Consider the following 72,089-nt stretch of genomic DNA (forward strand, 5'->3'; position numbering starts at 1 on the left):
CTGTCGAGGCCTGGTCCAAGTGTCCCCTTCACAGCGAAGGGAAGAAGAAGGAAAAGGGGATTTCAGGGTGTAAAGAACAGACTAAATGCTATCAATAAGCAGGAATTTTTTTCCCAGTGAATATATGTGACGTCACGTCGTGCCATGAAGAAAGAAAAGGAAAGGGAGGTCCGCCCTACTATTTAAAGAAAATAAACGTTCATTCCACTAGTAGTTGTAACTAGGGTCCTTGCAGTGCCAGATCATTGTAGTGTATCTTCTCGTATCTTGTGTTGGGTTACCACTGTCCATTCTAAAGTGATCTGCATTACACCAAGTTCATCGTCTCCCGCCATGGGTGATCCAGGTGCACTGTGGGTTCTGTAGAGCACTCCAGGGGTAGTTCAGAAAATAGTGTCTGTATTTGGGGTCCGTAAGTGTCACGCAGTAACATTCCTGCTTGTAGTTTATAAAATCAAGTACATCCTCCGTCACTAATTAGTAATGGATCGGATGGCCTTGGATCCATATGATAGAGTTGGGCTTGGTTCTCAGATCCTACGTCTCGTCTGAAATAAGAAGCGTTTGAGTGGTATCATGTGTCGATGTCACCCGCAGTAGAAAAAAAATAAAAAACATTTGTTTGATGTAGTGCCAGACCACCGTGGCTTCTCTGTAGTAAAGGCGCCGTTCGTCTATGTCAATCACATTACACTGCACACAGTTGGAGGACGCTGCTATGTGCATTTTATGTAGAGGTTCCTGTATGATCTGTTTCCTATTGACTGTCACATGCAAAGTGGACTGCACATCAAATTCGAGCATTTGTGTGTGGACTGTTCGCTACACGACGTGTCATTGCGTGCTGGGATATTTCATTTACACCAGATTTAGTTGTCGTCTCAGTTGCAGGCCGCAGCAGATATCATCCGCTGTCGAAAGTAAGGAAAGCGTCACATGTGTAAGTAAGGTCCAAATAGAAATGTTCAAGGTATAAGAATGATGCCAGGATGTTTTGTAACGAAATCAGGCACTTGAGAGAGCTTCCCACTGAAAACTCGTGAGTCTGGCGGGGCAACGATGGCTTTGGTGTGAACTAATATACAGAGCCACCACTCTATTGTAAAAATTTACTAGTTCTAGTCCTTGGGAGGGGGAGGGGTGGGGAAGGTGAGATATTCATATCGAACTTTGAGTAACTTTCCTGAACTAACTAAGTAGTCAGGAGACGCCATAATACTGCAGGCCATCGACTGAAGTCGATGGGTGCCAGTGCACCTGGTATACGCTAAATCTTCACCGGTGTTATCATGTCCCTATATCAGCACAGAACTGTACGAATGTTGTGAGGTCTCCCCAGCGGTGCTTGATCCTGCAAAATTACATACTGTATTGTACTCCTGTAATGCTTACCCATAAATTTAGTGAAAATTTTCATATCACTATTCAGCAGTGTCAAGGGTCAGTAATAGTGGATACGGGAGCCACCATTTTGGTTGTGAATAGGCAGTGTCAGTCCTTGTAAGAAAATTACAGGGATTGGTAGATTCGGGGACATCAGTTCTTGGCATATCTCTGTCCAGCACATCAGGCTGAATGCCTGATGTAAACTTTGTTGACCACTCCTCTGTTGATGGCGTCGGACACCTCGTCTTCTGTCACGCCCGTACAAAGCCTGTTTCCAATGCCTGTGGTGTGGGGCCATGCATCAACTGTGAGGAGTCCGTAACGACCACCACATCCAGATGCTGCGCCGAATATAGTGGAGCATAATAGTCATGAAAATCCTTCGCTGTATCTCACTGCTCATTGAGACGTCTACCGTCGTCCGTGTCGATAACGTGGACGAGCGCCTCTCGCCGCCTTTGGCACTTCAAGAGTATGTGATACAGGGAACGTCTTTCTGTGGGTAGGTTGTCTTGTGTACGTGCATGTACTACAGCTTCTTCAAAATGGAGGTGTGTAAGAGAAACAGTCTTTGCTTTGGCACAGTTGACTCACACGTGGCTGCCCAGCAAGGGCTACTGATCACAACATTCTCTCACGACGGTATGTTGTGTCTGTGCCATGCAGCTGCTTCTCTACTGTACGCCACGAGGTTTGGCCTGACGGCCAGTTTTGCGCAGTCAGTCCACCATCCTACATCTGAGAGATAAAGCGAACACACTTGTTCCATATATCTTCTATGGCTATTCGACAGCCAGGAGAGGTCAAATGTGTGCTGTTTTGCTTCCATGGGCTGCTGCTTCGCCATGCCCTGAGAGGTATAGCACAGATGTAGGCCGAGTGATCCGAAAAAGCTGTTGGCCATAGCTCCATATCGCATATTGCTGCCTGGAGTGAGCGAGTGACATAAATCCAGTCTAATCGACTGAACGAGTGAGTGGTGATAAGACTATAGTTATACCTACCACCATGGATGTGATGCCATGTGTTCACTAGTTGAGGCTCATGGATGAGTATGTCAAGCTCAGTGCACAGGGAACGGCGCAGGAGCTAGTCCAAAAGTGCTTGTCTGCAGTTGAAGTCCCTGTCAATCACCAGATCGTCTAGTCACCGCTGGCAGAGCAGCATGATGTCCTCTGGAAAAAAGATGGAGCGTTTCCGCCGTGGATCTTTACCAAAAGGGGCATAGATATTGATGAGTCATACTCTGTTCATATGGCAAGCATGCCCTGTGCACTAGAGACATATCAAATGTGACCTGCTACCAAGCCCTCTATACGTAGGATGGCAATGCTGCTGCCAGAGGGCGAAGTGTGGGAGACATTATTTGTGTAACTGAAGAGACCAGGAAGCTGGCTTGGTAGACCTTTTGCAGGAGAGTGATGCTGATATCTACAGCATTAAGCATGTATTGCATCATGAAGAATTTATGACGTGTTGTGATAGTGTTGAGGTTGATTGTTGCCAGTCGAAATGTTTGTTACTTTGTCTCCGTCTCAGGTGGTGGACGACCACAGAATGGGATATGACAACCTAAGCGCCGCTGAGTCCATGTGACTTACTTGGTCGCTGGAGCAGCGAGAGCATGGTGGGTATCACCATTTTTTTCCTCCCTCACCTCTGTTGGTGCGTCATATTCAACGTCGTCTGCCCACAGGTTGCAAGTCGCCAGCTGCTGTTATGAAGAAGTTCCAAATGTTGGATACTGTTATCTCCTTCCAATGGGCAATTGATGGAGGGTCAGCTTCCCTTGGTATCGTAGCCAAAGAGGTGATGAGGAGACCACGCTTTGATTATGGAAGGCGTCAGGTCGACTCGCCCTCGTGGCGGATGTGTCCTCCATGCCCTCTACAAAACTCTCACTTTCCTGTTCCCCTGTATGAAGATGACAATAGTTGGAAGGTGCGCGGCATCACTTTTTATGTTTGCGAGGTGATCGTTTTTTATGGAAATGAGTTTTCGTGTCGGAGTGTGGATGCTAATTGTTTGTCATCGCTCCCTCAATAGTCCTTACTTACCACCCTGGAACTGGCGGCAAGTTAACAATAGCGGTGCCCTTTCTGGGACTGAAACCCTCTTCTTTCTGCATGGAGAGTCCAAGTGCACCCACCACACATGGAAACTGCACAAATGTAGGAGAGGAAGGCTAGATTAGTGTACTTTATTTAATTTGGTTGCGAATCTAAAGTACAGATTGATCCTAATTACATCAGGATGACTGTGTCGACGACATCCAACTTTTCTTGGGGTTCACCAAGTAAAGGCAGTTGGGAGTGTTGCAGGGTTTTCATCGTCTGGGGTGGCAGTCTGAACTGTATCATGTCTTTGTGGGATTCATAGGGCATCAGCACCTACTGTTGATCGGTGGTTTCTTCGTCCTTGGAGGATGTCTTCACCACTTTGATGTAGATGAGGGGAAGGATAGTCGCCACCACCTGTGGTGTCGCTTACCCGATTGGTGTTAGTAACAGTCAGCACTGAAACACTCCCACCTGAGATGACCTTCCTTTCCACAGTCACAACTTACGCATGCCTGACCATCGTACATCACTACCTCACGGCAGTAGTAGGGTAATTAAGGTATCAGCACAATAGTGATATAAAATTGATAAATATACACTCCTGGAAATGGAAAAAAGAACACATTGACACCGGTGTGACAGACCCGCCATACTTGCTCCAGACACTGCGAGAGGGCTGTACAAGCAATGATCACACGCACGGCACAGCGGACACACCAGGAACCGCGGTGTTGGCCGTCGAATGGCGCTAGCTGCGCAGTATTTGTGCACCGCCGCCGTCAGTGTCAGCCAGTTTGCCGTGGCATACGGAGCTCCATCGCAGTCTTTAACACTGGTAGCATGCCGCGACAGCGTGGACGTGAACCGTATGTGCAGTTGACGGACTTTGAGCGAGGGCGTATAGTGGGCATGCGGGAGGCCGGGTGGACGTACTGCCGAATTGCTCAACACGTGGGGCGTGAGGTCTCCACAGTACATCGATGTTGTCGCCAGTGGTCGGCGGAAGGTGCACGTGCCCGTCGACCTGGGACCGGACCGCAGCGACGGACTGATGCACGCCAAGACCGTAGGATCCTACGCAGTGCCGTAGGGGACTGCACCGCCACTTCCCAGCAAATTAGGGACACTGTTGCTCCTGGGGTATCGGCGAGGACCATTCGCAACCGTCTCCATGAAGCTGGGCTACGGTCCCGCACACCGTTAGGCCGTCTTCCGCTCACGCCCCAACATCGTGCAGCCCGCCTCCAGTGGTGTCGCGACAGGCGTGAATGGAGGGACGAATGGAGACGTGTCGTCTTCAGCGATGTGAGTCGCTTCTGCCTTGGTACCAATGATGGTCGTATGCGTGTTTGGCGCCGTGCAGGTGAGCGCCACAATCAGGACTGCATACGACCGAGGCACACAGGGCCAACACCCGGCATCATGGTGTGGGGAGCGATCTCCTACACTGGCCGTACACCACTGGTGATCGTCGAGGGGACACTGAATAGTGCACGGTACATCCAAACCGTCATCGAACCCATCGTTCTACCATTCCTAGACCGGCAAGGGAACTTGCTGTTCCAACAGGACAATGCACGTTCGCATGTATCCCGTGCCACCCAACGTGCTCTAGAAGGTGTAAGTCAACTACCCTGGCCAACAAGATCTCCGGATCTGTCCCCCATTGAGCATGTTTGGGACTGGATGAAGCGTCGTCTCACGCGGTCTGCACGTCCAGCACGAAAGCTGGTCCAACTGAGGCGCCAGGTGGAAATGGCATGGCAAGCCGTTCCACAGGCCTACATCCAGCATCTCTACGATCGTCTCCATGGGAGAATAGCAACCTGCATTGCTGCGAAAGGTCGATATACACTGTACTAGTGCCAACATTGTGCATGCTCTGTTGCCTGTGCCTATGTGCCTGTGGTTCTGTCAGTGTGATCATGTGATGTATCTGACCCCAGGAATGTGTCAATAAAGTTTCCCCTTCCTGGGACAATGAATTCACGGTGTTCTTATTTCAATTTCCAGGAGTGTATTAATTAAATTGATCGACTAATTAACCCCCAGCACCCCCAACCTCACTGACACCCCCACCGCCAGATGACATCATGTGTTTTCCTCAACTGACATGTTGGTCCCGACCCCTGCCCCATCCCACCAACTCCTCCCCCCCCCCCCCCCACCTGCTCCTTTGGTGGGAATTTCAAATTTTGGTGAGAATTTCGGAATTTGGCGGGAATTCCGTATTTTGGTTGGTATTTCTTTGTCCCAGGGCTGTGCTGATGTCCCACTCCACCCCCACCTGGGAACTGGCGCCAAGTTAAAAACAGCGGTGCCCTTTCTCGGACTCAAACGCTCTTCCTTCTGGACGGAGAGTCCAAGTACACCGACTTCACATTAAAACTGTCCAAAAGCAGGAGAGGAAGGTTAGATTAGCGTACATTAATTAGTTTGGTTGTGAAGCTGAAGTAGACATTGGTCCTAATTATGTAATTAACCACAAATATCGGCCCGAATTACACAATTATATGCATAGCACTACACAAGGAGTGCCTAAAATCACAATACAGATCAAAACGTTATGTTGCTATTTAACTGTTGTTATCCTAATGCAAAAAAATTTCATAATACGATTCAAAACCGGTGGCAGGCGTACTCAAACTCTTCACCTACAAGCTGGAGTGGGAAGCACTATCTTTATTTTTCAGTGGATAAGATATTCAACTGACGAGTTGCTGGTGTTCGACAGAGAGCAGTTTAATAAGTGTATTTCTTCTGAGCATATAGCTGAGCACTGTATCTACAACAATTTGACATCAGAGTTCGCTACAGACACTGTCGACAATGACCCTGCTGCCCAGGTAATCGAAGCCAATACATGCTGCCACAACTGATGGAAAATTCTTCACTGCTCTAATCACATGTCGAAAATGCCGAGAAAAAGACCAGGACTCGTAATGAACGGGTGATATAGCAACACAATACTTGGGAAAATCGCTGTCGCAAAAGATTGCATAGGGAACAGTAGTAGTATGTACATTCTATACGATGTATGATCACAAACTACCAAAATTAGAGGTCCTCTTACCTCTCCTCATTCCTCCTTCTCCCTTCCTCCCTCCCTCCCATCACCTTCAACAAAGGCGGCATATGTGTTACACAGAGGCGCCATGTTAAAGCAGGCGAAACATATGTATCCCACTTCATAACTGTGTTCACACACATGTAATCTGTAATATTTCTGGCTTTGCTGCCACAATATTCGGCTACAATAAGCTCTTCTTAGAGCAGTTGAGAAGGCAGCTGTGGAAAGATGACGTAACGTGGTGTGAGGTAACGATGACAGATGGTTTGTTCGGTAGGGTACGATAAGAAAGACAGCCTAAATTGTGGTCCCTCTCCGCGATAGGCTGCTGCATTCGGAAGTTGCGCGCCAAAATTACAATCTTCTGTTATTAATATTAGACAAGCTAAACAGCTTATTTACTTGCATGTCATATTTAAAGCATCTATCTACAGCGTGCTATCGTTCCATTATTTCACAAGTATTTATAACCAGCAGAATAATAAACAACTGCGAAACAAAAAAGACAGTGACCTTCAGTTAAAATGGCTCTGAGCACTATGGGATTTAACATCTGAGGTTATCAGTCACCTAGAACTCAGAACTACTTAAACCTAACTAACCTAAGGACATCACACAAATCCATGCCCGAAGCAGGATTCGAATCTGTAACCGTAGCAGTCGTGCGGTTCCGAACTGAAGCGCCTAGAACCACTCGGCCACCACGGCCGGCAGTGATCTTCGGATCGCACTTAACTTGGATAGCGGTCGAAGTGGTTCCGCTGTAAGATTAGAGGTCGTTCGGCACTCTCGGAGGACGGGCATGTTGTCCGCCACGGTATCAGTTAGCAATGTCTAGTGAACAATCGTTCGGCAGTTCCGGGGGATGGACATGTTGTCCGCCGTGGTATCAGTTAAAACATAATTAGCAATGTCTAGTTTGTGAATAGAGCTGGTTCGGGAGGACGGAAGAGAGACATGTAGTCTTCCGCTGTCAGTGTTAGTTAAGACTTTATTAGCAATGTATGGTTATTTGGAAATATAGTTGAGAACAGTGTGATACTAATTACGGAAATATGCAGTTTATTAATTTGTTCAAGAATAGAAATCACTTGTGAATCTAAAAAGAAATGTAATAGTGCATTTCCTCGTGTTCTGCCAATAACAAGGCAAGTAGCATCCTGTATAAACAAACTGATCGGAAATGTAATCATTTCTAAAATAACAGTTCCTTACAAAGAGTTTCTCGCAGCCTCAAGATTACGGATTCACGATCTACGTGCTGGTTTCTGCGCAGGGGACAACAACTATAGATGACTGCAGGTTGGTGAACAATTACTACAACTTACACATTCCACTCAGGGCGGTGGACGTAAATAGCAACCTAGCGTGTACAGCAGTCTTAGTACAAATGAGATAAGTGACACGTCATCTTTGGTAACACAGAGGAGATATGAAGAAGAGAAATAATTTTGAAGGAGGAGGTTTATCATACACACATAAATATCTCCTTCTCTGTAACTCTCTCTTTTTTCAACTTGCCGTAAGTCGAATAAAGATATTACTGAATTACGGTTGGTTATCACAAACAATGTTATTTCTTAAGTATTAAGGAGAAGAATCAAAGCATTTGTCAGACTTAAACCAGTCCCTAAAACATTCTGTAGGAGAGCGGACCGACGTCCCATATAGCACCTTTACTGGGGACAGGATGTCAAATGGGCCGACTTGGAGCAAGAGAGGCACCACAGGGCATTCTAATTTCCACTGCCTACACTTTTACAAATAAATAAAAAGAAAACTTTGTCAGCATGACCATGAAGGATTCAGGATTCACACTCATTGCAGTGGAAGTTCAAAACGTAACAAAATAATTTTTTACGTGTGAAATTTCATCATTTTTTTCACTTAATATTGGCTGCATTTGTTGCTATAGGTACAATTTTCTTCACAAATAAGAGAGATTTTTAGATGAATTTTGCACAGCATACAAACCATACTTACAGGTGCATGAAACTCAAGAATTTATCTGATTTATGAGAAAATTAATGAGCTGTTACATTTTAAACTTCATGTTTACAACAAACTCAAATTTTATAGTTAATTATCTCATTTTTACCTAATTTTTTAATAGATTTGGAAAATTCTAGAGTCTTGCATTAATGGGTTTGCGTTTAATAGCATACCAAGTTTGAAAGTAATAGGATATTTATTTTGGATTTTACATATCCTAAGTACAGAAATTTGTGTTTTGCGGAAAATGGCCGTTAAAGTTTCTGCTTGTATTGTGCATTCTTTTAGAACTGTCCAGCACCATAAGCAGGTTCTATTTCATTTTCTAAATCAGTTTCTTCCTTTTCACATTCCTTTGATGCACTCTTCTTGATTCTATCACCTCCAAAAATGATTTATCTGCTTTCACCACATGCTTTCTGTCTATCGCATACAAAGCTTTGATGCGGTTCACTCCGGGCTTAATTCCCTTTTTCTCTAAAACATATTGCCTGCTTTGCACGCCATCATCAAAATATGAAACTGCATCATAAACACCAATAGCAAGTGCATTTCTTCCCACAAAAATGATTTTGGCAATCTTTCTCATACACATAGTTAAAAATTTCATTTGGGTTTCGTGTATTGCCATGAAGACATTTCTTCAATAAATTTTCATTTGCAAGGTTACTGAATGATTTAAGGTTAATGAATTCCATTACAGCATCTGGTAGATAATTCCTGTGATGATATTCTTCACAACCAGCAATTGACCTTTGGTAGCCACACCATTATTCACTTACTTTGGGTACAAGTTGTGGATAGTATGTCTGTGGTCATTTTGTGGAAAAACAACGCCCATATTTTTCAAGTCCCCTCTGTTCCATCCTATTGCCAAGCCATAATATGTCTGTAGCTCATAAATTTCTGCATCTGTCAGTCTTCCTCTCCCTTTTATTCCCTTCCTATCAGATATTTTTTTTCCTGAAAAATCTTGTCTCAGCCTTCTAAGTCTAGTACCAAGTCTTTTCTGTATATGTCCCACACATTCCACCTGCAGCACCATAGTCTCAGCTCCATATGGCGCACATTTTTGAACCTCAAGGAAAGCTTTACTATCACTATCACCAAGGTACTTCACATTTCGCAAGCCACGGGAGGCAACAGTTCTGGTAAACAAGCCTTTATAATTCATATTACATTCATGATCTGGAATCCCTTTCACACAACTATCACAAAATTTGCTCAACACTTCAGTATCTAGTATTTTGCCAGTGTCAACAAATTATATTGTAAGAACACCATTCAATGAAGTGTGCCCTCTTTTTTGCCAGACACTGTCAGTAAAGGCCACTATGTTCCTGTCACCGTCATTTTCGACAATAGGTTCTGTGATGATGCAGTATAGGGGTTTTAACGCTTTATAATATTTATTACATTAAACGTACAGCTATAAATGATATGTCAAATGAAAGAGCAATTCAAACAGTTGTTATTGGCAGCGTGCAATGTTTCCGTCACAGTTCGGTTGAACTTCACTGTACCCAACCGCTGGATAGGCCGCAAGGGGCCCAATAACAGGGCTTGCTTCCCATGGCCCCACGTTCACCCGACCTAACGCCATGCGACTTTTTTCCTTTGGGGCTTCATCAAGGATCGTGTGTATTTGCCTCCGCTACCAGCAGACCTCCCTGAATTAAGAAACCAGATTGAAGTAGCTGTTGCTACGATCACTGAAGACACAGTTATCAACGTTTGAAAAGAACTCGCGTATAGACTGGATGTGAGCCGTGTCACAAATGGTGTTCACATTGAACATTTGTAAGGTTCTTGGTAAAACTGTTTGTGTTGCTCTTTCATTTGACATATCATTTATAAGAAATGTGTTAACATCCACTATAGATTGAAGTCTCAGGAAGTCGTTTCTGAAAGAGTTTGTATGGAGTGTAGCCATGTATGGATGTGAAACATGGGCGATAAATAGTTTGGACAAGAAAAGAATAGAAGCTTTCGAAATGTGGTGCTACAGAAGAATGCTGAAGATTATATAACTAATCTAAATAGCTCGTAACTAATGAGGACGTATTGAGCAGGATTGGGTAGAAGAGGAGTTTGACTAGAAGAAGGGATCGGTTGGTGGGACATGTTCTGAGGCATCAAGGGATCACCAATTTAGTATTGGAGGGCAGCGTGGAGGGTAAAATTCGTAGAGGGAGACCAAGAGATGAACACATTAAGCACATTCAGAAGGATGTAGGTTGCAGTAGGTACTGGGAGATGAAGAAGCTTGCACAGGATAGAGTAGCATGGAGAGCTGCTTCAAACCAGTCTCAGAACTGAAGACCACAACAACAACAACATCATTTATAACTGTAACGTTAATACAATAAATACTATAAAGGGTTAAAACCCCGATATTTATTTATAGACACCCTCTATTTCCATATGCTGCAATGCTCTCCACATTTTTTTTCACCAACAAGATAACAGTTTTATTTCTACTACCTCGCACGTGTTGTGAACAGTACCATCAGGTGATGGCCAACACCGGAACAGTAATCATGCAGACGACTGGAAAATGAGGAACCAGTGCTCTTTGAAATGGAACACTGAGAGACCTCCGCTATCGGGTCGCTGTCGAAGATGAGATTAACTGCATAGGTCATGACCATCAGGTAGCTGTTGCAAACGCTCTACAATGGCGCAAACATTCCAGTTTCCATATGTTGTACTGCCTTCCGCATTTTTGTCAATGAGAGCCGGCCGATGTGGCCAAGCGGCGCTTCAGTCCGGAACCGCGCTGCTGCTACAATTGCAGGTTCCAATACTGCCTCTGGTATGGATGTGTGTGATGTCCTTAGGCTAGTTAGGTTTAAGTAGTTCTAAGTTCTAGGGGACTGATGACCTCAGATGTTAAGTCCTATAGTGCTTAGAGCCAACTGAACCATTTTTCAATGAGAATCATCGCCCCTGCGTTTTATTTCTACCAACCTGTGTGTTGCGGAGCTGCATAGTTTACTCCAAAGTATGTTCAGCTTTCTGTGAGAGCCAATGGATCGAAACGTGTTAATGCCAGTTTAGCATCTGACACAGACCTCGAAAAACAATTTGTTAAACTGCTTATGAAGGAACAGTACATGACCTCGCTCTTGCGATTGATAGTCTGTTGGACATGGTCTTTCTCCAGTACAATTGACAGAACTTTACGCAGATGTGAGCAAGTGACTTCGAGCCTTATCCGCCAGCTCTAGTGGAGCGATACGTGTACATGTAATACGCTTGATGCCAACAAGCAGATGGCATTTGTTTCTCGAGATATCAGAAGATAGGAACGCGGTAAAATCTTGTAGGAGGTTCTACTACAAGGAGTGGTATGACTGGTTAATGTTTGTATCCAGATATTTCTCACAAAACTACACCGATTTTCCCCATAAAACTAATAGAAATCGGCTATATCTATTCTTGTGGAATAATGACTGTTTTTATTATTATCCTTGCGATTGCGTGTTTAAATATTAGTGTTACCGCAAGTCCTCTGTTATTTCATACTTCATAAGCTCTAATTATAAAGTAGCCATCACTTGAATTATAGCTCGTTGTGGAACCTAGAGATTACAGTGTTTTTTTTTCAGAAATGTGAGTAATTGCGTGAAACAGGCTGTGATCATCAAATTGCTTACACAACTAGAACACAAGAATCTGCTGTATGATAGAAACTTAACAGAAATGTCGGTAGAGGGAAGTTATGGAGTAAAAATGTCAAATGTAAGCATGCAGAAGCTATTTATTCTTGATGTATTGGAAGAGAGAGAGTACCTATTGGTTTCCTTGTAGCGTACCTCTATATTTCTCTGAATTTCTAACATCTTGCACCATGTTACATTGTCGAACGCTTTTCCCAGGTCGACAGATGCTGTGAACTTGTCTTTATTTTTCTTTAGTCTCGCTTCCACTATCAACCGCAGCGTCAGAATAGCCCCTCTGGTGCCATTACCTTTCCTAAAGCCAAACAAGGCGTCATCTAACACATCCTCAATCTTCTTTTCGGATCTCCTGTATTTTATTCTTACCACCAACTTGGATGTATGAGTTGTTAAACTGATTGTGCGATAATTCTTGCATTTTTCGGCTCTTACAGTCTTCGGAATTGTGTGGATAGCGTTCTTCAGAAAGTCGGTAGTATATCACCAGACTCATACATTCTACACACCAACATGAGTAGTCGTTTTATTGCCATTTCCTCCTAAAACTTTAGAAATTGTGATGGAATGGTATGTATCCCTGCTGCCTTATTTGATTTTAAGCTTTCAGAACTCTTTTAAATTCTAATATCGGATCCCTTACCTCTTCTGTATCGACTCCTGTTTCGCTTCTATCACGCCATCAGACAAGTCCTCCCCCTCATGGAGGCCTTCAATGTATTCGTTCCACATATCTGCTCTTTCTTCTGAATTTAGCAGTGGAATTTCCAGTGAAGGTTGTTTTGAGTTTCCTATATTTCTGAGTCAGTCTTTCCGATAATCATTTCGTTTTCATGGGGCCCTTTGGCCTTAGCTTCCCTGCTCTTCCTATTTATTTCATTCCTAAGTGACTTGTGTTTCTGTGTTACCGAATTTCCTTGAACAATTTTGTACTTCAGTCTTCATCGATCAACTGAACTATTTATAGTGCAACCCACGGTTGCTTCGCAGCTACCTTCTTTGTACAGACGGTTTTCTTTCCAGGTTCTACCACTGCCCTTTTTAGAAATGCCCATTCCTCTTCAACTGAACTGCCTACTGAACTATTTCTTACCTCAGTATCTATAGCCTCAGAGAAATTCAAGCGTACCTCTTCATTCCTTACTACTTCCGTATCTCACTTCTCTGCGCATTGATATTTCCTAACCTGTCTCTAAAACTCCAGCCTACTCTTCATCACTACTAAATTGTGATTGGAGTCTGTAACTGCTCCTGAATATGTCTTACAATCCAGTATCTGATTTTGGAAACTCTGCCTGCCCGTGATGTAATCCAATTGAAATCTTCCCGTATCTCCCTGCCTTCTCCAAGTATACCTCCTCCCCTTGTGATTCTTGAACAGAGTATTCGCTATTACTAGCTTATACGAGGGCTATCCACAAAGTACATTACGCTTTGGAATTAAAATTAAATAAAGTATTGGAAATTTTTTTTATTATATACAGATGAAAGCAACACTTAAATACTACTTTTCTACATAGTTGCCATTTAAATTAAGGCACTTATCGTAGCGATGGACGAGCTTGGAAATTCCTTCGACAAACCTTCCATGCAAAATATGGAGAATAACACTTGAATGGTGCTACATGATGTGGTAGAAGCCATAGGCACCGCAAATGGGAACTTGCTAAAAGAGTCTACCACTTTGAGCCAACGAGTGTTCCAAAATGGTCCTGCAAAAGTCTATGTGCATTCGTCGCCATGGCAATTGAATCTTAGGACAAGTTGAGAATGTCTGTGGCGGAGCGGATTGGTTTTCTTCGCACGAGCGAAACCGTGACATCATATGTTCAATGTGGGCGTCCATGCCCAGCCAAGTACAGTGCCGGCGCGCTAACTGCTTATTGCGAACAAGTCCCCAATTTCCTTGGTGGAGCAATCGCAACACATCCTTTAACAATACTTTGGGAATAGGAACACGCAATTGTCCACTGCCATTTTGAACTAGAATGACACCTTGTTGACTGAAAGGTTATACCGACGAGCAAAGTATCGACGCACAACTGAGTTCTGGATACTGTTCAATAACGAGGCCAAGACTTGAGAATGTAATGTAACGAAATCTTGAGATGTGGGTCTGCTTCCGTGGCCTGTGCTATTTTTCTGTAGTGCAAGGGAAAAGATTCCAGCAATCCAGAGTCCTGCGCATCGACTGGGCAACAAGATGCGGCAGATGCATCAAAGTCAGAGTCTGGGCCAATCGGAAGGTGAGATAGAGCGTCTGCATTGCCATGCTTTGCCGTAGGTCTGTACAAAGTTTGATATTGATATTGCCGAAGTAATAGAACCCATCGTTACAATTTTTGAGCTGTGCGTTTAGGAACTGTCTTTGACGGATGAAACAAGGACCACAAAGGCTTGTGATCTGTCACTTTATAGAACTTACGACCATACAAATAGTGATGGAATTTGGTCACACCATACACAATACCGAGAGCCTCTTTTTCAATCTGAGAGTAATTGCACTGAGGTTGAGTTAACAACTTTGAGGCAAATTCAATGGGTCTGTCTTGTGCACCAATTCTGTGCGATTCCATAGGAAGAAGTGTCGACTTGCAAAACTACCGGTTGGGCAGGGTCAAAATGCACTAAACGTCTGTCGCTATGTAAAGCATTTTTGAGTTTCTGAAATGCCCCTTGACAGTCTTTAGTCCACACAAAAGGTCTCTTAAAGCAATTTCAACGGGGCGGGACTGGAAAAACTTAGGCTGTGCATTATCTTCCAATGTGACATGCGCTACAAAGTTATTATCTTTTTCCGTTCCTTCTGAAAATAGTTCAGGAAATTATATAAGCAAACTAGCGACACAGTCTTTTGGTGCAAATGTAGAGGCTGACATTACATTGTCGTCGATGCTAAGGTCAAACAAATCAAAGGCATCTAAACCGAAAACGTTCTCACTGTCTCTTTTTTCAACATAGTAGAATTCACTGTCCTAGTGTGAGATCTGGAAGTGGCAGGCAAACTACACTGTCCAAGCACAGGAATTTTCTGTCCGTTGTAAACAGTGAGGTGCTTGCGAGATTTAGAAAGGAGTGGTGAACCTAACCGTTCGTATGTGTTACGATTAAGCGTGGGAAATGAGGCACCTGTCCCTAACTGATAGTTCACACGACGGCCAGCAATTCGTAATTAGACAAACAGTTTGTTAGAACGTCGTTGCACAGAACTAGAGCGAGAAGGAGGCACAATCTTATTCTTACTTTTGCCAGAACCTGTTGTAGGTTTGGAAAACACAGCATTAACTGCATGTGCACGGGCCTGTTTTTCCTGGGAGCTGACAAGATTTGTGTTTCTGTGCCGTTGCAAGCAAACTGCTTGGATATGGCCTTTTTTTTCCTCTCGTGTAACATGTTGCGTTACGTGATGGGCAGTCCTGTCTTTTATGGCAAGCAAAACATCTAGGGCAAGACTTCACTAAATTCACAGACCTCTTTACACGTCTACATGGCTGTCCGCACGGCTGTGTACGCACTCGTTGTTGCGACTGCTTGGGGCGGGCGAAACGGGCGATCTGACCCGACAAATCGGGGCCTGGGACCCTATTCTATATCGTTAACACCGATCGGTGCAGTAGGTTAGTCTCGGTAGTGACGTCATTGTCGGTTCTTTATCCAAATTTCCTATTCAGTAAGCTATTGAGATCAGTTATCACCGATTTTTCGACAACTGTACCGAGAGGTTTTGGATTTCGGTATGGCCCTGTCGTTCGGTTAGCTGTGGTTTATTTACACCTATAATTTGTTATTTTAAACATATTGAGTGGTTTTAGCTTTGGATTTAGTGATTGTGTTACTAAAGAATCACCACAGGACGTGGAAAGTGAGTTGATAATAGACTATTTTCCTTTGTTATAAATATGGTTACGTTAGTTTGTTACTGTGAATGATTATAACATCGAAAAAAGTTGTCTATCAATATTCTCTCAAAATACCTGTTAGTTTTATGCAATTAAGAGTTTAAAGATCATTATATATCAAGACATCGGCTCTGCTAATTTATATTGCATGAGAGTTAGCTAAAATTACTAGTGACTTCGCGTACTCTTTTCCACAAAAGGTTCACTTATTAACTATCGAAACGTGTTTAAAACTTTTGAGTAACAATACAAAGGAATTGTGTGAAGTCTGACAGAGGAAACCTTCCAAAATTTCATGCATTTACTGCTTACGCCCGCATCATTCGGCAACGAATTCAGCCTGCGTCTCTCTCGAATGGAGTTATATAAATCAAGCTCCAACAGGATGCGAGTCGAAGTAGCGAAGTTGGTAAGGCGACAAACTGACAGTCCGGCTTTCGCAGCCGTGCAGTGCGGACGTGGTGTTGCTTCTGCCTGTGGAGCGCGCGCGCTCGCTGTTGTTTACATTTCTGCGGCTGTCACTTAAAAAATGGTTCAAATGGCTCTGAGCACTATGGGACTTAACAGCTGAGGTCATTAGTCCCCTAGAACTTAGAACTCCAGATAACGGATTCACGACCTACGTGCTGTTCTCTGCTCAAGGGACAACAACTGCAGAATACTGCAGGTTGGTGAACATTTATTAGAACTTATGCATCCCACGCTGGGCGGTGGAAGCAAATAGGCACTTCGCATCCACTGCAATCTTATTACAAATGAGATCAGTGAAACGTCATCTGTGATAACACAGAGGAGGTATGAAGGAGAGAAAGTTTCGTGAGAAAGGATTTATAAAACGCACGTATATATCACCCTCTCTCTCTCTCTCTCTCTCTCTCTCTCTCTCTCTCTCTCCTTCTCTCTCTCTCTCTCTCTCTCTCTCTCTCTCTCTCTCTCTCGGTTTCAACTTGCTGTAAGCAGACCAGGGAAAAGATCAGTTTGGATTCCGGAAAAATGTACGACCACGCGAGGCAGTATTGATCCTACGTCTTATCTTTAAAAATAGGTTAAGGCAAACCTACGTTTATAGCATTTGTAGACTTACAGAACGGTTTTTAAAGTGTTGATTGGAATACTCCCTTTCAAATTCTGAAAGTAGCAGGTGTTAAATACAGGGAGCGAAAGGCTGTTTACAATTTGTAGAGAAACCAGATGGCAGTTATAAGAACCGAGGGGCACGAAGGGAAAGCAATGGTTGAGAAAGGAGAGAGACAGGGTTGAAGCCTAGCCCCGGTATTGAACTCTTAGCAAGCAGTGAAGGAAACCAAAGAAAAGTTTGCAGAAGGAATTAATGTTCAGGGATCAGAAATAAAATCTTTGAGGTTTGACGATGACATTGTAATTCTGTCAGAGATAGCAAAGGACTTGGGGGAGCAGCCGAACGGAATGGACACTGTCTTGAAAAGAAAATAACTGGTGATGACCGAAGCAAAGAGGATATAAAATGTAGACTGGCAATGGCACGAAAAGTATTTCTGAAGAAGAGAAATTCGTTAACATGAAATATAGTCTTCAGTGTTAGGAAGTCTTTACTGGAGGTAGTTATCTGGAGTGTAGCCATGTGTGGAAGTCATTTCAGGAGTTAGTTTATTAAAATATCGGTTTTGGGGACCGATGATGAGAAACTTTCCAACATAGACAATAAACAGTTTACACAAAAAGGGAACAGAAGCTTTCGCAATGTGGTACTACACAAGAATACTGAATATTATATGGGTAGATCACGTAACTAATGAGGAGATACTGAACAGAAACCAGGAGACAAGAAATTTCTGTCACAAATTAACGAACAGAAGGGATCGTTTGATACGACTCATTTTGAGACTTCAAGGGATCACCAATTTAGTACTGATGGGAAGTTTGGAGGGGTGAAAATCGTATAGGGAGACGGAGAGGTGAATACAGTAAGCAGATTCAGAAGGATGTAGGTTGCCGTAGTTAGTCGGAAATGAAGAGGCTAACACAGCACAGAATAGCATGGAGAGCTGCATAAAACCGGTCTTCCGACTGAAGACCGCAATGACAACAATAAGAAATATATAATTGCGAAAAAATGGGACGTGTCGGCATTTGTGTGTGATACAAGAAGACGAAGTCATGGTATCTAAAAAAAAACAGTTACAAAGGTAACATTACGAATTATACACGAAGCTAAAATTACAACAGAAAATACACGTGCAACATATCTTACATTGCAGTTCCGCTGCTTTATGGAGTACTTCAGCAGAGGTGTCGTTTTCCATGGCTCTGGAACACGTATGTTAAAGCGAGCAATCTGTTGAGGTTGGAGCCATTCAGCCGATGTAAAATTGAAATCCGAGAAACGAATGTTTGCGTCCATTCGGTGCTATGTGCCTATAGAATATCTTCATGAAGTTCAGAAAGCGAGTGAATCTGAAACGCATTGTTTTCATTCGGCTGTTCATCTGGTTCCTTTAATTGATGTGCGAATATTTCAAGCTCTATGGGGCTGTGTGTGTCACTTCCATGTGCTGTTCAGTAGTTCTTGTCATTGTTTAGGTACGTAGCGATCGCTGTTTTAGAATTTGTGACTATGTCTTCCTGAAATCGAGTGGGTAATTTGAGTCCGATATTTCCTATGTAGAACTTCTCCCACTCTGGCCATCTATTTTACAGGCCCATACCTAGTGAATTTTCCTGATCGTCGTTTAACTTGTGTCGTAGTCTCATTTCGGTGCAACCTCCTATACAATCGCATTGTTGTTTCTTCAAGGAAAGTGTCTCACTGTTTTCTGTTATACGCTTCCTATATTCGTAATCATTATATGTAGTACATTACACAATTTTGTTGCATACCATATCGTTTCTGAGAATTGTTGCACTTTTTTCTAATTCTTGGCCGCATTTTGGTGACATACACTCATTTAAAAGATAGCAACTAGCCTCTTATTTACATTTAGTAGATCTGAAGTAGTTCTCTAACTGAACGAAATTGATTATCATTCTGAGTAAATTGCGAATGGGGATGGTCACAAAATAAATATTGCACAGCAGATTAAATTCCCGGGCGGGCATATTCATTTTTGAAGTCACTTGGCACAGACGGTAGAGAATCAGATCCGGCTCATTCTGTGTGTCACACATGGAATATGGGACACGCAAAGAGTGCAATGCTGCAGAGGGCAGCGCGCCATTCGTAATAAATTTTCACACTGAGCCGATTCGCAATCAGGAAGCACGAGAGGCGCAGTATTATAACACCTAATTCGTCATTTGAATGCCTTGCACTAAGAAGCCGTAGCTTCTAACCTCCGGCGGCACGTGCTCCATGGCATCCTGGAGCTGCCGGAAAGTGATTAGGCGAGGGGATCTGACCACCACGGTCGGAATGAGTCTGCTGACACCTTCGGATCACGAGGGCTGCTACCGTTGACCTCGCTGTTTGGTCCCTTCCCCCAGATCAACCAACCAATCAATCATGAGGACAAATGGCAGCATATCTGGCGACGATTACGCTATGTTCCGCTTAAATACGACCGTTTCCGAAGCCTCAGTCTCAGTGTGTGGCCGTCTCTGATTCAGACGGAATGGCAGTTTCGCTAGTTATAGAATATCCTGGCTGGCAAACAACGATGTGCCGCATGTCGCTGAGATAAGACTTAGCCTCCGAGACCATGGCCATCTGGCTGTAGTGGGACTTAGTCGTAGCAAGTTGGAACTGCTGTTTGATCACCGCCGTGTTTGAAGGGGATAAGAACGAACCTGGACCTTCCCCTCGTGAAGAGCTGTACAGAAGGCCTGACAGACAGAAAGCAACCAGCCGGTGCGGGCTCCCGCGTTGCACCACAGTGGCCAGGCCGCTTCGTTGAAATGCTCGTCACTGTATCGTGCTGGTCACACAGAGTCAAGATTTTGATGCAGCGGCAAATGGGCTGCTTCACCGGCGGACGCACACTCCTTTCAGAACACAGATTCGACGCAAGCTGGAGTGGCAATTGCAGCTGCTTGCGCATTTGACTGCCGTGTGGCAGCAGCTGCAGTTAGCGGCTCTGTAGTTACGCGCTACACATCCTAAATGCTAAAGAGGTTTCGGCTGTTTCCAAGGTGACAGCTGACAGCGCTGACCCACACAACGGCCGCAGTCGATGAAGCGCTGTGTCCACATTGCTTGACGCTCTCGAGTCTGTGAACCAGCGCGCCTTCTGCTGGAACGGAGTAGACAGACAGAAAGTTGTTTCACTGATACAGTAGAACACGTGACAGCTATCGCAACAGCTTCTGAACTCAGCCTCCTCCACCTGTAGCATCACCACCTCACCCGTTCAGCTTCCAAACGAACAAAAAAATTTGACCCGACAGGTTACCGCCAGGAATGGTGTCAAGAAATGGGCCTCATGCCGCGCTTCTACAACTGGTGATCAGAAGTGGGCCTCATGCCGACAATGCTACGACCGGCGCCAGTTTCCAGCGTCGCCGTCAATACCACAGCAGTTTCGCTCATTATGCGGCCAACGTTTTGCACGATGCAGAGTGGGGCGTGAAAAGCTTCTCGTTTACCTTTCTACTGGCCGTTTGCATTGTTTAATTCACCGGCCATGGTGGATCGTGCGACGTTCATTTTAATCTAGAGGTAACTGTTGTACAACCGTTGACCCTCCAGATTTGTCTGTCTTACGGCTAACTGTTATGAGTCATATTTAACATCTGTCGTCAGGTGTGCATTCAGCATTCTTTCTGAGAACGAGTTGTCGTGCCCGTAGTTTGTGCCAAATATATGTTTCACTAGTCGATGTTGGTGTCATTTGACACGGGATTGATGTGAATGTAAGTGGACTATGATACGCCGTAAGATATATAGGGTAATTCGTGTGTATTAGTGTATTGTGTACTCTGTGTGTCCTTCCCTTTTGTACTGTGTGTTTATTTCTTGTCTGAGCAGTAGTAGAATACGGGAGATGCCGGTAGAAGCATGCACCTCTTGTACTGTGTTTCTACTGTCTCTCCATCGGATCAGATCTTTAGGTTACGAACAGCACTTGAACAAACAGCCGGGAGAATTAGGACATTACAAGGACCAGCATGCCGAGAGGTAAGCGGATGCAAATTTTGTAGAAATAGGGGGGCAAGGGAAGGAATGGGGTGCTTGATGGGTACAAGAACGAGAGAGGGCTAATGCAGTTACAGTACTGGAAAAGACGGAAAGGTGTCTGGAATCGAAATTTGTGGAAGTTGCCGTAAGTTTACTTGCGATGCAAAGATCTGGTGTTGCGGAAGTAACGGAGAGTAGCGCAGAAGCGACGGCGCCAAAACTTGTGAAAATGCGGAGCCTGAAATATCTGAAGTGCTAAACGGAGTAAGTGGGTGCTGTATAGACGTAAACGGGTATATCAGTAGCAACATTGGTAATACTGATTTTGGTGTAGTAATATCTACCACACTGGATGATAATGGTTGTTGTCTTGAGGGCGTGGAGGGTGGGTCAGAGGTACAGGAAATTAAATATGCCACCGATTTTTCTGTCGTGCGGAGTGGAACTACAGACGGTGATGATAAGGTCGATGCCATTTAAATTGCATAAGAAGCTCTTCATGATGTTAGTTATATCGCGAATGTTTTGGATGATGAAGAAGTACAGACATTTATTTACGAAGGACGCAGCTTCGTAGCCATTTGAGGTGGCATGTAGAGGCAACGCCTTCTCCAAAAGTTGGATGGAGTAAGAGAAGGACGCAAAATACTGATGATCATGGTAAATTTGACTATACTTGCAAAGTTACAGGTAATGAGGGTAAGAAAAAGACGTCTTAAAAGCATAGCCACGTTCGAGAAGACATTGTTTCAGTCGAAGGAGACAGTTGCAGCTGTTACAACGTCGCAAGTGTCTATTATCATGATCACAGAGGCACCTAAACTACGGCAGCACTAACATTCAATGCACACGACGAAGTGCCGAAGAGCACGTGAAAGAAGGCTTTGAAAGGGAAAGGTATAAGACGACATGGGATTGCTAGGTGAAGTCAATTTGTAAGTAACTGCGGAATAAGAGAGGTGTTGCCTAAGCACAGTTTCAGGGATGAGTGATATAAGAAAAGTAATGGAAACTCTTGGTTTAAAGGAAAAGTTCGGGTGATATAACAAAACGGTGGACAAAATAACCATCTGATGCAATTACAAAAAATTATAAATGGGTGATAGCTTATGGGGACAGAAATGGAGATAAGACATCCGTGTTTCTTATAGCAACTTGTTCACTCTACCTACGATTGAGGCACAAAGCTGCCACTATTCAGGACCTACTTTTGCACCAGAGCCACGTAGAATAGCTTGACGCTATAATTGAAAAGTAGGAACTGGAACCAACTGTACTAAAGCCTGTAATTAAGTTATAGCAAGAACAACGAAAACAACTAGATTTAAGTGGGAACACGAAATGTAATTCACGCTCATAGGATATTAACCGGGATTGCATGGTGTAAACAAGTGACAGTGTAAACCACATAAACTGCAGTCGTTTGGATGCACCAACGTGAAATGCACACCATTACTTTCTGCAGACGGTAGGGAATCAGCTACGGCTGGTACCGTAAGTCACGACCGGTGTCTGGGGCATGCAGAGTGCAATGTTCAAATGGCACGGCGCCACACATAATAAAACTTCACTCCGAACTGAGCCATAATCAAGAAGCGCAAATGGCACGGTGTGACAGCACATGATGCAACATTCAGCGAGCCTTGCGCTACAGAGCCGTAACATGTAACCTCTAAACTCACGCGCTTCTACCATTGAAGGAGAGTACGAAGGCAAAGGTTCAAATGGCTCTGAGCACTATGGGACTTAACATCTGAGGTCATCAGTCCCATAGAACTTAGAACTAATTAAACCTAACTAACCTCTGGACATCACACACATCCATGCCCGAGGCAGGATTCGAACCTGCGACCGGCCGGCCCAGTGGCTGTAAACATTAAAAGACATCTCCATAGGATCCAGTGCGAGTATGTACTTGAATGGAAAGCCTAACTCCAAATCGCAGACAGAATTTCTTCTAGAAAGCGTAACGCTATCGGCGACTCTTGTGTGTGCCTGTAGAACCAAGACTGCTTTCTATGCAGGGTGTCAGTAACATAATCATTTAATATCGCGGTCCTTATGCGAAATGTGTGTTGCCGTCGGTAGAATCCTTCTAAGATCAGCTTCAAATGTCGGTTCTCAATAATGATCCTCGAAAAGAACACCGTCTTCCCTCCAGGGATTCCCATTTGAACTACCTGGTGAGTGTAATCCGACTTCTGAAACAAAAAAAAAAGTTGCCATGCAAATGACTCCCATGATCAATTTCATTAATTCGCCTATCAATCTGATATCACTAACGGGGGGCTGCCTGACGGGTGGAAGCGATGGCTAGGGTACAACAGATGAAGATCATTACTTGCAACAGTAATCACGTACTCCGTCATGAGCCGAAAATGAGTTTAATATTCTAGTCTTGTGGTAAAGGACATGAGCTGATCAGAACATATTTTTTCACCTGATGAGAAGGGAATGATCCGATATGACATGTCGAAACCTACCCTGAAATTTTTTACACAGGAAGAAGGCAACGAAAGAAATATGCTGCTAAGATTTTAGCTGCTAAGAGACACTGCAAGTATTTTGTAAAAAATTTAGAGGTTACACATTTTTGCCGAGCGAAGAACAGCTTATAACAGCGGTCGGTAGAGCCCTGCCCGCCTAGCGCGCGACTCCGTGAATCACTCAAGCAGCGCCACGTAGTGGAATTATCCAGAGTTCACAGACCCCAATTTTAAGAACCTAAAGCGTGGTTTATAATGGAGCCAATGGAAGCGAACACGTGCGAATGAGCATTTGCGGAAAATTCACTATCATTCGCCTGTATAGGGGTAGAATCGTTTATGCTAGAGGGAATGGAAGAGAACATGAGGTAGCGAACATTGCCTATGAACGCTGTGTTACTAGTTATCGGTTTTTGGAGCTAATATACGGCGTACAGGATACAACTCTATCTTGTTAGAGCCAAAGTGTGAAACTTTGCTATTCGTTGAGGATTATTTTGCATGGCGAGCGCAATGTTCTTGACGGAGTATGCAAACTGACGCAGGGAAGAAGGAATTTAAGTATCGCAATTTGTATGGAAGAGTGATATACGTGGAGATTGTGAACTTTACACGGAATTGCATCTCCATCTCTCCTTAGCACTGGTCCAAAACATTCCCTGTACGTCGGCTGCCATTTTTCCCTGGCTTCTCATTACCATTGAGAGGAAATTTATAAACAGAACACTAATTACCGACGCCGAGCATCATCTCAAGGTGTGACACAGCTAGAGTGTCCACTGTTTGTGTAAGGTCTAATGGTCATATTATTATTTTCGTTTTCTAAAACAAAAATGGTCTAGTGGCAAAGTGCGCTCTTCGGGATCCAGAGTGGCGTCCAGTTGAAAGACATGCAAGAGGCCTACCGGGTACACAAGAAATAATTCTCTTTTGCTCGTGCTTGTTAGCTTGTTTGCTCTGGTGAAAACCTGGCTTAAACTATACAAACATTTTTTTTCAATAACTTCACATCGACAGTTCAATTCTTGCACATGTAATTCTGATAAAAGTGGCTAGCAGAGAAAATAAAATCATGGCAGTGTTTGATGTCACAGACGACTTACGTCAACGAGCACTTGTAATCTGTTGAAATGAAATGCGACTTGCAGTCCTACATTTTATAACAATTCCTGTAGGCCATTTCTTATAATAATATTTGAATGTTTTTTGTTTATTCTCTGTAGTCGTCACAAAAATGAGAAGCGTCTATTGAATGACAAAAACAAACATTTTTCTTGTACGAGGCACACCGGTCAAAGGAAAAATTCATGCAGCCAGGCACCACGCAGTAAGCACTAGTTTACTTAGACAGAACTAGGATGGAGTCAGAAATGGTCCCGGCTGTTGTTCTGCATATTGCGCAGCATACCAGGCATACTTCATGAAATTCCGAAAGCGTAGCGAAAAAAACTGGTAATGCTCAAATGACTGGAGCCTAAGAATACTCTTCAGCTGATAAACCTGAAATATGAGAGAGGTATCGGGAATTATGTGGTTTGATCATTTCCTGAAAAATGCTTTCCACTGCCTAAAACATTCTTTATCGGAAGGTTGAATCGTACTAGTGGTTCCAGGAGGAATCCACATTACATCTACAGATTTTTCGTCGTCCACACAGAGGCGTCTTTATGTCCAGACCATCAATCCAACAAAAACAGTGAATTAGTTTCTGCACCAGGTAGGAATACGTTTCGAACTAGATGTTGAAAATTATTATTTCCCAGATTTTGATACGTCGATTACAAGATTTTTGCAACCAAACAGTGCAGTTTTTATTATTGGTCCTAATTTTCCTTGCTGTTTTTGAAGACAGTTATACAGCTGCGGAAACAGTAAACCACTCATACTTATCACTAACATTATCGTGTATGAAAGTATTATTACATTCATTGACTGAGCAACCGAATCCGTCGTTTTTTCACACTGAAATGATAAAGTGCTGTGTTCACAGAGTTATTTCACGAAACCTGACTGATCAACGTTATAAACAGCAGTTGCGGGGATAACAGCAAGTTTCGTCTTTACGTGAGCTATGAATTTCTGTATAGCATTGTCTACTACTGCCAGCTGCCCTAAAAGTTTGCGTGACGTAAACTTGGTAATTTTGCGACTTACTATTCTGTACGATTTCTTGAACCTGCGTAGCCAGGTCGACGAAGCCTGGAAATTAGTGATGTTCATGTCAGATGCCATTCGGAGGGCATACTCTCATCAATCTCCATCTGTAACAGTGCATAGTCTCTGACGAGCAATTCTAAACTTTCGAACAGTTTTTTTTTCCATGTGGTTTCGGGTTTCCGTTTGGCGCCTATTTCTTACCTCATGTAATTCATTCTTCCATTTGGACAGTTCACGCTCCGATTTTACGAAACGAAAACGCCCTTGCACATAGTGTAACTTCAAGCGTCTTTTCCCTCCTCCGTTTAACCAATATTTCACTGCCTTTTCTTTGTCGCCGAAAGCTGTTACAGTATGTGTTCTTTTAGGCCTGGTAGGTATTCTTCTTCAGAGCTGCTACTGGAACAACTGACGTCGTCCGAACCACCATTCATTCAATGATCAGGCCGCGCGAAGTGGCCGCGTTGTTCGCGGCGCCATGTCACGGTTTGTGTGGCCCCTCCGGCCGGAGGTTCGAGTCCTCCCTCGGGCATGTGTGTGTGTGTTGTTCTTAGCACAACTTAGTTTAAGTAGTGTGTAAATCTAGGGACCGATGACCTCAGCAGTTTGGTCCCTTAGGAATACACTCACACATGGTTCAAATGGCTCTGAGCACTATGGGACTTAACTTCTGAGGTCATCAGTCGCCTAGAACTTAGAACTAATTAAACCGAACTAACCTAAGGACATCACACACATCCATGCCCGAGGCAGGATTCGCACCTGCGACCGTAGCGGTCGCTCGGCTCCAAACTGTAGCGCCTAGAACCGCACAGCCACTCCGGCCGGTACACTCACACATGGAATCGTCATAGTTATTTCCTAATTTTATAACGTATCCACTATTTCAAAAGAAATGTCGATGTCATTGGAATGAATGTCAAGGAAATCAACTAATAAATGACACATATGTAAGTCCTGAGGAGAAGTAGCTGATTTCGGCTGCAAACCATGTTCTTCGTATTTAATCATCGCTAAATTGAGAACGGTAATTGGATTCCTCATTACTGTGGAACTGGAAGTAAAATAAAGTTGTTATTAGCAGGCATACCTTACAAAAGGACAATAAATATTAATTCAGCTTTATTTGTATTCTCCATACTTACCGATGCTGCAAAAGTAAACAGATAATTTGTAATAGATGTTAGTTGAGTGGCTAATTAGATGGAATAACAACTGTGTACTGTAGTGTCAGAGAAATTATCAACGAACGGTACCTGAAACGTCCTCCGCAAATTTCTGTCGGGTTGTGTCGTGTTTCATGTTTACAAATGTACCACCGACCTCGGCTCTGGGTGCTGCGCATGCGCAGTTTCTACAGCGCCAGAGGGAGTTTACATTTCTACCGCCGCCTGGCGCGCTACGAATTTGGCAATTTCTTGCTATATTTTTTTTAAATATTTGCAGTGCCTCTTAGCAGCTAAAATTCTGAAAGTGCATTTGTTTCGTTGTCTTCTTCCTGTGTAAAAAATTTCGGGGTAGGTTTTGACATGTCTTATTGGACCATTCTGTTGATACAGGAAATGTAGCTTGTGCCCTACTATTACAGCATTTTTCACAAGTAACGATACTTTAGCGGTGTGAGAACGCGTGTATGCCTCAACATCTTCTGTCTTCGAAAATAACTCGGATAGAAGGGATAAATTTGCATTCCACATGAAAAATTCAAAGTATTTGGTCAACAACATCACTGTCTCGGGCTGAATACAGCGGATTTTTTAAACTGGTGGGTCTATGTCGGGGTGGAATTGCTTAGAACTGCTGTATACATCCAACCTGCAGCTGTTTATTTTGCAGTGAACGGCTGCTGGCTGTGTTTGTTTCGCTGTGCATCGTGACTGTCGCCAGAAGTGGTCACGAGGCTTCGGCGACCGGAAATTGCGGATTAGCTCAGCCTGTAAGGTACCAAGCCTGTTGCGATATCAGCATCATCAGGCGCACGAGAGACGTCCAGCAACGTCGAAACAACAATCTGACATCATTTGTATTTTAAAAGACTGCCTGTTCACCTAATATAAGGGTCAGCCAAATGAAAACGAGACACATGAAAAAAGTGAATAAACTGTTTATTATTTCAAAAGTAATGACCATAACTGTTAATATATTTATCCCGTTGTGAGGCAAGACGGTCAGTGCCTTCACGAGATTTGTTTGCCTACGGAACCATAACTGTACGTGCGTGTGCACCTCTTCGTCCTAAGCAAATCGACAGCCAAGAATGTCTTTCTTCAGGGCGCCAGAAATATTGAAATCGCACGGCGACAGATTGCGACATTTTGGAGGATCAGTAAGGGCTTCCCAGCGAAACTTCTGCAGCGTAGTCGAAACAACCTTAGCAACATGTGGGCCAACCTCATGCAATTCCCATATTTTTGGAGCCCTGAAGAAAGACATTCATGGCCGTCGGTTGCTTCGGACGAAGACGTGCATTTCTGGCTACAATCATGATTCCGTAGACAACCGTAAACGTTTTTCCATGAAGACAATGACCGTCTTCTCTCACAATGGCATAAATGTATTAACAGTTATGGCGATTACTTCGGAAATAAAAAGAGTTTACTTACTTTTTCTTCGCCTGTCAAATTTTAATTTGACTGCACTTTGTATCTAATGGCAATTCCGCGACATCGATAACGTTCGAGCATCTCTACCTGCAGGGAAGATTGCAGTACATAGATGTAGATAGTACTGCGATGTGATACTCATACACTTACGATGACCTCTTGCTCAATGCCCTTTTACCGCGCCACACATACTTACGCAACATTCGTACCTGGAGAGCGGAAACTTCCACTTGATCGTCTACGCTTCGGTCCTTCAACGGTGGAGTCCGACAAGGATCAGTGCTTAGCACATTGTTTTATCCCTCCCGTACAGAGGCTGTCTGACGACCTGCCATGTGAGATTGACACTGTCTGTCGAAGGCACGGCACTAGATTCATGAATCCTTTCATGACTTCGCGACGTTTCCATGCACCACCCTCGAAGAATAAATGCTATTGTACGCCGAGTACTGCTCATCTAGCCTCACCCGTTGGTATTGGCTTCCCGCCTGCCCTCTGATGATGTGTTAATATGCCCTGGAGCAATAATGTCAGTATATCGTCGACCCAATAGTCAGACTTTTTCTCTTAAGCACTCTCATTGCCGAAAAGTAGCAGGATGCGAATACATCATCCAGTCTCGAAACCCATGTTCGCTCTACCACTACGCCTGGGAATCGTGCAACACCTGACGCTGCCCTCACCCATCCTGGAATGCAGGCCGTACATTGGGCACCATCAACACATCGAAAATAGCTCGCTGATATTCACCCTACTCGTGTTTTGGAACTTCTCTTCCAATGCGCTATACGGGTTGGTACCAGTCCAGCTGGTCAGCCAAAGGTTTCAAGCGGCCGTCCATCTCAGTTTCGAGAAGACTCGACGGTTTTCGAACTCTTAAACTCCGCGCCCTGACGCAGAGGGTGCATCGATTGCAGACTACGTGCTGGACTGATTAAATAGCCGTTGTCCCAGCTGAGAGCGTGACATATAAACGGGAAATGACCAACGCAAGATCGTAATCGAAAGTGAGGCCCACGCTACTTCAATATTACGCTAAGAAGCACATGATAATATGAACTTACCAACAACACGGGCAGAAGGAGCGCACACGAACGGGGTTAGTCACTTGCCCTGAGCGGGCAGGTAATTTTTGTTGTTATGCACTAGCCGACGTGAGTCAGTTACACGAACTCTGCTGACTGTCTTGATACGACGATTGTGAATAAACAGTGGTTTCAATAGGCATCCTGGACTTCCTTTTGTACCATGCACTGTCTACTTGTTCAGTCACATGTCTCACGCCCTACCCATAGCAACGAAAGGGAGATGAGCAGTGGAAGGGTGGCAGGGTGAGTTGCCTGGTTGGACGAGAACGTGTGAACGACTGGTTAATTGCTCACACCAACAGCGCCTCCCCAAGCTATGAAACAATGACGCCCTTCCTCGATGTTACACGAGATGCCCTGCCGAATAAATCAGGATTCAGACTAGGAACTGTCGTGATGTCTTAGGAAGGAAGATTAAAGTTTAACGTTCCTTAGACGATGTGGACGTGAAACTGAATGACGCCTTAGTCACTGCTCTATCTTGGTAATTACAATGACAGAATAATTAAGAATGATTCCATTTAGTCAGTAGCGTTACATTTATTTGCATACAATTTCTTTGCACACTCTCACAGCATCGGCCTTCGCACCGGTTACTTCATTTCGCATACACTCAAATTCTTGTAATACGAGAAGATTAACGATTGTTTTCCGCTATGAGATTTATACTTATCAATATTTGTAGCTATTTTACAGCGTTTCTGTATAATATTTTATACATACTATCACATATGTAACTAGCGGTTTTCTTTTTTCAGTGGGCGGCCTGGCACAGTTCCAGCACACCGACAAATACGTGGAGTGACAGCTAGCAGAGCAACGCACAGCGACGCTTCCGCCAGCGATGAGAAATAAAGAATCCGCGAAACGCACATCAAAATAGAATAAACAGTTATCTTATAGTTCATGTCGCACAAAAGTCAGTAATGCCATAAATGATAACTACATTATTTGTAGCCATATAAATTGTATATTCCAGTCATTACTGCTACTTCTGTATCAGTTTCTATGTTGTGTATCACTTTATGTAATCAGTGGCTGATTTGCTATTCGTTTTAGTACGTTCTATCCATATTGATTGCTATGATGCAATGAAATCGATGTTTGCATCTATTCAGGTATTAATGTCCTAAGGTACGCGTATATTGTGAACGATTCGTCAACTATTTGAAATATACGACTGAAAATGTCGCCTATTAAATTCATTAATATATTTAAAGAAATCCGATAAAATAATTAATCCTTCATTAAACTCGACATTTTGAATCGGAGCTCTCTACCTTTATACATACACTACTCGCGTCGGCATGCTTTTAGTTTACATAACTGTACGAGCACCACATACGTTAATTTTTTATTTCATGCACAAATTTATCCACACAGCCACCAGAGTTCATGACCTATCAAACACACACTGATCTTGTTCATAAACACACAATTTCGTGAGTATATTGCAATTACGAAACAAGTAAATAACGTTTATTAGACTGTTTGCTTATGACACAAATTATATTTCACTTTATTTCAGCACTACGTAAGTATATTGAGGTCACCAATATACAATAACGACCAGCTTTCACGATCCACTATTAGTGTCTGACAAGTGCAGAGCTCCTTCTGGGACACACTGCTGCTTTGTGACTCAGGAGTTTGTTGTCATGTGGTGAACCAGACGTAGGCAAGTATGTTCTACATTCAGTCATGCAGGTATACGATGATATTTAGGCCAGAGGCCACAGAGAGTTTTCAATTCACGGAAAATCCTTTAGACAAAGGGAGACTCATAAACTGGAAGATACCCTGCTGGAATAACTCGCCAGATCGTCGTAGCAGAAACAGTACTATGGCCGTCGGTTCAGCATTACATGTCCATTGTTAAATATTTGAGAAAGCATCTTAATCTACCGGACGTAATTTCAAATGACATCCAAATGGTATGCAAGTACACCCCAGAGCATAACTTCAGTCATTGAGACGTTACGAGTGCGCATATCTACGTATCGTTCAACATAAACTCGTTGGACGGGTATGAATTTTCCGTAGCTGACTGACTGCAGGCAAGACCTGTTTTACAATTTGAGTGTCGATGTTGGTATTCGCAACAGGACAGCACTCCGGCACACATCTGCGATAGAAGCTGAGAAAATTAGGCAGGAAACCATTCGAGTTCTACTACGTGCCAAGCCCCCGAAACACAACCTTAACCGAGAGGAAAGGGCAGCTATCAAGGAACTGAAGAACAACGACGAATTTGTGATATTAACAGCAGACAAAGGCAATGCTACTGTCATCTTAGACAACGTGCAGTACGAAGGAAGTTGAAAGAATTATTAAATGATCCCATCTACAAAGAACTAAGGACGGACCCTACGGCGAAGATAATTCGAAAGACGCAGACCGCGATTAAGGACTCGAGAATTGACGCTGACACAGCCAAGGGTCTTATTCCCAGAGTACCAGTCTCTCCTAGAATTTACGGTGTTCCTAAGATACATAAGAAAAGTTATCCTTTGAGGCCAATAGTGAATGGGATCAATTCACCTGCTTACAATTTGACAAAGTATCTAGCCTGCAAATTAAGACGTCTAGTTGGCAAGACGGACTCTTATGTGAAGAACTCGACGCACTTATAGAACGCCTAAAGGGAGAAACAGTTTTACCTACGGACATCATGGTCAGCTTTGACGTGAAGTCACTATTAGCGAACGCGCCAGAAGATGAAACTATCCGCATCCTTCAGGAGATTGTCCCGCATTGCGACATGTGCGACCTGGTTGGGTTGTACCTGACTTCAACGTATTTCAAGTGGCAAGGAAAATGCAACGAGCAGACAGACGGCGTAGAAATGGGATCTCCCCTATGTCCTCTGGCAGCCGACATATTCATGGAAGCCTTTGAAGCAACGGTCCTCCGTTCAGCTCCTTTACGCCCACGTTGATGGTTCAGATACGTGGACGACACATTCGCTGTATGGCCTCATGGTGAAACGGAGCTACACAAGTTTCACGAATATTTGAACAAAATGCACTGGAAGTTACAGTTCACGCTCGAAGTAGAGAAGAATGGTGCAATTCCATTTGTAGACGTCGAGGTATACAGGAGGACGGAGGACACACTGGGACACAGCGTATCTGCACGCCCGATCCTACCACCACCAAGCGCAGAAGAAATCTGTCATCCGTTCTTTGGTAATCCATGTGCAAAACCTATATGATGCTCAAAACATTACACCTGAGCTTAAAAGGCTACGCACAACGTTTCTAGCCAATGGCTACAGCCATAAGTCGATCCACACAGCCTTGTCGACGAACACAAGTAAGAAAGATAAAGCAAGAAATACACAAACCGCAGCCAACAGTGCGCTTACTTTATGTGAAAAATGTTACTGACCGTATAGGCAGCCGGTTGCTGTGACCGAGCGCTTCTAGGCGCTTCAGTCCGGAACCGCGCTGCTGCTACGGTCGCATATTCGAATCCTGCCTCGGGCATGGATGTGTGTGATGTCCTTAGGTTTATTAGGTTTAAGTAGTTCTAAGTCTACCCCTAGACTGATGACCTCAGATGTTAAGTCCCATAGCGCTTGGAGCCATTTGAACCATTTTTTTCGAACCGAATAGGCAAACTCCTTTGCCAGGTTGGGGTGCAGTCTGTCTTCCATAGTGGTCGTAGGTTCCAGGACGTACTAGGCTCCACGAAGGACAAGGTGGATGGAAACACTGCAAGCGTTTACAAGATGGAATGCGAATGTGGAGAGGCATACATCAGCGAGACTGGTAGGCCAATAGCAACGCGCATTCGGGAACACGAGTGCTATATTCGTCTAGTGCAGCACAATAAATCTGCAGTGGCAGAACATCAGCAAGACTGCGGAAAATAAATAAAATTCAGCGAATCCTTTGAGTTAGCCAAGCAGCCGGTTATGACGAAAAGCAAAATCAGAGAGGCCATCGAATGAACAGGGAGGATGGACGCAGGCTTGCCGCATCTTGGCTGCCAGCAGCCAGAGCCCAACAGACCGCACTGTCAACACGAGGCACGACTACTACCGGCAAGTAACTGCCACTGCGCAGCCGACGCCCAGCATTTGGTAAACAGCAGCCAACTTCTCATTCGACGGTGACCACCAATGTTGGCACATAACACAAGAGCCATTAAACAACAGAGGTCACGTTCTCCCTCCATTGCAATAGCCTATTAAAATAAAGTTCCCTTTCCTTCACCCTTAAGTGACCAATGAAACTAACTACCTTTTTAAAATTATGAGCCGGCCGCGGTGGTCTAGCGGTTCTAGGCGCTCAGTCCGGAGCCGCGCGACTGCTACGGTCGCAGGTTCGAATCCTGCCTCGGGCATGGATGTGTGTGATGTCCTTAGGTTAGTTAGGTTTAAGTAGTTCTAAGTTCTAGGGGACTGATGACCATAGATGTTAAGTCCCATAGTGCTCAGAGCCATTTGAGCCATTTAAAATTATGACGTAATGGCATGCGCAGTGAACAGTAAAAACAAAATATAAAGGACAAATGCAAGGAGTGCTGTTCAACATATAAGTGGTTTATTCAGCGAAACTGCATTAAACAGCACATGCAATAATTATTGAAATTTTATCAAATTCATTTAAGAACCACTCACAAATTATTCAAATAATGATAAACAAAAATAAAAAATGGGTCGCCAGATACTATGGAAAGTATCAAAAAATATAAATAAACAACAAATAGAATTGAATTGGAACCAAGAGCTCACATCTAGTGAATTATATAAGGTGCATGCCCTGGTACTTGCCTTTTAACATGAGCATTGTATGACTTCATTCTAATTTAACATATAAATAAATTAAGTGAGACGGGTTGACCTGGTGTATTAAATGGGGAAGGAATAAAAAAAAAAGAAAAGAAACAGCTGAACATATGACTGTCTTAACGGGTAAACGGTGAATACTGTGCCTTGCGTCTGTATGACCATCTAACACATTGCAAAGAAATTGAAGAAATCGAAAGAAGAATGCGCAGCTACGAAGGCGGGCGTTTTCTGTATTACCATGTTTATAGCGTGGTCGGCGTGGCGGTGGAGTCGGCTGATTGCGTGCGGCTGCATCAAGACTCTGCCGGCGTCGTAGTTGATAGCGTCTAACATGCCCTACGCTGAAAATAGTGACCGAAACCTGCTACTGGAAGTTATCATTACTGGACGACGATATGCGTCCATCTGCAAGTGCAAACCTACGTGAAACTGCATTAAACAAAGCTCAAAACTGTTCTTAACAGTACTACCGTCATCGGACATGTAGTAAATCAAAATGTGATCTTGAGTTAAGCTCTTGATAACGCGTACAGTGAGTGAAGCTCGCCTACTTGGATGTAACAAACTTTGCTCTCTACGCTGTTCGCGACGAATGCAAAGTGCATCGTCTCATGACAAGCGATAAGAGAATCCATGCGACTTATCGGAAGCAGTCAAGAGTGAACTCCTGCCTCCTTAGAAGCAAAATTCGGAATGCCCCATACTAGAACGCTCCACGCACCTGGAGAAAGAGAGCGGCTTCCCTCCAGCGTCTTGTCTCCGCCCTTCCGCAAGTTACGTAGCTCGTACCATTTTTCGGAGTCAACGTTAGATTCTTGCCAATGAAGAAGTCCCTTTCAAAATTTCCTCCCTCCTTGCCGTCGCATTCCGCGAGGAAAAGAGAGCCATACCCTGTGTAAGACAGAGTATGCAAATAAATCAAGACTTCTCCCTTTGAGTATTGCCGCTACGTTCCCAGGTGTTCTGCTCGCGGGAAACGGCCAAAATTCCCCAGGCAACTTGAGATTTTTGGAGACCCAAGTCGCGCTGTTGCTATTCAACTCGCCGCTCTCTCCGTGTTACCTAGAATCGTGGCAAAGCTGTTTTTCGCTCCAAGTTTATAGATTCCGCTGCCTCGGGCACACGTGCGAATGTCCACGGCTTCCCTTGGCAGCGTGTTGATGTATGCAGCTTCTTCGCCTGTCGCTAATCCTCTGGGGGCCTGCCCTCTGTGAAGCGTGCCGACATAGGCGCGCGACCGCCGCTCGCCTGTGGGCACTACCTGTGTCCACCAGGTCGCCGGGCTTCCCAGCTCGGAACGCATCAGAAGAATTCCTTTCATGCACAAAGTGTACCAAGTTTGCAAAGAGAAGAATCATAGCCCGTTACAGACGCTTAATGAGACAACATCACACTTCATATATTGCAAGAAACTAATGACTCATTTTAAAAGCAATTACCTCCTTTAATTATAAACATGAAAAGCTTTGACGCTTTTCAACCCAGAAGAAGGCCGCTGCAACCATGGCCGAAACCTTGGTTTTTCTCCAGCAGTAGTAGTTTTATACATTATGACGCGGTACCATACCCAGAAAACTTTTATGTCAACAAACTATTGTCTTCAACTGGGAGTCTTATTCCCGATCTATTGTTATCTCTCGCTGTAAAAGGTGTGACCCTCACTCGTCAACAATTTGGGTCTCCTTGATACAAAAAAGAAGAAAGAAAAACATACTTACATAGCACCAACAAAACGGTTGACCCACTATCTTTCTGAACATGGCCCACATGTATGCATCCACGAAAATCACATCGACAGTCTGCCGATGTCCTTCATTACAGGGGAACTGGGAACCACATTTCTCACAAATGTACTTTAATCGCTTTCTGCGTGAAGACAACTAGTCTGAAATTGATAAATTTCCGTTTTTTGACGATCGTGGTTCTGAGCGGATCAAAGCATATTTTACCATAAAAAGGAATCCTGCTGCAGGATAACACGGGTCTGGCAACGTCGTCAATTTCCTGAAGATAGGGAACATGTTGGTGGTGAGGCTATGCGGCTAGTTTGCGGACTGTACTTCATGGGAAATTACAGTTTTCATCTACCATAAGCGTGAGGGAGGAAAGTGGTCAAATAAAGTGCGCACGATGCTGAAATGGTATGTCGAGAATAACATCGACAAGGACGAAAAAATGTTATCCGTGTTAGGGGACAAATGTGCGAGTTAGAACAGCAACATCGCTCTGGTTCGAATGATGATGGCAGTGTGTGAAATCATAAGACTCGGTGACTTTATTTTTTCCATTAGAGGCCAAATGATGCCGAATGATTCGGAATAATTAGTAGGAAGCTGAAAAAAGAGGAAAGATACTATGTAGGGGATAATATTATTGAACTCAACTCAAGACACATTTCTCAAAGAACGATAACAAGTTTCCAATAAAAGCACCTGTTTGAGTTCGTAAAGTCGTTCCTTGACACAAGAAAAGGGTTATCAATAGTTCGAAATACGCTGAGGCGACCTTTTTAGCTGAAAATTCTCATGGTGTTACAAGAAACATGAATATAGCTCGCTTGACGATGGACGCTTTTCGGCCTCGAGAAGCTGTAAAACTTTTGGAACCACCATAAAAGGAAACTTCCATACCAGTACCACCAGTAAATAACAAGAAAATAAATGAAATTAAGAAAGGTTTGGTCTATATCACTCAAGACAAAATACAGTTTTGGAACTCGGTCACAAGATTGCCGACAAAAACGGCTGCTCGTGGTTCAGACAAAGATAACCGAGTAATGGAACCAAGCAAAGCATGAAATATTATACACAAATATGTAACAAGCAATGTTTATTACAATAAAAATCGCTTATATATACAAATCTGTTTTAAAATATGTACTTAGTGCCAAAATTAATTTGAAAATCCAATGTACTGCAGAAATAGAATACGTTTAACACCAGATAAGTTGTCCATCACTTTCTCCTTGTGGCTTACTTGAATTTAACATGTATATAATAAGCAACTACACCAAATCAAGAAACCAGGAACACATGTCAGGAGATAAAGTGCATTAAACCGATTTTAGTCTATTTTTATCTCTACTGTCAAAGTGGGATATGTGGACATGTTACCTTCCAGCAGTAAGTGGTTCATCTATAAGGATGACATCAACAGAGAAAATAGCACAGTTTAAGAGACTCAGTAAGCCGCGTAACGTAATTTGTTATTCTGCAAAAAACATTGTAAGGTGCCAGCTTGAATAAATGATAATTTACCACCTTACATGACATTTTATATGTCGTAACAAGTAGATGGATATGTCACCTGACATACTTCGGTGATAGTGAGCAGATTTGCCTGTCAAAACGTACAGTAGGTAATGCCAAAAGGGATGACACTGGATTCGACGGTATTAACACACAGAACCCAAATCCTGCATGTCAATGAGAAAAAGATGAAAAAACCTGCAGGAAGAAAATTTTAGTTTGGGGGCAGACGTGAGTTGTGCCATCACGGCCCGCATACAAGGAAATGCTTCTAACAGGGGCTGGTGACTCAAGGCGAGAGGGACAACGAACGCGCCAGCTGATACATCGAGAGGAGCAGGTAGCCGCCCAGCGCTGCTTGCGACGGAGAAATTCTTTAGAAAACTGCGTTGGGGAATTTCCAGATGAATTACTAACAGGCCAGAGACGCAGTCGATCACGTGAAAGACCCGTGGAGCTCTCGTGATGTACGCGTGTAACTTTTAGGCGTCAGGAGCAAGCACAAAATATCCGTCTGGCTGAAATAAATATGGAAGGAGTAAAAGGAGCGATATTTCGACGCTGTTTAAAGGTAGGCCCTTTGCGATTGGCAGGGATAGTTCCCACTAGATGAAAGGAACGCTCCCATTGGTCTGAAAAAGGCGTGACGTGTAGCACGAAAGGACACAGTTGCGGGACAGTTTGTTGCGAAAGACACAATACGGAAAACTTCGGGGAGTCTCTTCTGAACCAGCGTCAAGTGTAGAAAAGGGCGCATTACGTCACGAAACAGCCACACAGTTCTTGCGAGACCTGAGAGGGCGCTGAAGTTGGGTTGGGTTGTGTGGGGGAAGAGACCAAACTGCGAGGTCATCGGTCTTACAGGATTAGGGAAGGACGGGGAAGGAAATCGGCCGTGCCCTTTCAAAGGAACCATCCCGGAATTTGCCTGGAACGATTTAGGGAAATCACGGTAAATCTAAATCAGGATGGCCGGAAGTGGAATTGAACCGTCGTTCCCCGGAACGCGAGTCCAGTGTGCTGACCACTGCGCCACCTCGCTCGGTGGCGTTGAAGTATACAGGGTGAGTCACATAACATTACCGCTGGATATGTTTCGTAAACCACATCAAATACTGACGAATCGATTCCACAGACCGAACGTGAGGAGAGGGGCTAGTGTAATTGGTTAATACAAACCATAAAAAAAAATGCGCGGAAGTATGTTTTTTAACACAAACCTACGTTTCTTTAGATGGAACCCCGTTAGTTTTGTTAGCACATCTGAACATATAAACAAATACGTAATCAGTTCCGTTTGTTGCATTGTAAAATGTTAATTACATCCGGAGATATTGTAACCTAAAGTTGACGTTTGAGTACCACTCCTCCGCAGTTCGATCGTATGTATCGGGGAGCACCGAATTACGCAGGGATCCAAAGTGAACGGTGATGGACCTTAGGTACAGATGAGACTGGAACAGCACATTATGTCCACATGCTAACACCTTTTTATTGGTCTTTTTCAGTGACGCACATGTACATTACCCTGAGGGGTGAGGTACACGTACACACGTGGTTTCCGTTTTCAATTACGGAGTGGAATAGAGTGTGTCCCGACATGTCGGGCGGTGCACAAATGCTGCGCAGCTAGCGCCATTCGACGGCCAACACCGCGGTTCCTGGTGTGTCCGCTGTGCCGTGCGTGTGATCATTGCTTGTACAGCCCTCTCGCAGTGTCCGGAGCAAGTATGGTGGGTCTGACACACCGGTGTCAATGTGTTCTTTTTTCCATTTCCAGGAGTGTAGTTTAGTTAGGTGATAAAATTGATGATAATGCGGTAGAGGGGAGGGCAAAAGACGATGGAGGGGAGAGGGGTGAGGACGGCTGGGATATTAATAACTAATAGCTGATTGCCCTCAGGGGTAACCACTGTTTGTAAAGACACTTTTGGCATATTTTCAGATATGAGACGAAGAGTGGCTAGCTTACATCTCTCGACTTCCTGTCAGGATATGAGTTTTGGCATTTATCATCATTCATTTGTTAGTATAGCTTTAACCAAACCCTGTCAGTGTAAATCGTTTACATATGGCTTCACGCTGCCAGAATCTTTTCTTGTCAGTCTTCTGATGAGCACAATATTCAGTTTATTCACAGTCTATATTATTCCATTTCATTTGGGTCAGTCTCTGTGGCTGTTTCATACTTAACTCTGTTATCTAATTGCGTTGCATTCACTTACTGACGCTAGAATATGTTGGTGATTATCTTCTTGTATGTGTTCTGCTGCGAGTGCAATTACACTACTGGCCATTAAAATTGCTACACCACGAAGATGACGTGCTACAGACGCGAAATTTAACCGACAGGAAGAAGATGCTGTGATATGCAAATGATTAGCTTTTCAGAGCATTCATACAAGGTTGGCGCCGGTGGCGACACCTACAACGTGCTGACATGAGGAACGTTTCCGACCGATTTCTCATACACAAACAGCAGTTGACCGGCGTTGCCTGGTGAAACGTTGTTCTGATGCCTCGTGTAAGGAGGAGAAATGCGTACCATCACGTTTCCGACTTTGATGAAGGTCGGATTGTAGCCTATCGCGATTGCGGATTATCGTATCGCGCCATTGCTGCTCGGGTTGGTCGAGATCCAATGACTGTTAGCAGAATATGGAATCGGTGGGTTCAGGAGGGTAATACGGAATGCCGTGCTGGATCCCAACGGCCTCGTATCACTAGCAGTCGAGATGACAGGCATCTTATCTGCATGGCTGTAACGGATCGTGCACCCACGTTTCGATCCCTGAGTGAACAGATGGGGACGTTTGAAGACAACAACCATCTCCACGAAAAGTTCGACGTTGTTTGCAGCAGCATGGACTATCAGCTCGGAGACCATGGCTGCGGTTACCCTTGACGCTGCATCATATACAGGAGCCCCTGCGATGGTGTACTCAACGACGAACCTGAGTGCATGAATGGCAAAACGTAAATTTTTCGGATGAATCCGGGTTCTGTTTACAGCATCATGATGGTTTCATCCGTGTTCGGCGACATCGCGGTGAGCGCACATTGGAAGCGTGTATTCGTCATCGCCATACTGGCGTATCACCAGGCGTGATGGTATGGGGTGCCATTGGTTACACGTCTCGGTCACCTCTTGTTCGCATTGACAGCACTTTGAACAGTGGACGTTATATTTCAGTTGTGTTATGACCCGTGGCTCTACCCTTCATTCGATCCGAGCCAAACCCTACATTTCACGCAGGATAATGCACGACTGCATGTTACAGGTCGTGTACTGGCCTTTCTGAATACAGAAAATGTTCGACTGCTGCACTGGCCAGCACATTCTCCAGATCTCTCACCAATTGAAAACGTCTGCTCAATAGTGGCCGAGCACCTGGCTCGTGACAATACGCCAGTCACTACTCTTGATGAACTGTGGTATTGTGTTGAAGCTGCATGGGCAGCTGTACCTGTACACGCCATCCAAGCTCTGTTTGTCTCAATGCCCAGGCGTACCAAGGTCGTTATTATTACGGCCAGCGGTGGTTGTTCTGGGTACTGATTTCTCAGGATCGATGCACCCAAATTGCGTGAAAATGTCATCACCTGTCAGTTCTAGTATAATATATTTGTCCAATGAATACCCGTTTATCATCTGCATTTCTTCTTGGTGTAGCAATTTTAATGGCCGGTAGTGTACTTTGTTTCATACTCTAATGTAAATTTCTACATTTTGTGGCATTTGTTGACGATTAATGTGTATGCTTATAATTCAGTGTAGTTTAACATCTAAAATAAATTCATATGTTCAGGTATCAGTGGAGATACAGACGCATTATGTAGCAAACTTGAGGGTTTTTGTAACATACGTGGAGTAGTTAACTTTTGTATCTGAGGTATATTAGCTGGAAATTTTAGCTGTATCTTTCAAGCTGTCATTTACTGATGATCAAATTTCATTTGAGTGGAACAGCATTAGTAACAGATAATTCATATGCTTTCAAACATACTCTAGTGAAAAATTATTACATTCATTTATCTGAATGTTAATTATTGATATTGTTTCTTGTGCTACACAATCGTTAAATACTGACACCATAACTGATACCCATGTATATATGTCACTGTTCTCATGTTTTTGTGGGATCTGTTGAGAACACACTGAAGAAGTTAATACATTCAGTCAGTGGTGTGTTCACATTTTGCGGTGTGCAGTTATTTGTGCACTGTTATACAGCTATTAAATTTAATAGTTTTCAGCGGTGTTTCGTGCTGTTTGTGGCGAAAAAACGATTTGATAAACTTTTGGAAACGTTCGCTCGCTGTGTTTTTTAGAGTTTTCTGTGAGTTGAAGTCGCTTAGTAAATTTCGTGCTTTAGTCTTCAGATGACGTTTCTTATTGTTTGTAGTGAAAAATTGCAGCACAATTTGCATTCCGTGTTTTAACTTCGTTGAGTGTTCCAGTGGCCGCTTGAATTATTGTTTTTAGCTGTAACTTTGTGAAGTTTTGTTGGTATTGGTAATAGCTGTGGTGTAGTGGTAGTAATACAAGTACTTGCTTTCTTAGTAGACAGAGAATTCCGAGACCGCTGTTGGTAGTTCTATAAATAGTTCTACCGGTGTAACTGAGCTTAGCTAACGTAGACATAGAGCTTTTTTCAATAACTGTAAACTTTATCATGAGTGAGAAGTGTGGGCTCCATCGTAGGTTTGTGAATAGTGGGTTACGGTGTGGGATTTGTTCAAAGTACTTTCATTGGGGGGAATGCAGTGGGGAAGCCAGTGAGCACTCTAGCGAGATCCTCTCCTGAGAATTCAGAATCTGTAGTAGAAATGAGTTGATAGAGGAGCAAAGCGTAAGATCTGTGCCCTTCAGGTGCTGTTACAACGCACAAAGGAAGATCTAGACAGGTTTAGGAGGGTGAATGGTAGTGGGGAATGGGAACTGGCAGTTGGCAAGAAGGCACCTGGGAGGAGGAGGTATTCAAACAGCTATACTTTGCGTATATGCAATTGATTTGACCAAGTGAGAGAGGTAAGTGGAGAGGAGAAACTTGTGGCTGTAGATGTAGGGAACATGCAGTAGTCCTCAACAGTTAGGAGGCCTAGGTCAGTTGCAAAGTATAACAGACCGAAGAAGGTTCTGCTGCTAGGTAGTTCGCACGGTAGAGGTGTGGGCCAGCAGTTGCAGGAGATGTTGGGGAGTGAGTACCAGGTCACCAGCATCGTGAAGCATAGTGCAGGGTTGGCGTAGGTGACTGGCAGCATAGGGGAGTTAGGTAGGAATTTTACGAAAGAGGATCAGGCAGTGATAGTGGGTGGAGCAGGGAATAGTCTTGTTAGGGACGGGGAATATGATGTAGGTGGTGACCTGATAAAGATAGCTACTCAAACTGGTAACACTAATGTGAATTTCGTGCAAAAGTTTCAGCATCATGATCGGCCTCAGCTGAATGCGGCTGTTAGACGCGTTAACAAGCGACTGGGAGGGCGCTGATGGCAGAGGCCATGGGTCACATTTCAGTCGTGCCAGTTGGGTCTATCAGTAGATCTGGTTTCACTAGGCATGGCCTGCACCCCAATAGGTATGGGAATGGGAGTCTGGCAAAGCATATAGGATACAGTGTAGTGGGTAGTAGTGGGATCACTCATTGAAAAATTCCTGTAGTAGTTGGTGTTAGAGCTGCACCTTTTTTAGATTGACGTCAGCTTAATGGATGTCCCTCTAACTAAGGGCTCAACTTCAGAGGACGCCACGTTTGCAATTAGAGAAGAAATTAGCATGTTTCATCAAAACATAAGAGGTATTAGAGATAAGTTTGTGAACTGCTTATCGATGTTGTCTGTGATTATCGGTATGTCGGAGCACCACTTAAATAACTTGACAGTACAGAGGCTTCCTTTACCAGGATACTGATTAGCTGGCTGTTTTTCAAGGAGTTCTTTCCGGGGTGGGGGAGTGGTTATGTATGTGAAAAACAGTATTCCATTTGACTCAATAGACGTGTCACGGCACTGCACTGAACAGATATTTGAATTGTGCAGGGGCAGTTGAGTTTATTGAAACTGAACTTCTAATTGTTGTTGTTTATAGGTCCCCTAACTCTGACTTCAGAGCATTTCTGCTCGAGATAGAGAGGGCTCTTGATTAACTTTGTAGGAAGTACCAGAATTTAGTTATGTGTGTTGACTCCAATATAAATTTTTTATTTGATGGTGCAAGAAAAAGGATGTTGGTAGATCTTCTAAAATCATATCATCTGATGCAGACTGTGTTTTTTCCAACTATGGTGCAGGGGAATAGTAGCACAGCCACAGACAATATTTTTATTCATTCTTCATTACTAGATGAGCATTCTGTTAGTGAAAGCTTGAATGGCCTTTCAGACCATGATGCACAAATTTTAACACTAAAACGCTTTTGTACTGAAACAAATGTCACATATGATTACAAATTATGTTGCAAAGTTAATCCAAAAGCAACAGAGCGTTTTTTTAACCTTGTCAAGGAACAAGAACGGCAGGATGTTTATAGTACCGATAACATAGATGATAAATGCAATGCTTTCCTTAACACATTTCTCATGCTGTTTGAGAGTTCCTTTCCATTAGAACGTTCTAAACGGAGTACTAGCAGTGCTAGGCAGCCAGGGTGGCTGACTAGTGGGGTAGGGATATCGTGTAGAACTAAGCGGGAATTATATCAAAATGTTAGAAGTACTCACAATCAAGCTATAGTAGCCCATTGCTAATAGTATTGTAAGATGTTTAAAAATGTTATTAGGAAGGCAAAGACTATGTGGCATGCAAATAGAATAGCTAATTCACAAGATAAAATTCCAACCATATGATAAGTTGTGAAGGAAGTGTCTGGTGAGCAGCACAAGGTCGACGATACAATGTCAGTTCGTAGTAAAAATATTTCTGTTAGTGATAAATCAGATGTATGTACAGTATTTAGCAATCATTTTCTGAGCATTGCTGGTGAACTAAATAAAAATTTAGTTTCTACAGGGAATCATATATCTCCCTTGGCAAATGCCTTTACGAGATATGAGTTTGAAATACTCCTCCGTGATACAAACAAGGAGGAGACTGAGTCAATAATTAAATCGCTGAAGACTCTCATGTATACGACGGAGTGCCTTGCAGAATATTAAAGTACTGTGCTGCACATGTTAGCCCTATACTTAGCCACATTTATAATTTTTCCTTTAGGATGGTCAGTTTCCTGAACGATTAAAGTACCCAGTAGTAAAGCCGCTTTATAAAAAGGGAGAAAGGGATAATATAGATAATTTTAGACCTATTTCTATGTCATCAGTGTTTACTAAAGTTATTGAAAAGGCTGTGTATGAAAGGTATTTTATACCACATGATTTGCTATCAAATGTACAGTTTGGCTTTAGAAGTCGTTTAACAACTGAGAATGCTACATTCTCTTTTCTCTGTGAGGTACTGAATGGGTTACACAAAAGGTTTCGAACGCTAGGCATATTTTTTAATTTAGCTAAGGCGTTTGATTGTGTTGATCACAAAATATTGCTCCAGAAGTTGGACCATTATGGAATACAGGGAGTAGCTCTCAATTGGTTCATCTCTTACTTTAGCAACAGACGGCAAAAGTCATTATTCACAATGTTGAGAATTGCTGTGATGTGGAATCTGAGTGGGGTACAGTCAAGTGGGGGTGCCCCAGGGATCAGTGTTGAGGCCACTCCTGTTCCTTATTTATATAAATGATATGCCCTCTAGTTTTATGGGTAACTCTAAACTATTTCTGTTTGCTGATGACACTAGCTTAGTAGTAAATGATGTTGTGTACAATAATGGCTCGGTTTCAAATAGTGCAGTTCATGACCTGAGTTCATGGCTTGTAGAAAATAAACTAATGCTAAATCATAGTAAGACTGAGTTTTTACAGTTTCTGATACACAACTGAACAAACACTGACGTTTTAATTTCACAGAATGGGCATATAATTAGTGACACTGAAGAGTTCAAATTTCTAGGTGTTCAGATAGATAGTAAACTGTCATGGAAAGCCCACGTTCAGAATCTTGTTCGAAGACTTAATGCTGCCATTTGTACTATTCAAATGGTATCTGAAGTGAGTGATCTTTCGTTACGAAAATTTGTCTACTTTGCTTATTTTCAGTCGCTTCTGTAGTATGGTGTTATACTTTGGGGTAACTCTTCCCATTTTAATAGGATGCTTTTGGCTCAGAAAAGGGCAGTTCGGGCAACAAGTGGCCTTAAGTTCACGAACCTCTTGTGGACCCCTGCTCACGAGTCTGGGTATTTTGACATTGGCCTCTCAATATATATATATTCCTTACTGTCATTTCTTGTTAATGATATTAGCTTATTTCCAAGAATAAGCAGCTTTCACTTAGTTAATACTCGGCAGAAATGAAACCTGTATTCGGTTCGGACTTCCTTAACTCTTGTGCAGAAAGGTGTGTACTATACTGCTACATCCATTTTCAGTAAGCTACCACTCGACTTCAAAAATCTTAGCAGTACTCCACGCGCTCTCAAATCGAAACTGAAGAGTTTGCTCATGGGTAATTCCTTGTATTCTGTGCAGGATTTCCTTGAAAAATTACGTTGATTCTTGTTATGTTGTTGATTGCGTTTGCTTAAACTTACGGCTTTTCATTTTATGGGTCCATAAACATTTTATTTTTAGCTGTTATTACTTTTATATTGTAATTTGATGTACTGACACGTTCCATGACCTTGGAGATTTGCTGCTCAATTTCATCCTACGGAACTTTTCGTGTAAATAAAAAAAATTAAAATAAATAGATGGACTAGGTCTGATTCCATAGATTATTGATAAATTAATGTTTTCATCTCCTCTAAAGGGCATGTTTGTACGTGGAAGCAAATTGGAAGCAAATTAATACTCATGAGTGATTATACATTGTTAACCAATGTTGATTTCATGGAACAAACTTATGGATTGCAATATAAAAGTGAAATAGGAGTGCACTGTAAAGTGGACCCAGGAGTGGAGGGCCACTTCTACACAGGACTGGGCTACAGCGGAGGGTCGTGGCGAGAAGCAGGTTGATGACGGCCTAGTAAAACAATATTAAAGAGTCAAGCACTTCATTTTAATTTATACGCAGTGGTGTACAGCAGCTTAAAGATTACTTTGTGTAATGGAAACAGAATCTAGCACAACTGGATATTTAAGTTAATTTTCTGATCACTCTCATTTCTAACAAGCACAATCTGTTTCCGAAAATACGTAGATAACCCACTTCGCACGCGAGCTATTTGGAATGAGCACACATGGTTCAATTCCTCAACCTAACATATTCCTATGTAGAAATTTGAAACCTTAAGATGCATAGGAGTCACGTCGAACATAACATGATTTGCAGCCAGCACCCTTGCAACCACCACACCCTCACTTACCTTCTGACCTGTAAGACATGCAAAGGATGGCAAATGCGTTCTGCTGACTGTAGTTCTTAAAACTCGTATGCTGACTGCATTAGGGCCTGATTTTGAGTCGTGTTCCTGCTGAAGGCAAAGAAGGTGTAATGGTTCATACTACAGTTACAGATTATAGTGTGTCAACAACAACACGAAAGTAACACAACCCTTTAACACGAGTTTCTCACTGGCACAGAAATGTTAATAAATATTACGATCTTCAACTGACTTAGTAATTATTTATTTTAAAACATAACCACTGATATAGGAATGCATAAAAAAGTCCTTGCAAGGAATACATGTCATCCTGGACCATCAAAATAGAAATACTTGAAAAATAAAAATTTTTATATACACTGGAAATTTTTAAAACATTTAACTAAATGAGAGGGTGAAGAGTTCAACAAACTTATTATCCGGATGGAAAGATGAGAAATCTATTCTGTAACATGTGCCTCGAAGCTATCCACCACAATGAACAACGAAGTTACGTTTGAATATACATAAATACAAGTTAAAGATCTAGCAAAGCTGCAAACAATATTACACCACCACGCACGATGCGAGCTGAAATCTCATCTTATTAATTTGTAACTCGTCACCTGAGAATGACCAACAGAAATCCACTTCAGAGGAGGTCCTAGCAGAGCAGCAGCAGGAACCGCCGAAGGCATATCCAGACAAGACTAGAAGGCTTTGTATGGGTCAGACGACCTACACAAAGAGAAACACGCGGACGTCCTCGCTTCCCATTGGTTACCACCGCAACTTCCCAAAGCGTCTCACTGAAAATTTCCTTCCACAGACAGGCAAAGACTGTGATACTTTCAGCTTGGCACACAATGTCTTTGCAACGTGTTTGCGATCCAGAATTGTAGAAAGAAAGACTAGCTCTGAAAGTTGTCATTGTGACAAGCAATTTCCTCATTACATTTGTGTGTCTTTCCACCATCCATACTTTATAGACTTACTACGAACTACGCATTCGTCAATTACTGAAGCGTGTATGAAATTATTTTCCAATGCGATCCACATTTTGTGTGATTAACCTATCTTCGATTCGTTATTAAAGAATCTGTCACACGCACCAGGTATTTCAATACAACTCTAGGATCGACTGTTGTGTTACCTGCACTTGATGCTTTCGAACGCTGCCAACATATTATCATGGCTTGCTAAAATAAAAGTCACAATATTAATAAAGAATTGCTGGATGCAGAAGAGGTTTATGGAAATTTTAGGCTACTTTCCGGCCAATAAACCACCAGAGTCAAAAATTTCCGAACGACCTGAACTACAGCCCACATAGTGAAATTTTTGGCGTCTCCGTTAATCACTTGGCAGTACAGGGGCGTGGGTATATAAAACTGTTACCGAAGGAGACCACCAGGGAGCATTGTTCCTAACTGTAATCGAACCAGATGTAAATTAGTACCACAATACTGCAATTTTCAGGAGAATCGTTATTGATTTTAAACGCAAATTTCTTACAATAAGTGACACTTCAAACATGTTACCGTTCTGATTAATATCAGTTGATGTACCACAAGCAGCTAATACAATTCATATAACACGTTCAGTGCGCCTAGTAAGGCACACTCTCTGGATGCTGATGTTACCGCTTCCTTAGCCCTTTACCCCATTCTCCCCAAACCACAACGATTCTTCCAAATTCACCTCAATCAGTTGATCTCCTGGTGCAACCAAGGATTTCTCAAAGTCAAGGCCTCCAAAAACCAGGAAATAATTACAGGAAGACCCACGCCTGGCGTCCGCCTCAGTGACTTCTACGTCATCATTTGTAACCATCCAATCCGGGTAACTAACAAGCTGAAATGTGAAGGGTATTCATTAAGAAATGCAACACTTTTTTTTTCCTGAAAGGAAGTCTCTTTTGTTCAGGATTCCAATACACCATATTAAACTCCACTCTTTTGGTTACAGAACCCTATTTTTCAACATAATCTGCGTTGAATGCGACAACCTTACGCCAGCTTACTGGAAGGGCATGCATGGCACCACTCTATTGGTCCAGGTCGAAGCCAACGTCTTGCTGCATTAATAACCTCCCTATCATTCACAGTTATGTAGCGAGATGTGTGATTGTGATCCGTCGATCACCTCAAACGAGAATGTTCTCACGTTCCAAAACTGCCGTAGGCACACATGTGTGCAAGCCGCCAGCACGCGAAATATCGAACAGGTTTGCGCGATTTTGTTGCGATGAAGACAGACGCCTCGCCCAACGACTCAAGGTGCTTTCTTCACTGCCAGATTTCCAGAGACATTCTGCAAGCGCCTATGAATATCTGCTGTGCTCCGGTTTTCCACCAAACAATAAAACTCTAGGATCAACTGTTGTGTTACCTGCACATGGTGCTTTCGAACGCTGCCAACAACATGTTCTCATGGCTTGCTAAAATAAAAGTCACAGTATTAATGAAGAATTGTTGGATGCAGAAGAGGTTTATGGAAATTTTAGGCTAATTTCCGGCCGATGAATCACCAGCCTCAAAAATTTTCGAACGACCTGAACTGCAAACCACCATTTATAGACACCATTTTGAAGGCCAGTGTAGCGTTGCCACCTATCGGAAATGCGTGAAACTATAGGGACTGAAGCGGGAATATCACACGATGCCCCACAAGAACTTCCGCATTTTTTTAACGGAAACTGGCCAAGAAAAAAATACGTTGCATTAAGTGTTGCACGCCCTTCGTATCTTGGACTAACCTTCTAGTGGCAACTAACACGAAAAGTTAGTCTACTAACTAGCCAACAGAAGACCTACAATAGACTAAAACTACTAAAACTAGCAACTGGCCGAACTCTGGGATTACACGCTTCCACTATCCTCCACACCTACGAAACCTTGATCTGACCCATCCTTTCCTATAAAAATACTGCATGGACATCCACTCTACCTAAGAGTAAGTCATCCAAAATCCTTGAACGTCATGCACCCTGCCTTGCTTTCCGCGTGCGTTTACCTTCTCTCACGCGGATCCTTTACCATTTCGTCATATTCGTACCTCTCCTTACTCACAGTGAACACTTTCGACCAACAGAAATCATTCATAAGCCCGACTTCAAAAATTGTATTGTTTGACATGTTATTTACATTCCTAGTATGCAGCAGCGACTATACCGACACTTGCAACTAACCCTGCACCTGCACGCTCTCCACATTCTCTCCCAAAGAAATTTCAACCATCTCTCGCGCCCATACGATGAATTTCGTCCCGAGATTTACCCATCCCATCACTGAGTCGGAGGTGAGGTTGCCAACAGTTTAACATTTCTCTATATCGATAAAGTGAACAGTAATTTTAAACTATTTCCACGACAATGTTGCGATTATTCCAGAGCTTACTCCACTTGCTGTGCCAGAGGTAAACAGTTTTCCCGTGTGTCTTTTTGACATTAAACTATGTGGAAAATTAGAATCTGAGTTTATTGCAATGAATACAACAAATATTTTGCCATATTATCCTGCTTGTGCTACTTGACATAGATGACGTCTGACGTATCAAATGAGTTATCTGGCAAGACTGACCACATCGTTTAACAAAAGACATTAACGTGTATTGTCTTTTCATTTGGAGTATTCAGAGGATCGTTACTAAGTGCTAATACGCAAATAAAGTAATTCAACAAATTTCTATAATCAAGGGTCTTCCTGACTTTTCTACCTGCACTACTGAGACTTACAGGGTAAATGTGGCATACGTAGATTTGGGGCTGCACGGTAAAGATGTACTACAATTTTCCCTTTGTGGTTTCCTACTTCCACGAGTATGGGACCGAACCATAAAAGTGTACTACAACTTGCCCTTTGAGTCACAAAAAGGGGCCATACAACAGGCACTAGAACCTTTCCGAACAGCTCTGAAATAGCAGGAGAAATGGTCCGCAAACACATATTTTAATATGTATAATGGTGTGCGATTTGTGTGTGTGAACTGAAGAAACCTATCCCTTCCTACACTTCCATAAATGGTTGCAAAGTTTTGATTTTATACAAAGCTCAGCACAGAAATCAGACGGCATGCAGAGCCTTAAACTACCTAAGCGTCCCGCGTTCAGCTTCTGCTGCAGCTAAGCAAGCCACCAGGTCTCGTGAAAACAGATAACATCAATCCTCGCAGGCAGAATCCCCCTACAGAAACCTGTTGATTAACGGCCCTGTGCTTCATCACAGGTTGTTGGCTCCCAGTCACAGAACGCTACTATTACATCTGCATCCGAGTTCGAACCATACGTGACGTTAGTAGCCTCCCACTGGCATAAGAGTCTGCTCGCCCTCCACTAGCTGGATAAACGTCGCCATTTCTCCTCCAGATATAAGCACCCTGCACAAGAACAATCATACTCAAAACACACTGACGGAAAAAAATTGCCACAGGAAACATGTATCAACGTGGAGTAAAGAAATTTTGGGAATACATTTAATGCCTCTAAGCACTATGGGACTTAGCATCTGAGGTCATCAATCCCTTAGACTTAAACCTAACCAACTTAAGGACAGCACACACATCCATTCCCGAGGCAGGATTCGAACCTGCGACCGTAGCAGCAGCGTGGTTCCGGACTGAAGCACCTAGAGCCGCTCTTCCACAGTGGCCGGCGGAATTCATTTGTCTAGATAGCATATTTAACTGATTAACATTGCGAGCTCACTTATTAATGTATGGGGGAGCTAAGTAATTGCAAATGTTAATATCTCGTACATATATAACTGGTGAAACCTCCAGAATGCTGAATGCAAGCATGCAAAAGTGCATGCATTGTGTTGTACAGGAACCGGATATCAGTTTGTGGGATGGAGTTCCATGCCTGTTGCACTATTTGCAGTCAATGAGCATGGGATAACGAGTAGAGCGTTCCTGCTATCATACGAAATCACACCCCTTACCATAACTCCAGGTATAGGTGCAGTGTGTCTAGCAGAATGAATGTTACAGGGCATCTGTCTCGGAGATGTACTTCAAATAACCGATTTATAACAGTTCGCTGTATCACTATGATGCCAACTGCTGCTCAAATTGCTGTTGCAGACGCAGAACGATGAGCCAGAGCCATACGCCAAACACGATGGTATTCCCTCTTAGTAGTGCTACGTGGCCATCTAAAGCCCGACCCTACATTCTTGTGACCACCACTGCCAGCAATCACGTACAGTGGCTACATTCTTTCAAAGTCTTACTGCAATATCGCAGAAGGAACATTCAGTTTCTCGTAGTCCTGTTACACGATAGCGTTCAAACTCGGTGGAGAATGAGGTGAGGAGAATGGTGTCTTTATCGCGTTAAAGGCGTTCTTGACTATCACCAACTCACAACATCTAATCTCGAAGAGATCTAACTCTCATGATCGCTACAGCGTGTATTTAAAGCAAACCTGATTTACATCCTCAAAGTGGCGCTCTAGTGCCATTATCATGCGATTGTCCGAAATTTGAATACACATTATCTTTAAGTTTTAGAAACACGCCTACCAACTTTCGTTTAAGTCACACAACTCCTTCTTGTTGCGACTTTGTTTCCCGTCACTGTGTATATTCTCTCAACAACGACCATTCAGAACTTAACCATGCGGCACAGGATTTAGCGACACCTGAGAGAATAGATTAGATGCCCTCACAAACGTGAGCCTCCACTCCACAAAGAGGCCATTGCTCACTCTCTGGAGTTCACAAAAGGTACAGCTATTTGGAGCAATTGAAGTTATCCTAGTGTCTTACGAGAATGTGTAGTGTAAGTGATATAATGCACAGGACATCTCTGCAACATGCATCTTTTTAGTATGGCTTGTAGTGTTGAAGTGTTGGACAAATATTACGTCAATTGATAAAAATGTCACCACAGTGAGGTCCTAGGTCAAATGTGATAAGAAAGCTATGTTAGCCACTAAGTAACATAAATTATATTTTTCTAGCGTGTAATATGATGCATAATCTGCTTCCCCATTCAATTTTGGTCTCTTAAGTGAAGAATTACTGAAAAACTTCTAAAAATATCATGTAATGGATGTTCGATCTTTGTACCAACAGTAACATAGCCTGAAGTAGGTCTAAGATCGAAATGCCAATATTTCTATGTACACACCTGGAAATGGAAAAAAGAACACATTGACACCGGTGTGTCAGACCCACCATACTTGCTCCGGACACTGCGAGAGGGCTGTACAAGCAATGATCACACGCACGGCACAGCGGACACACCAGGATCCGCGGTGTTGGCCGTCGAATGGCGCTAGCTGCGCAGCATTTGTGCACCGCCGCCGTCAGTGTCAGCCAGTTTGCCGTGGCATACGGAGCTCCATCGCAGTCTTTAACACTGGTAGCATGCCGCGACAGCGTGGACGTGAACCGTATGTGCAGTTGACGGACTTTGAGCGAGGGCGTATAGTGGGCATGCGGGAGGCCGGGTGGACGTACCGCCGAATTGCTCAACACGTGGGGCGTGAGGTCTCCACAGTACATCGATATTGTCGCCAGTGGTCGGCGGAAGGTGCACGTGCCCGTCGACCTGGGACCGGACCGCAGCGACGCACGGATGCACGCCAAGACCGTAGGATCCTACGCAGTGCCGTAGGGGACCGCACCGCCACTTCCCAGCAAATTAGGGACACTGTTGCTCCTGGGGTATCGGCGAGGACCATTCGCAACCGTCTCCATGAAGCTGGGCTATGGTCCCGCACACCGTTAGGCCGTCTTCCGCTCACGCCCCAACATCGTGCAGCCCGCCTCCAGTGGTGTCGCGACAGGCGTCAATGGAGGGACGAATGGAGACGTGTCGTCTTCAGCGATGAGAGTCGCTTCTGCCTTGGTGCCAATGATGGGCGTATGCGTGTTTGGCGCCGTGCAGGTGAGCGCCACAATCAGGACTGCATACGACCGAGGCACACAGGGCCAACACCCGGCATCATGGTGTGGGGAGCGATCTCCTACACTGGCCGTACTCCACTGGTGATCGTCGAGGGGACACTGAATAGTGCACGGTACATCCAAACCGTCATCGAACCCATCGTTCTACCATTCCTAGACCGGCAAGGGAAATTGCTGTTCCAACAGGACAATGCACGTCCGCATGTATCCCGTGCCACCCAACGTGCTCTAGAAGGTGTAAGTCAACTACCCTGGCCAGCAATATCTCCGGATCTGTCCCCCATTGAGCATGTTTGGGACTGGATGAAGCGTCGTCTCACGCGGTCTGCACGTCCAGCACGAACGCTGGTCCAACTGAGGCGCCAGGTGGAAATGGCATGGCAAGCCGTTCCACAGGACTACATCCAGCATCTCTACGATCGTCTCCATGGGAGAATAGCAGCCTGCATTGCTGCGAAAGGTGGATATACACTGTACTAGTGCCGACATTGTGCATGCTCTGTTGCCTGTGTCTATGTGCCTGTGGTTCTGTCAGTGTGATCATGTGATGTATCTGACCCCAGGTATGTGTCAATAAAGTTTCCCCTTCCTGGGACAATGAATTCACTGTGTTCTTATTTCAATTTCCAGGAGTGTATTTTGATGGAATTAACAGATAAGATATACAGGAAAATAGCATTATGGCACTAACAGTCATGCTTTACGTATCATGTGTAAGTTTGACATTAACTGCACTCTTCCAGCAGCTTACAGATCAAGCATGACACTAATTCAAACTGTCTTTTTGTTTGTTTCACCTATTAATGTTTGCCTTCTCACCATAGTATCTTAGGAAAAAAGTGTACAGTTACAGGCTTGGTCAGGGTCGTTTCTGTACATAGCCTCAGTCAGACCTAAATTGAAGTGTCAACTACGTGCTTAGTGTGTTCTTTTTAACCACTTGTGTTTTTACTGTTCTAGGAGAATTTAGACTTGGAAATAGTATTGGGGTATTTCATTTGAGACTCCATATTCCGGTTTTAGGCATCAATTTTGAAATATGCTGTAGACATGGCAATAACACTGTTACATTTGACATAAATAGGCTGTGTGTGTGTGTGTGTGTGTGTGTGTGTGTGTGTGTGTGTGTGTGTGTGTGTGTGCTTTGTAATTTTTGATGAATAATAAATACAATGTGTATTTGGAAATATTTAATTCATGGCTCCATTAAGCCAAGTGTGGTACAGACATCGAACTATTCACCTTCACAAGTGCTGCTTCATGTGTAACTTCTAATTAGTGACACAAGTTACTCCAACATTGTAAATATTTTGTTCACATATTTTTGGTAAATAATCGCTCACTTTTGAGCATGTCGCAAAATCCAGAGCATGCAGATACTTTTTACCATTGCAAATAATTTACACAAAGGTCAGACCAATCGGCTGCTTTTGAACATGATGCCTAGTTGGTTTGTGACATGAGAAGGGCTACAAAGCACAACTCCACTACTGCCATTATCTTGTTTTTTTTTTAATTTCTTGCCATTTTAATTTTAGGAGAACTAGGTTTGATCCGCCATGTTGGATTTTAGAATTATACACCAACTTAAACTGAAGACAACTTGGCTAGTTCCGCTATGTTGGATATTTGAGTTTCCTGCAATAGCTATCTTGTACTCTGCCATCTTGGATTGTTGGACCTTTAAAACTGTTTCAACTACACCATAATCAACAGAGCAATTCCAATTATGATGCCAATATGTTGTTTCCATCAGTGTTTCTATGCTCCAGGTGTAAATGCCATCTTTCCTCAATGACGGACTAGCAGTCACCAAAGGCAGCAATGTACATATCAAAACTGATCCCCGTGTGCCCTATAGGCCCTACTCTCTTCTAAGCAAGGTGTAGCCGCTTGCCACGACATGCAGCTGAAAAATATTTACACTACGTTGCGAAAGAACCGCACAGCAGAAAAACTTAACTTTTACCACAGCCATATAATAATGCTGGGAGGGAACCTCAATTTTGTAATACCTTAAGTGAAATCCCACTCTAACATTTTTGGAGTAGCTTCCTGCACTGCTAACGGAGATGGCATTCAAAGAGGTTAGTGGGCAATTGTAGCTGAATACCCTCACCTAGATGTATGTCACAGAGACTTCAAATAATCACCTTGATAGATTCTACACACAAAGGGAACTCTTGACGAACTTCTTTGATTGTGAAATGTGGTCAATACATTTTCTACATGATAGCACTAGTGATGCCATGACTAATAACGAGGTACAGATTTCTCCTTTCTTTTACTACCTTGTGCTCCATAGATATATTCGCGATGACGTAGAATATTTTTCTTTTGGTTATATAGTGTAGAACATGAAGTGTGTGACTATGTTTACTGTGCTATTTTCTGAACGAGTTCCTTATGTAAAGACTTGGATTTTGTTTCTAGTGATCTTTCAAATAGTTTTATTAAATGTATTGTGTGAAACAGAATGCAAAGGGCAAAAGTGTTGTAAGAACTGTGGCGCGAGAGAGATATCGATAGTTGTCGGGTCGAACAGTGAAGCAGACAGTGGCAGATGATGCGAAAGGATGGCGGTACGGAAGGAAGTAATGTGTGTAGCAATGGTGTGCGCATCACGCGGTATTAATATCGGACGTTTATTGTGTTAGACCGGTTTGGAATTTGAATTTATGATGGATATTCTAAACGGACTTAATATAACGCAAACGCGGTTGGTTTTTGCAGAACGATGCCTGTCGCAGTGATGATGACCTCGTGAACAGACAGTATTGTCGTCGGTTTAGAAGTTAGCTGCATTACATAAACTGTGAATTTAATATTGCTCATTTTCTTGACTACGATATTGACGTATGCTAAAACACTAACTGCCAATGTGGAAACTGTGAACTGTGTTGCTACGTAAGTGACTGTTTTTGCAGAAACAGTGTTATTATGAACAGTGAATATTAACAGCAGATGGAGTATGTAACTTCGCAGTTGCCAAAGTATAGGAACTGGAATGTTAATTTAAACATGATGTGGACTGTGCTAAACTATCGTCCGTGACAGTTGCAGTTGGACTAATACGACCTTCACGTGCTGCATGAGCAGTGTCTTGGTTCTGGCCTACGACAAATGGATGCTACGCCACTTATTACCACCGCCAGCCGAAACAGGATGTAAGGAAGGAGGATATTTTAATGCCAAGGACATGACTGGATGAACTTATAGGATTCATATCAGCAACTTCAAGCATCTTCTACCGCCGTCGACACATCATGCAGACCCGGAACAGGTAAGAATGCAAAACATTCCTCTCTTCGATAAACACAATTGTAACCAGTTTAATTGCTTTGTGCTTTGTAATAGACTATCTCTTAATGTTTCTCTCTTTAAATAAAAGTAGTGTATTGAAAGAACTGATCACCTTTAGTAATTGTTAACCCCACCCCTAATAGTAGTTATTGCCATCATTTATTTGTTTTTGCTTTTCAGTGTATTTGTAGTCGTTGCATGTGTTGTATGTGTCTTTTGGAGGGGTATGTTTCGATTTGTATATACGGTTATTTAGACCGGAGAATTTATGTGTTGCACTGCGAAATGTGGCCAAACGTGTAAGTTGAGGCGTCTGCCATTGAAGTTATTTACACCGACTAATTAAAAAGAAGTAGTTTATTCGCCATTGGTTCAAGTTAGCGTATTGGAGGGAACTTTGATCCTGACAGTTGTCAAAGTACGCGATCTTTTTTTACATGCCACATAATGTCATATTCCCATTCTTTCATGTTTAGTTGCAAATTTATCTTGGTTTAACTGTTACTGGTAAGCAAAATTATAGTACACTATGCCATTATTTATCAAATTAGTTTCATCGTTTTACTGTTTTCCACTATTAAAGGATTATATCAGGATTTTAACAGGATTGGGAAACTTCTCATATAGAGGTGCGCTTTTGAAGTTACCGGAAGTAAAGCGGGTTGGTGGGGTTTTCACAATATCAGTTTACTTTATGTAGTTTTTCTTTAAACATTTTCTGATTATAAATTCCCGGTCATAGTAAATGTTCAGGGACCGTTTTCTTCACACACTCTTCAAATATTTGTGCAACCACTGTCTCAGGAAGTGTTTGGGGAATCGAGGGCACTGGAACAGACGTTTTAGCGTTATACTGCACAAAGATTTAGAAATCCAAGTCGGGAAAACCTAGCAATTGACTTAAGGTGAACGCCCAAAATTTCAGCCTTGTATACTTCGGTGGACCCGTCACACTAAATGTAAACTGACGAACTGTTTAACCATCAACGTAGTTAACAGAGCTGGCTGGAATAATGCGACGAAAGAGTATTATTTTCTGTCACTTCAGTGAGAATATTCAGAAACCATACGTTGTATTCCAGATCTCGCCCTACTGGTAAGGAACAAAGCAAGATCATGAGTGTTGTACGCCAAACCACTGCAGGTTTCACTAGTGTTATTAGGACTATCCTGACCTCATGTATATCGGCTCCTCCCTACACCACATGTTGTCATATTCATGGCGGGTCCTCTCTCATTTATACACCACCATACCATACACCACAGCCATGAGAAAACAATACAGCACCAGAAAAATATAAAATCATTTCTGTCTGAGTACTACACACTGATCCTGTTTCGGAAGGCCAATGGGATCAACAAAAAAAGGGCAGAATTAGTTGCTTTCATGGAGAAAAATAGCATCTGGTTCTCTCTTGTGAGCGAAATACTACTCGAATCACACAGGCTGCTACACACATCAGGCTGTTACCGACCGACGAGGCGACAGGGCGGGAGGCGGCACAGCAGTCATGCACAAAGGCATAGGACACGCGAACTAAGAGCTCCCTGAACTCGAAAGGAAGAGACCACGGCAGGGCAAATTTGGAAATTTGTGGTAAGTTGTATGGGACCAAACTGCTGAGGCCATCGGTCCCTAGGTTTACACACTACTCAATCTAACTTAAACAACACACACACCCATGCCCAAGGAAGGACTCGTAAGGGCAAGTTCATCGGCGGCTATACTGCACTGGTATCACTGTACAACGACCAAACAACATCGTAACTTACGAAATCAGCACATTACTCAACATAGCACAGCGAGCAATCGTCGCTGGAGATCTTAACGTTAAACACCTGGATTACAACTCACGGATACGAAACTCCAACGGCTAAAATCTATACGAACATTAACTAGGCCGAGACTGTGTCATTCAAGAGCCGAACGTACCCACACTCGTGTCCACACAGAGGTGACAGAAGCCAAACGTGACAGACACATCCCTCATCAAGGGTATCACGAATACATTCAGTCTGGAACCGAGTGACCGCTACGGTCGCTGGTTCGAATCCTGCCTCGGGCATGGATGTGTGTGATGTCCTTAGGTTAGTTAAGTTTAAGTAGTTCTAAGTTCTAGGGGACTGATGACCTCAGATGTTCAAGTCCCATAGTGCTCAGAGCCATTTGAACCATTTGAATACATTCTACATTGTAGTTGGAAACGATCTGGCCTCCAAACACCTGCCGGTTATACTGTACAAAGAATAGACACTGCAGAAGATTGAATCACACCAGATACTAAGCTGCAAGCGCGCAAATTGTACACTGTTCAAGGAAAAGGTTCATAGTGGTATTCCAGTCACACAAGAAATCACGTACACATGCCAAACTGATGTAGCGGTTGAAGCACTCACCACTGCTGTCCAAGACGCATTAGCTGACGCCATTCAAATTCCCACATCACAACACCACTTAATGGCCCTGCCCCAGGAAAAACTGGGCCTCATCTCGACGAGAAACCGCCTCACGAGATACTGGCACAGCACCAGGCGACCGTTGTACAAACTGCACGTTAACAGGCTCCAGAGTGTTATACGGGAGAAAAACAAACTTTTAAACCACATAATGGAAAAAAATGAGCAAGGTTTGATACTATTCGTCCTGGTGTTTGAAATCTACCAAGACAGTTCATCAAGAAGAAACATTACACGCTTACGCTACGAGGCCCAGATGGCCCAGCTTACTCGGCAGTTTGTGTCCTCAAGGAGTCTACAGACAAAGCGGTAGAATACTTGACACACATCACTAATGCCATCCTAAGACACGAACACTTTTCTGTTTTTTTGGAAGGCGGCCAAAGTCTTGATTTTCAGGAAGCCAGGGAAAGACCACTCCCTCGTACAAAATTAGCGACCCGTCAGCTTGCTGTGCTCTCTAAGAAAGACTGTCGAGAAGTTAACCATAACACAACCGACTAGGCACTGCACCACAAACAACACCCTGAGACCGGGGAAATTTGGCTTCAGGAATCACCACTGTACAACACAACTCCTTTGCGTAGTCGAACATATAACATACGGCTACAACACCAACAAAGCAACAAGGGCAGTGTTCCTAGACATCAAAAGGTTTTAGATCGCTTATGACACAACGGCCTCATACACAAACGCAGCTGCACAAGTTTCCCCGACGGACTCACACATCTCATACGCTCACACCTCACCAACAGAAGTTTCAACGCTGACGATTTGGACAAACAACCAACAAGACAAGGTATATAAGCTGTATTACCACAATACAGCATCCTGGGGCCCCTCTTGTTTAATATCTACATTAATGACATCCCAACTACACAAAACACAATTGCTTCCATCTACACAGATGACACCCCATCATAGCGCAAGATTGGAAGCCACTGAACATCATCTCACGACTACAAACAAAACTCTGAACTGTCGAGCCTTGGCTGGAGCGATGGAATGTGAAGGTAAACATCAGTATGTGCGAAGCAGTTCTGTTCATCCATAGAACAAAGCAACTATGCAAAAATCAACACTGCAGAAGATAGCACTATACACATGCCAAATACGTTTCCATGAGAAAGTTGGGTACCCCAGATTCTGGTTAGACCAGAAACCAACCTGGGGGGACCATGTACAATACATTGATAAACCATGCGCACGCAAGGCTCAAACACCTGTACCCAGTGCTTACCAAGCAAAGTGCACTGAATACGATTCCCAGTAAACAGTAACCGGACACTCGCAGCATCTGTCGCAGCAAGCAATAAAACCCGCTATTTTCATCCAGACTGTCGCAGAGGTTTTTCCCTTTGGCGCTGGCCTTGGTGCTCCTCCCCCCCCCATCCAACCCCCCCCCTCCACCACTGCCCTTCAAACCGCTACCCTTGAACCGCTTTCGTCCACCTTCCAAAGGGGCACGTATTACTGAGTAATCGTAACCAGACGCAGGGACGACATCGCAGACTCGCATCCTGTGAATTCCTCAATTAAAACTAACGACTGCAGAGGTGACAGTAGTACTTTTGTGATAGTCACCATGTCAGTGCTGGCCTGGAGGGGCTCCACTACACACTTTGTATGCCAAAGTAATAGCAGACCTCATAAGCTTCTAACTTTGAATCGATGCACTTCATCAATTCAGAAGGATCACTAACAAACAAATAAAATTTTAATAAACGTTTTTGGAACAGCGATCAAAAGTTTTTTTAAATCTTTATTTTTAAATTCAGTCTTGATCGCACCACGTATACTACAAGAACATAGATGATTGGTTTCGGTCATATCACATGACGTTCATCAGACCCATGGCATCCTTCGAAGATGGTAGGTGGAGCACTCTTCTCAGCTGCTGTGATGTCAACCAGTTGACTGAGAATACCTAAAATTAGAGAAAAAGTACCATGAAATCCGGGGAATTGAGGAGGGTTGTGCAGTACACGGTCCCTCAAAACCGAGGAGAGCTTAAAAATTATGCTGTGGCTGCATTCACTTTTAACCCTCCCCCTCCCCCTCTACACTAAGTAGGTTTTCGTAACACGCACTCCAACAAAGGCGACATATGTATTACACAGAGACGTCATTTTAAACCAGGCAAGACATATGCATCTCGATGGATAAATGCGTTCACATAAATGCAGTCGAATATATATGTTTCCGAATTAACGCTGATTCTCACGAACAGTGTTATTCCTTAAGGAATAAAGAGATGAATCATTGCGTTTATCAGGCTTAAACCATTCCCCAAAGCGTCATGTATGGGAGTGGATCGATGTCACATACGAGTATATAACCTTTAATAGAGTGAGGGGGGTGTACCCGAGAGATGTGGTGTTAGGACTAAACTGCTATATTACCCTACACATGATCAAAGCTATCTAACATGAGACCAGGACTTCTTTGTGCAAGAGAAATTCTACCAGAGCTGTGGTGATGCTACTGTAAACCGCAAAAAGACTGTTACATCTCCTTTGTCTACTGATCGTGGTGCTTACTCTTTCATAAGAAGTTGTTGCTTCTTCGTGTGCATTTTCCTGCAGCAGCGTGTTTTTGGTACCTCAATGTATCAGGTATCTAAAACATTCAAGTCGACTTTCCTTCTCTCTATTTTCTAGTGAGACATACCTGCATCCGTAAAAACCGATACTGCATCTACTGTTACTACTGATAAGCACGACTGACATGGGAAGTATGATTGAGGATACATACATTTCTGACTTAGAAAGATTCATAAAATCCAGAAATTTCCTAAGAGACAGAACAACAGTCTCCAGACATAGTTGGTTCATAAGCAGCTCGAGTGGTGGATACACACTGACGATGGCTACCTAGGATACTGAAATACTGTAGAAGGAAGTAGTTTTATCGTTTTAAAATTTGTCACCGTAGTGAACGCGGTAATCTACTTGCGGGTTGGTTGTATGTCTGATGTCGGGCAAATATATCCTCCATTATAGTAGTAAGAGCGCTGCATTCCACACAACTAATACTTTGGAAACCGTATGTCTTTAACAATATAGCATTTTTAGGTCCAGAATCATGAGAATGTGCGTTTATGCTCGATGATCATTTCCCTCATGCCGGTACCTTCCTGGTACTGACTTCGGACAGTGGAATAATGCTTGAGAATTGATTGCACGGTTGATTTACTTGAAATGTTTCAAACTTCATAGGTCTAGACCTCCATCATCTATAAAATGCACGTTTCTTCTTCACCGTCTGTTGTAGCAACGCAACAACCTCATGTCTGCCATACACCGATAAGTGGTGTGACCCTCCTCGAAATGGACGCTTCTGGGGAGATCTGCTTTTGGACAGGTGGCATTGTTAAGATTAGTTTTTAAGGAAGGACGGGTCAAGGAAAATATGGGAGGGACCTGTCAATCTCTGACTCTATCCTACGAATGCGACAATTGTTTGCGGCGTCCATCCATACAGGTAAGGGGGCAAGTCGTAACCGTAAATTCTGCACTATGATCGATGCGCTGGAAATATGTACATAATCTCTTTTCCATCGGAATCGGACGCTGTCTGGTATACTTTGGGGTCTATGATGGAATGTATGTACGGGTGTACTGTACAGTCATCTATCTGCATTTGTAGTCTAGTATATGGTACTTGCAAAGTAGTGGATGGCTGATTTAGCGATGATGCAGAAATTGGGAAGCATTCTGCTGCGTCATTTCCTGGTGTTGAAATTACGGAACATCTGGTATACTTTGATGTATATGATCAAATGGATGTACTGCACAGTCATCCATCTGTATTCGTAATCTACGTGGTATATGGAAATTGCAAAGTAGAGGATGGGTGATTTAGTGATGATGCAGAATTTTGGAACTGTTCTACAGTGTCACTGACTGTAGTTGAAATTACGTAACAACGGATAAAATTGATAAAATCGATCTTGCTATCAACTGCGGTGTATATTACAGTATATTGTTCCACATCAACACTCTCTTTCCCATCTCGTCTGTCCACTGTGTATGCTGACGATTACAACATAATGACGGACTGACACCACTCGACTGAGAAGGAGGGAGCCCTGGCGGAACACTGGATATCTGCTACTTGTCGCTGTGGAGCATGGGATTAAATTTAGAGGTCATCACCTCCATACAGTTGTTTGCAAGCGTTCCTCAATGCTGCAGACTCGTCCTATTTCCATATGCTGTGATGCCTTCCACTTTTTTTTCGCCTATAGGATAACAGTACTTCTTTTTATTTGTACTATCTTACTTGTGTTGTGAGCAGCACCTTGTGGCGATATCAAGCACCGGAACAGTAATCATATATATGACTGCAGAATTAGGGAGCAATGCTCTTCGAAATGGAACACCGAGACATTCGCTACCCTGTCGCTGGGGAAGATCAGATTAACTGTACAGGTCATCACTTGCAGATAGCTGGAAGCGCTATATAATACCACAAACTCTTCCAGTTTCCACGGGTCGCGACGTCTTTCACATTTTTGTCAATGATAAACATTGACTTTGTGTTTTATTTCTACCAACCTGTGTATTGTGGTATCTGTATAGTTTACGCCATACGATGTGCAGCTTTCTGTGAGAGCCAAAAGATCGGTACGTGTTATGCCGGTTTAGCAGTAGCTGACTTAGACCTCTGGGCTCATGGTAGGTAAGACAAAGTGCATGGTGGTGTACACTGATTGGATGTGTTACAATCAAAAAAGCAATGTATTTAACTGCTTATGAAGGAACAATTCAGGAAACATTTCATGTGATTGATAGTCTGTTGAATATGGTCTTCCTCCAGACAGACGACAAAACTTGGCGCAGTTCTGTACAAACTGCTTCGAGCACTGGCCTCCAGATCCAATGGAGTGATACGTGTATGTGGAGTATACTTGATATCAACACGCAGACGGTAATTGTTTTTCGATAAATCGAAAAAGAGAGACACAGTAAAAAAATTACAACGATTTTGCTCATAAAACTAATAGAAATCGACTGTATATATTCTCACGGAATCATGACGGACTTTATTATTATCGTCACGATCGCCAATTCCATGGCCTCCACGCTCTCCTGACCTCAACCCTCTTGACTTTCATTTACGGGGGCATTTGAAAGCTCTGGTCTACACAACCCCGGTACCAAATGTAGAGACTCTTCGTGCTCGTATTGTGGACGGCTGTGAAACAATACGCCATTCTCCAGAGCTGCATCAGCCCATCAGGGATTCCATGCGACGGAGGGTGGATGCCTGTATCCTCGCTAACGGAGGACATTTTGAACATTTCCTGTAACAAAGTGTTTGAAGTCACGCTGGTACGTTCTGTTGCTGTGTGTTTCCATTCCATGATTAATGTGATTTGAAGAGAAGTAATAAAATGAGCTCTAACATGGAAAATAAGCATTTCCGGACACATGTCCACATAACATATTTTCTTTCTTTGTGTGTGAGGAATGTTTCCTGAAAGTTTGGCCGAACCTTTTTGTAACACCCTGTATAATCACATCTCAGAAAAAGAACTCTGTCGATCTAGATTCCCCAATGAGCTATAATTCAAGTAGTGTCTACTTTACAATTATAAGTCATGAAGTATAAAATAACACAGGTCGTGCTGTACCACTGTTTTATACGCAAACACGGACCAGATGGAAGAGTTCCAAGATAAAATCATATATTTCTTTCTTATGTAATTCTTTACGCTCCTAGTTTCTTGGCTTTCTTTCCACTATAAAACAAAAATCAACTCCTTTCTACCTTACACTACATTTAAAGAGATAATCTACAACTATATCGTCAAACTACTCACACGCTTATCTCTATCTTTCTCCTTTCTTTCTATTCTTTCCCTATAACACATTTCCTCTGCAGAAGAGTTACTTTAGTTCCCATCTATTGTTCTTCCTTCACAACTATCCTTTTGATATACTGAGAAAGTTTACCAATTTATTTTAATGAGGTAAGTACAAATTAAAAAATTTTTATTTCCATGTATTTTCTTAGCTTCCCTAGGCTTTGACTTCTAGATTTTGCTTTTACTGGAATCTGGATATTTCATACATCTAATTTTTCTTGTGCAGTTAATATTTACTGTTTTATCCTTTATACACTTTCAAGTTATTCACATGGTGCAAGCCCAATGATTTTCCTGTTTTTGAGTTAATCAATTCGACTTCATTATCATGAACCACCTTACTTCCTTCCTTAGGGCCTTTACACACCGAAAAGAATTTATGCCTTTGATATTTTTTCTTGCTAGAGAGATGGTGGGTTTTCGCAAGTACTTTTTGTCCTAGTTAAAATACTCTTGAAGTTGCCGTTTTTTCCACCCGGCTCTTTCTGTTTAACGCCGCAGCCTTCAAATTTCTCAGTGCCAATTTTACTAGATGTTGATGTACTCTGGGCACTGCTGGGAATTTAATTATTTCCAGAAAAGTCCCTGTCCTGTATACATCGTCTGACTTGTGTATCAATATTGATGTTGCCAATAGTGCATTATCCTCTTGGCATACCATTTCTCTGTCGGTTTCATATAAATGAACTACATCCTCCACAATTTGGTCATCATTATTTTTTGTCCAGCTGCATACATTAACTGTTGACAACTTTTTGTCCTCATCATTGGACGATTCCTTGTCGAATGTCTCCCAGAATGCTGGTATTTGTATATGATCACCCCCTAAACCTACTTCAGAATGTTGTTGATCAAAGCTAAGTCCGTGTACACATTTAATTATAAAATCAACTTCATTTGGCCACTGAATCTCTTGTGACTGGACTTTGTACCGCTCATCTCGTCAATTCTGTTTTTTACTGGAGTTTGGTGGCCTCAACTTGACTTCCTGTACCGGTTCATCTCGCGTGTGTTGTCCAGCTGTAGTCTGATTCTCCCAACCTTTACGTGTTCTAGACATTCTAGTTCCACCGGAATAATTGGAATTTTTGGGTGGAAAACATCTAACCCTTCCTCCTTCGTTTGCATACTGATCATATCGCGAATTAATTTCTGGAACCAAAGCTATTACTGTAATTCAGCGGCTCACCAAAACCACAATTATTGTTTGACCTCTGTGAGTTGCCAAAACCATAGCTATTATTATCCCATGGGCGATTACTGTTCTTTCCAAAACGATTACCTTTCCCAACATTACTATTGTCTTTGTAAGCATTATTGAAGGCCAGTCGGTTGTTATTATTCACCCTGTCATTGGTTGCTCTCACTGCTCGTTGCTTCTTCGTGTCATCTTCACTGAAGATGAATTCAAGTCCTCTTAACATCCCTTTAAATGCTTGTATATTATCTCCAGCTCTGCCAACCAAAGATTGCTGATAAAGCAAGAGTAACTTCATTGTGCACATACGTACCAGTTCCCATCACTGTATGGATTGTCTAAACACTGATTCTATCTGTCTTCTTTTCTCCGGAATTTTCAAATGACGTTTTCTGTAACAATTCATATTTTATCCTATTTTGGGTTCCGCGGACCAGTATCGCTCCAAGAATGCAGACTTGAATAGTTCATACGACTGACAGGTTGCAGCGACTCTTTGCATCGTTTCCGCTATTGCACCTTCCATATGATCACAAATAAAATCAAGTCTATGTCTAAATGGACAATGTTCTGATAAGCCGATCTGGAATTGATGTATAAACGAGCAGGGGTGTAAACCGTTCCCGTTCTCTTTGTAATGTTGGAATTTTCTGACTGCCAAAAGATGATCATTTTCAAATTTTTCTATTGCACCATATGGCGTTTGTGTTTTCGCAACATTTTCCGTTCCCTTCAGTTGCGTCATGTTTTCCTTTATTCGTACTACCACATTTGGATCCTGAGACGTCATTCTATCTCGTCTTTGATGCGGTTTCTGCCTCCTATGATGATTAATCTCCATGATTTATTTGTTTCTACCAAGATTCCAAACTCCTCAGGGAATCTGTCAAACGTCAGTTTCTGCGTTTGAATTTGTCCGATATAAGGATTTTCATATCATTTCAAGTTCAAACTTTCGTGTTATCTCGATAATGAGCTAACAGTTATTTTAGGTGCCAGATTTGAATTCCCAATGCAGAACAAAAAGGATTCGTTCCATAATTTAAATTTCAAACAAGTGGAAAGCTGAAACTTCCTGGCAGATTAAAACTGTGTGCCAGACCGAGACTCGAACTCGGGACCTTTGCCTTTCGCGGGCAAGTGCTCTAGAGCATTGTCTAGAGCACTTGCCTGCGAAAGGCAAAGGTCCCGAGTTCGATTCTCGGTCCGGCACACAGTTTTAATCAGCCAGGAAGTTTCATATCAGTGCATACTCCGCCGCAGAGTGAAAATATCATTCTAGAAGTGGAAAGCTAATAGCTGATGATTACTTTAGAACTGCACGTTGATACACGTACCATCACGACCACAATGAAATATGTAGTGATACCCCTAACACTTACCTCAAAATAACACGAAAAAACGCTCTCATAAACTGCTCGCAAACACTGGTTAATGAGCACTTAATACTCAAAATTTCATAGAACACTTGGTATGGTAAATCGAGGAGCCTATGGGAAGCCGAAGACCAAGTTAACTACAGTTAGTAGGCAGCTGTCTAACCTTTTACATAGCAGAAAACCTTCAAATTATCGTAGAAGTTTTGGAGACCAGATATTCTTGCAAAATCTCTACTCACAAAGAAATTACGTTTCGACTAAATGTTGTGAACAAATTATGTGACATAGTTACGTGTATTAGCAGTTTCCGATACATCAAAAAATGGTTCATTGAGCACTATGGGATTCAACATCTGCGGTCTTTAGTCCCCTAGAACTTAGAACTACTTAAACCTAACTAACCTAAGGACATCTCACACATCCATGCCCGAGGCAGGAATCGAACCTGCGACCGTAGCGGTCGCGCGGTTCCAGACTGTAGCGCCTAGAACCGCTCAGCCACACCGTCCGGCCTCCGATACTTCTTTACAATCCTAAACATAGCGGTAACATGCTTTAAATGTTACTCATTGTAAGAAATATAAGTTCACACCACTCACGGACTCGCTCATTTCTATTAATGCGATTTCCGATACATGCAGTATCGTGGTATTTATGAATCGAATTCCACACAGAACAGTGCTCCCTCGTGGGTTCTTGTGCTTATAACTTTGTACAGTCACACGACTGTTTTGCCAAGTGATTAGAGGTTCCGCCATAAATTTACATTAAGAAGGCTGCAATGCAGTTCATTCATATACAGGATTTCCTAGGAGGAATGGTAAGTATTCAGAGATATGACAGGAACGATCGTGCCAAACAAAAAAGCCGAATAAACATTGGCTGTAAAATGCATACCTTAAGAGCTCCGAGCACTTCTTCATCTCCGATACTGCGAAACAATTCTCTTCTACTGCAAGTTCTTTGCTTTCCATACTTTGGGAGGACACTGCATGGAGGTAAGAATAAGGGGAGATGGCGCTACGTATCCCAGCCGTATTACGTTTTGAAGCCATGGGGGCGTGGCTCGCTGCCATGACACTCCGACCAAAAGATTGCCAGTGTGCTATAGCGCTGCGTGTATTACAGTCGCTAATTGCACCATATACGCATGTAACGTTATCAGATTGGTTGTTTCAAAGTTTTTGCTTAAAATACAATCTCGTAAAGGCGAAATTCCGCGTTTCTTCTGATTAAAAATAGTTTTTAATGTAATATTACGAATAGCTAGTCTCAAATGTAAACGATACAATTTTGTTAATTCAGTAATAATCGTGTATCACAAACTAAATAATAGAAACTGAAAACTAAGTTAGCTATACCCTCCCTCCAAATCCCCATAAATACATCTTATTTGTAATACGTACTGGAACATTTCAGTTACGTTTCACTAATGGGAAACACTGTTCATTACCACCAATATTTACTGAAATACGGTACATAGAATGGCAAATCTACACAGTGTCCTGTTTAGGTCTATACTTTATGCCAGTTAATGTAGTGTTAGCTTTTAATTTGGTACATGATGAAGACAAAGTGAGTTACTCAACACTTCGATTATCGACGATACGTACGTATTATACTGAAACGTGAACTTGAAAACTAAGAATTTAATTCTTTGAATTAACATACCTTTTGCAAATGTTTGGGGTGTATAGGGAAAACTGATGGTACAGCATTTTCTCGGAGCCTTACTGTTGAAAGGGAAGTTCGGTCCATGTCTTCTCCTCGGAAATGCTGAGAACATACAGTGCTCCATTTAGACGTACGCCAATTCTTCCTCCTCACGGCATTCTCCCACAGAGCTTTCCGACTTTCATTTTTAGGAAATCTAAAATCATACAGGAGAAAAACACGCTATAGTACAAGTACCGATGTAGCATACGTTCATTCACAATGAAGTTGTAAAATCACACTTAACGAGACAACTTACACATGAAATGTTATTCCCTTCGATTTCGCATCACAATCAGAACGATTCGTACATCCGAACAGCACACAAGTCACCATAATAGCGCAAAATCCTTCCAAAAGCGGGCGACAAGCCTATGCACACAAGCTTACAGCAGCAATGTTTTGGTCGGATTGAGATAGCTATCCTCGGCTTCACGTAGCTTCGCAGCTGTGACGTCACGGCGTCTCCCTCTATTCTTACCTCCATGGGACACTGTATGGACCAAAACAAGAAAGAATTGTCGAGTAAACACAGCCTCTAAACCGCATACACTAAGAATTATGAGCACTTGTTCAGTACAAGAGCTGTTTTTCACGGTAACGAAGTTGAACAAATGCTCATACCTATTAAGGTGTGCGCTTTTGAGCCCGTGTTTACGGGGCCTTTTTTTTCTTTTTTTGTTCCATACTACTAACTATCAAAATATGAAAAACCAAGAGCGTACAGTAGAAGAGATTTGTTTCACAACATCGAAGATGAGGTGCTGATAGCTCTAACCGTATGTCTTTTATGGGTCATGTTTACTAGACTTTTTTACTTCGAATGATCGCTCATGTCCTATCCCTGAATACTGACCATTCCTCCTAGGACATCCTGTACATTTTTCCATGCTGCTACCGGCGTTAACTTTTTATTGCTTACAATCTTTACACCTACAACTCGCAACCTAAAGCAAGTCCTACTTCCACATGGCTACAGAAAATTGCATACAACTGTAATTAAGCATTCGCCTACGAACTTGGTACCAGCATGCAGCACACTGAAAAAAAAAAGAGAACGAATGAAGTTTGATCCCAAATGGCTGAATCAAACACAGCAACGATGTCCTCTGATACCACACAGGATAGGCTCCTATTCACTAGCCTCAATTCTAAATCCGTTGTGCGGATTATCTGGTTGAAACATTTTGAGTGCCACTTTTTTAAACTAATTATGTGATGATTTATTACGTTATCTAGCTTAAGTGGCTGGTTAAAAGTTAATTTTAATTATGTAAATATTTAAAATTGCTTTTACGTGCTACTTTTGTACCACAGCAGTACTGATCGTAGTTATCACTTGCAAAGTGATAGCTCCTCGGACTCTGTTGTTTATGACCTCATTGTCACTTTGCTGGGTGCATTATTACTGTGAGGCAACTTTAACATTAGCATTACTGTTTTGCGTCAGGGCACAAAACTCCTCGGCAGTGATCGCTTTCAAATTAGCGTCGGCCGCCATGTACCATCCTTGTCGTTTCTTTGGAAGAGCAGCAGCTGAAAGCATTGTCCTACGCTTAGCTGTAGGCTTTGCCTGAATTGGACCAGGCGTCAAGCTGCAAAAATCCTGTCTGATTATCATTCCTTATCTTGACGACAAAAATCCTTAGTAACCATCTAGCCGCTGTAAAAGTGCAATGTGTAGCAGGACCATATCAAAATCTGTTGTACTCTCTGGTATTCTACAAAATACTCCGTGACAGTATTCCTGCTTCTGCTCGTCAAACTTGGATTCCCTATCCCACTAATGAAACCTTTTTTTTTAAAAAAAAATCTTATACTGCTCTCACTAACGCAATTTTTTACCATTTTCTAAAACCACACACTAATAAAATGCTATTCAAAACATTTCAGAACAATGCTTAGTCTGCCAATACCTCTCCGCGATTTTGCAAAGTCCGAGTCCCGATGGTTCCTTTACTGTATGTTAACACTGCTACCCTGCACACTAAATATGATGGAAAAGGAATTTCAGGGTCATTAAAGACTAAGAACGGAACACAGGCCTGTATTGCGTAATATACGTAATGCATATGTAGCGAAAAATGAAATTTTTCACCGGACCAGGACCTGAATCTAAATTAACTGATTGTGACCAATGGCTTTAACCATTAGGCTACCTGGGTATGTCTTCAGGCCTGAAACCGACTTTCAATGTCACTAATATTTCTGTGTGTGATTTTCAAACACTATTGCCAGAAGTTCTACATCCACATCTACATGGACACTCTGCAA

Source organism: Schistocerca cancellata, chromosome 4 (assembly GCF_023864275.1).
Source record: "Schistocerca cancellata isolate TAMUIC-IGC-003103 chromosome 4, iqSchCanc2.1, whole genome shotgun sequence".
Classification (NCBI taxonomy): Eukaryota; Metazoa; Arthropoda; class Insecta; order Orthoptera; family Acrididae; genus Schistocerca; species Schistocerca cancellata.